This window comes from Enoplosus armatus, chromosome 9 (genome assembly GCF_043641665.1).
Source record: "Enoplosus armatus isolate fEnoArm2 chromosome 9, fEnoArm2.hap1, whole genome shotgun sequence".
In the NCBI taxonomy this organism is placed as follows: domain Eukaryota; kingdom Metazoa; phylum Chordata; class Actinopteri; order Centrarchiformes; family Enoplosidae; genus Enoplosus; species Enoplosus armatus.
In genome coordinates, this window is record NC_092188.1 from 14064322 (window position 1) to 14136410 (window position 72089).

Below are 72089 nucleotides of genomic sequence, written 5' to 3' on the forward strand. Positions count from 1 at the left end.
CAATAAAAGAAGAAAACCCTGCATAGCCTACAAACACAAGTCAACCTGCAGCCTATCACAGGAACACAAAGCTGGTGTAATCAACTATAGACATAAGCTGCAGGATGTAATTGAAACGGTGCTGACAGCAGTGCAAAAGACGAAACGCACACAATTGAAGTAGGGTGAAAATGGCAGCAGATGGTACCCTTCTTATGGTTTGTGATGCAGTGAGAAGCTTGTGTTTAGTTTTCCTGGGTCATCTGTTCTGTTGGAAATATGGTGGACACATTTCCTCTGTCATCTCCGATAACACAATAGTTAGGCTTGTGTCTTTCAGACTGCTGGCCACCTCTCTTCTCCGCTTCTATCCTTTCCTCTCCTCTCCCGGGTCTTTCCTGCACTTTGTCGTGGCAACCCTGCAGGCATGCTGTCTCTCCTCCTGAGCTCAAAGATTCCGCAGCACCTTGGATGTGCCTCTCGTGGGAAAGAAGACGAAAAGAGAGCCTAAGAGCAAGAGGGAAAAAAAGTAATGTCGGAGAGGCGAAAGATGGGATAGATGGGGGGGAAAATGAGTTGTGTTTTCATGTTCACAGCCTGTCCTTTTGATGTACACACCAAAACAACCTGAGGCCCACAGCAGCCAATCCCAGTGGCTAACATGACAGTCGGCTTGGCAGCCACTCTGCACGCTTGAGACTCCACTCCGCCTCTATTCCCGCCCTGTCCTGCCGTGCTCACTACCATCCCCTCCCTATCCTCTACCTTCATGGCGTCCCCCACTTCCCACTACCCAACCCTCCATCTCACATGCCAAAGCACATTTGGCACCCCAGGACCAAGCCTTCCATTTCTGCCAACCAGTCTCACTATGATGCCAATGGTTTTGGAAACAACTCCACACCATGAAACTGGCACACCATATGCAACAGAAAATACTGCCCACTTACACTCAACTTTCTAAATAAAAATGATAGGCAGGGAGAATCCGCTTTGTGTGAGAGATCTTCATTGGACTGATCCAAAAAATTAGAAATGACAGAAGGAGGAACAATGTAGGGTGCAGACCCACATTCAGCAGTTCTGTATAAGCACAGCCGCACACAAACACACATACGAACACGCTAAGCATTGTTCATTTTCATTACGGAATTCATAACAATGGTAAGGCCAGTGCCAAATAAAAATAATTACAACAAAGGAAAGAATACTAATTAAGATATGGATAATCATTATATGCATACATGGCCAGCAGTGTTGTGATCATCACTGTTATTGTTTTTTATTGTCTTTCATCTCTGTTAAGAGGCGATGAAAATCAATGGCAGGCTCTCCCTGCGGCTTGGCAACTGACTGCAGCGCACTGAAGAGGATGGAGATGGCTCTCTGTTACAGTTCTTTCCTTCAACACACACACACAGCCAGGCACATCCACATGTATACTCACATACTGTACACACACACACACACAAACTTCTCTCACCATTGGCTGCTGCGGAGGGAGATTGCTATCGGGGTGAGGCAGGGTTTTAATTGATCTTGGTCACAGTTTAATGTGAGGCAAGGATTAGCTGTTATCGGTGGAAGGAAAGAGGGAGAGGGAAGGGTTTGGGGAGGAGATATCATAGTCCCTGACGTTAAAACCCACCGCCCTTGATGACAGGAATTCTGTGATGTGACCCACAAAGATGTGAGAGTGCTGCTGGGAAAGTGCAAGTGGAAATCTGGGCAGTGGAGAGACGGGCGACATCAAGCTGAACTTAATCCCAATTTCCCTGTGACGTTTTGGGCCAGATCTTGGCTATTTCTAGCCCTGTGTGGAGAGAGGGATAGAGTTGGTGCCAGGGTTTGGCCTGTGCTATTTAAATCCACAACTTGTTATTAAGCTTTATTGGAGCATGCAAGACATGAAAGTGAGGCACGTTTGATTATTGGCAGGTGAATCATCAGAGGGCTAAAGGGCATAAAAGACCTGCCTGGGAAGAGGAATGGGACTCCCTTTGCGTCATACTCACGCACCACTGGCATCCAGAGTCTGAGTTTCTGCAGTCTTTGCGATTCCCTATGGTTCAATAAAACAGGAGATAAATAAGGTATAGGGCAGACAGGGTCAACATTAATCACCAAATTACACAGGTTCAAAACATAGTGGTGTGTCCTGTGGCCGCCACACATCATTGGGGATGGATATAACTTTTTTTTTTCAAGCCACGGATTTCAAAGAGTGCTTTCACTGTAGCTTAAATGCCAGGGCAACATGAAAAAAGCAGTAGAGTGCGCCAGTTGGTGAAGCTTCAAACTGAATGAGGGAGAAAAACATCACAGCTGAATAGCTTCGTTGTTTCTCTGAACACAGAGTTTTGGGGTTTTTTTTACCAGAGAACATTGTAAAATTCCCAATCAGACAAAAAGAAACAGGGAACTTGGGAACAGAGACTGTAAACAACACACAGCAGAAAAGCTACATGGCTAGTGGTAAAGCAGCTTTAACTCCCCCATCCCATGACTTTGTACATGGCGTGGAGCTATGCTCTGTTTTACTCAAGTGTATTTCATTGATAGTAGAGGCTGGCAGTTTGAGGGGGTGTAGACAAGCAAAACAAATCATCCTAGCCATGAATCTGTTGCTTCTTCTGCTTCTCTTTTCTCCTCTTGGACAGTTTTCTCATTCAGCACTCTCCACTGACAGTAGACTATAGTTCAAGAGCCTCTTAACAGTCTCCCTCACCCCACTCCACCCCCAGCCGCCTGCTTTTCTCCGAGTTCCCAAGACAACGCTTAACCCAAAGGATGGATGAGAAATCAGAGGCAGCAGAATGTTCAATTTCTCCACCGAGGATGCAGTAAATGAGACAGGATTTGATCTGAGAGTGTTGTGTTGCTTTAAATGCATTTGTAACTTTGTTGTGCAAATGGTCAACACAGTATATAGTAATAGCATCCCCTGCAAGACAGACTGAGAAACAAGATAGTATCAGCAATCAAGTCCTTTTCTTACACTGAACTCGCTAAACTATGATTGGCATGCGATTGATTTTCATATTGTATAAGCTAATTAAATTAGGATGTTTTATTACCTCCAGTATTAAGCATTATACTGTACAGTCTGCACACACGCACACACACACACACACACACACACACACACACCTTTATGAGCACGAAACATCTCTGTGCCCCAACTCATTCAGGGCCATAAAAACATATTTATGAGAGCATCAGGCCATTGAGCCACAGCAATGTTTGCCATTTTCTCTGCGCTCTATGATTCCATCCAAGCGTCAAGATTGATTCTGAGAGCTCCTACTGTGTCACCCTCCATAAGGAATATGTATAATTCAACAGCCTGTTCTTTTTTCCTTTCTTTCTTTCTTTCTTTTTTTTTTTTATAAACATACACTCATACTATTACCAGCCCTCAGCGACGAAGCCATCCAAGGAAAAAAGAGGATTGTCTGCTTGGGGGACAGAGCGTAGGGGTGGTGGGAGAGTTGCTGGTGTTGGTGGATTGGTGCAGCTTTTTATTCCCCTCAATGCCCAGAGTGCTGCGAACACAAGTCCCACGTTGTTCCTCATGCAGAGACACTAACAGACTGTCACATGGTAGGACACTGCCAGCTGAACAATCACCAACACCAATCCGGCCTGGCAATTGTCAACCTGTCATTTCTAATGGCCACGGTGGGCCAGATGCTCACAGAATAGGCAGGGCAGTCGAACACGCGCAGCAGCCCGGGCTTTGTACCTGAGCCTAGTAGGGAAGCCACTGCTGTGCCGCTGCGTCTGTGTGGCTCTGCGTGTAGGCGCTGGTGTGTACTGTACCCTTTAGGGGGAACAACTGACTGTGTACAGTGTAAGTGGTTTTTCTTTGTGCAATTGTTTGTGTGCATGCATGAATGAATGTGTACATGTACATGCATGGTGTGTGTGTGTTTGCGGGCCCAGTCAGTGTGTGTTTCTGTCAAGCGCCTTCCCGGCAACGGAGGGCTCACTGGGCTAGGCAGGACTACAGTCATTACATCCACACTTTCGCACAAGCAGATGGCAAAACAGATGATCCTCGCTCATCTCACTCATGACCATCCATATTTATTTCATGGTTGCTGGCCCACAGACTCCCCATGCCTATCACTTCTCCATGAGTGCCTTGGCAGGGAGAGGGCTGCCGACGCACACAAGTGTTTGGAAAACAAAATAGGTATGAAAAAGGAAGCAAGTGAGAAAGAAAACAAGTGAGAGCACAAAAAAAAGCTGTGAAAACCGAAAAGGAAAACAATGGTTCTTGCCGATGGTTGCCCATCAAAGCTGTTAAATAAGTTCACATTTATCAAGGACAGCAGCAAATCCATGTGTTGTTGCGAGCTACTGTTCATGACTAAGGCTCTGGTCGATGCTGGTTGACGTGATTTATACAGCTTCTTGGAGTGCCAATAAATGAAAGGTCTGATTGGCCCAGTATAGAACTGGACAGAATGGCTCTTCACTCACTGCCTTTGATCTCCTGCTACTTACTGGGGAAATTAGCAACTTAGCCTAAGACAAACTCACAGAAAGCCCCATACATTACCGTGCTATCCCCTGGAGCTAGGCCAGAGCTAAAAAGCCCAAATTGGTCCGCACCAATGCTGTTTAATGGAACTCTGTATGACAAGAAGCCACTTCTAAATCCACTTGACCAGCTCAATGCAGACTGTGCGACATCAATGCAGTATAGCTTTTGCTGAGGCAGGAAAGTTGGATCTTTTACCTGGTATCCTAATTATCTTCATCCTCACTTCTCTGTTTTATGTATAGATGGGCACATTAATGGGTGGATTTATTCTGCCACCATCATCAAATCTTACCTTGGCCTTCTGCTCACCCCTTTCCTTTTCCTCTTCTTGCTCTTTTATTGTGGATGTCTCAACACATACTTCTTGGCCTTACCAGATCTGGCAGCAGTCCTGGACGATGGATGAAATTTAGGTTAATCATAGGAAGTGACATAGAGGTGTCCCCCAGGGCCAGTGGCTGAGTGAGCAACTCAATTAAGAGCAAACAGCCTCAGACAGGGCCACCCATGCAGGCTTGAGCTTCAAGGGAGAGGGAGGGGAGATCTCAGCAAAGTCTTGCCTGCCCTCTCTTTACTCTCCCTGGGCAGGCAATGGATTCAGCACTGGCACTGCCAAGGCGGAGCCAGGGGGCAGAGTGACCGTGTGCTCCAGTTACTCTGTCGCAGATGATTCACCATAACTGAGGGGGGCTCCGAGCAGGACATGTGACACACACAGATGAGTGGACAGCAGCTTTGTTCCATTATCAGTCAGCCATGGGATTCAGGGAACGGGAGGGTGGAGAGCAGGAAAGGGCAGCAAGAGAGCGGGAATCATATACATGATCCTAACCACCATTTCCCTCCCTCCCTTTCCCCTGAGCCAGACTCAGAGAGGGGACCATGTTGGGGTTAGTGATAAGGGCAGATTGTGGCCATACTGTTAGCAGGGGTATAGAAAGAGCCAAGAGGCTCAGAACAGATAGCTAGTTCTATCAAGGATAAGAAAGGGCCCTTGAGTCTAAGTGCCATCATTTCCAATAGCAACTAGCAGATAAAAAACAGCTGGTGCCCGTGGCAGAACTCTGCTACTGATTTGTTTAACCCAAGGACAGAAGACAGGTGAAATATAAAAAAGCTGTGTTGCCAGAGTAACAGAAAAATATGGTGCTCATTTTTCATCATTGAAAACATACTTTTCTCTGTTTTATTTGAGATTGTGGTAACAGTGTAAGATCCACGGATGAGTAACTCCTGCAAATTAAGCTGTCTAAGCCTATAAAATGCAGCGTCAGTGTTAATTATATGTTAAAATCTTGTATCGTAAAAAAACAGAGAATTTGCTGCCTCGTGCATTAGCATGTCAGTGGAAGTATGAGGACCATTCAAAGAGCCATTCAAGAGCCTTGTGCTCCTGTGCTCCTGTGCAGACACAACGTGAGTAACAGGCAAAGTTGTTAACAGTCAGCTGTCAGTTTACTGAGGAGGTGGCGAACATGAGAGGAGCATTCAAGCTTGGCTGCTTCCTCATGACACACGGCATGCAAAGTTCACCTGCAGTGGAGGAGCAGGGTGATTGTGAAGGCTAGACTCAGAATGTGCTTTGGCAGGTAGATTATAAAGACCTTGCAGCCTGTCCATTACATCCTTTCTTTTCATCATCTGTATGGCCATAATATTAAGTTCTTCAGTGTGTGGGTGAGACTCTCGGGAGCATTATCAGGCCTCTCACACCCATTACAGTCATAAACATGCTCACAAAGTAGAGCTCCGTAGAGGCAAGAACCCAGAAGTAGGCTGCAGTCTGGGTCTTTTATGTGCCTCTTGTAAGTAACTCTGCTTGGGCTCTTTGGTCCATACCGAGTGCATAGGCTATCTGACTAAAAGGATAATGTAAATAGGGATCACTTTTAACACTACTTCTAGAGGTGCGTTCAGACATATCTGCACTGGCTTACCAGTTTAAGTATAAGGACCAAAGAGCTATTCTGGATTTTATTTTCGTTCACATTCATTTCACTGTCATTTTGACGTTGCAGAGGATTGGAAGTAATTAACGTATCCAGGGTAGCAAAAAATGTCTGCTGTAAACCAAACTGTATGCTCCTCTAAATAAAATGACTAAATATGGCCTGAGCCAGGCCTTTTATAAGGTGTGCCTGTGTCAGTTTGAAGCCCACCCACCCACGACTTAGGCAGATGAAAGAAGTGTATTATAGTAATTACAATTTGATTACATGTTAAAAGTAGAACATACTGTCATTTATCAATCCCAGTTTTTCCTTGTGAGCCGAAATTTCAGTGAATTAAATTTCTTACCCTTGTCCATGAAGCTGTGGGACATTGCATCAAGTCAGGGCAAAACCTTCAAGAACAACAGGACTAGTGATGCAGATGTCCCTAAACAGACTGCATTACCACCATCAATCACCCAAGTTCATAGTGACTGGCGGCTGTCGCCTCTTCTTGTCTCATCTTTCTCATCTCGTCTTGGCTCGTTGGCTGACTCGCAAATAAGATAACAGCAAAAGACCGTAATGTGCTGCCCAGCATCACCTCTGAGTTCTTGTTGCTGTGGCGATTGCAGAGGGCAGGTTGCGGTGCCCTGACCTGTAGTCTCTCCAAAAGGATAATGAGCCTCATGGCTCCCCAAATGAACGGCGTGGGCGGCCAAGGTTCAGTCTGTTTCCCCATAATGAGCTTCCGTCCTTTCAACAAAAAGCCACAAGGCTTTTTTAGCCTTTTTAATTTGTTCCCCATCCCAACTAATTCTATAAGAAATAACTATGGACAAAAAGCAGAGTTCAAATATGCAAAGAGCCTTAAGCATGATCATGCACACCAGTGTGTGGAATAGTGAGAGTAAACAATAAGAAATGCAACACCAGCTGACATTTTGAGGTCAGCATCATTCTGCTCTTCATCTCTTGCTCCTCAGCATTTTTGATTAGCTGTAGTGGCTTTGAGGGGGCACATTCTAACTGTTTGTCCATGGAGCTAATTAAGAGCGACATACAAAGCAACAAACAAAACAACATATCAGCTACATTAAATCTTTTCTGAAGGCGCTGAGCAGTACAAACATGCCACTCACTCAACCCCCCCCCCCAACCTTCAGCCTCAGGCCGTGGTGTGCCTGCTGCTGAGGAGACAGAGAAGGTAGACAGTGCAGTGATTTTGGCCATCAAACACATGTCATCTTCCCTGAGTGGGCAGGGAACAGAGGTGGCCGAGGGAGACAGTTGTTGCAGCACACTATTGTGTGATGGGTGAAGAAAAGTTGTGTGTGTGTGTGTGTGTGTGTGTGGCAGGGGCTGAGGGGAGCAGATAAGGGGTAGACAGGAGAGAAAGGACAGTCGCTCTCAGCACGGGGACTTTTCAAGTGCGAGCCTGTCAAGCATGGACTCCTGTGACAGCCACACTGAACTCCTGGTGAGCTACTATTTCCCCCACCATGGTCAAGATTACAATGATTGTCCTCACTGCACAGGCCACCCATAGAGCCGCAGACACAGATGTTTAGACAGACTGGCCGGGGTAGGGCTGAAATTCCTGTGTCTGTGGCTGTATAATGTGGACAGGAACTCTCTGAAATCAGCATGTGAAGCTGTGTGACACTTGACTCTCCTGTGGTGAATTATGCAAGCATGTATTTATGAATTAACATTTCAAGCCCTTCCAACCATGCTAAGGATTTTGGGAGCGCAAAGAGCGGTAGTTCACCTGAAATTATCCACTTCAGTATAAAAAGCAAAGTTTAGCTAACACCTTTTATGGGAAAGGTGTATTTTACTTGTCTTTTTGTGTGAGAAACCATTATGGTGTCCTGCTGAGGAGAGGAAATGTGCTAATGCCAGTTTCATTATAGAGATAAAGACACCTGTGGAGCAGTGATTTAAATAACCTCTTTGATACCATCATGTATTCAAAACGCCTCCCTTTCTCACCTTATTGTTTGCTAATTAGTGGCAGAAAGCGGTGTGAACTTGGCCCAGTTGAATGAATACGCGCTCACTGCTGCAGAGGCAGCAGTCCCCGTAGAGCGCTGTGGGATCGAGGGAGATCTGGAACCTGGCCCTGCAGACACTCAAACAGCCCTATAATGACAGCTCTCAGCAAGACTCTGATTTCATTGAGCCTTTGATGTGACCGCTAATGGCTGCTGACAGATAGGCTCACACCCCACTCATCGCACTGCTTCTTATTGTATTTCCCAGCCTCACTAGGACCAAGATCTGGCTTTACCAAGAATTGATTTAATCTGACCTTTGCCAGAGTTGTGTTAAATCCATATTAACCCGTCTAGGATTAATGAAGAGAGTAGAAAAGAACCTATTTGTTATAGTGATCCAACAAAGATGACTCAAGCTGCTGACATTAACTCTGAATGGGACGTACTATTACATTCCCCTGGTTCACTTCCTTCAGTAATCCACAGGATGTAGCTGTGTCTTGTCTCTGCTCAGATTTGCACAATGCCATGTTTGTTTAAAACGCGCAAACAGATGTTAAGGAACACTCAGCTTCTGTCATGTTGTATTATGTTTCATGCCAACCAAGGATAAATGCAGCCCATCATTTCACACATGCATCCATACGAATACAAACACACACACCCACACACACATATGCATACTCTGCCAAACACGGACATGCAGTGTCACACACACCCTGAATCCCGTAGTAGACTGTTTGTTTATACCCTCCTACCCTACTTGAGTTGTGGCCTGGCCAGCCAACCATAGTATTTGCCATGTGGCAGTCACAACAGGTTTGCCTCTTCATTCGGCCCGGTCTGTGCACATTGAGTTAACAGGTTTCAGCTGCAGTGAGGGCATGTCAACCCAAGAATGTGCTAATCAATCATATTTCACTTCAAGCACGCTCCGGCTAAACCACAACCTACCATCATCCTCCCTCCCTCCTACAGTTCCTTCTTTCTTTGCTTTCTCTGTGTCTCTTGAGCACATAGTGCGGGAAACAGTTAATGAATCAGACAAGCTGTTCTCATGGACAATAATGAGCAGGTTTTGGTTGAGGGGAACCACAATTTCTACTTTCCACTAAGGTACTTGAGCTAGTGTTACAACAATAATGAATAGTACCACAGGGATCTCTGTTAACTATACTCTTATTAAAAGGTCAGTACTGTGCCAGACCTGCACTGGGAGAAGTGTTTGGCAAATGCATTCAACATTATATGTTACTAACTTGACGTTAGTCTTAAGAACGTAAAGCTAAAACTATGTTTAGGAATTCCTCTTAGCAAACTAAATTAGGTTATACAATGTAAACAATGAAAAAGCATATCTGTAGCAATAAGCCACTTAGAAGGCTTTGATGTATTCGTGGATAAATTGCCATATCCCCCACCCCTTGCAGTGGCCCTCAGGACAACATCTTAACAGATATAAATCAGCTTTACTGCAACTGGTCAAAATTTACTTATTCACATCACAGAGCTTTCAAGTGATCATCTATCAGCAAAGCTAATCTATTTTCCTCTCAAAAGGGGCCCTTTTTCATTTCAATTCATGGGTCCACTTAATTTGAGCACAACCTGTTTTAATACAACACGTGTTATGTGGAACGGTTGTACCCTTGAGCAATGTACTTTACCTGCATTTCTCTGGTGCAAAGCTCAGCTTTGCAAATGGGTTCCAGAATTTGTGAGTCACTTGGGATGAAAGTCTGTGCCAAGCCATGAAATAATAACACTAATATTTACATAAGGTCTCAATTCCTTCTACCTCTTTCATTTTCTAGCAGGTACTGTATAATGGTTGGGAACACTGATTGACGATTCATGTAATCCATGTGTTGTTAGCTGTGCTTTTGACAGACACTGGGGCACAACCTTGGCTTACAACCTCCAGTGTAAAATATAATTAAGTCACAGAGGTAATTGGGCCGGGTCTCGATGGAGGTTGTGGGCATGTTGCTTTGGTGTGGCAAGGGCGTGATGAACTTCCACTCGGATCCTATTTTCTAAAAACAGTTCTAATCATGGCGAGGACGTGGCCTTTTACAGGAACTGCTGGGGAAAGTACACAGCACACAAAAACTGGGGGACGCAATTGAGACAGGGATGAAAAATGCAATCAGGAAATACTGAAAGGAAGGCAACTGCAGAGAGCGAGTGGCCAGCTAATAATAGAGCTGATAAGAGAGCTGTGTAACCCAAACAATACCCAGACTAACTGCTTTAAATCTGGTCTCTCAGGAAAATTAGTTCATCATTTGCACGACTCCAGCATTCCCCATGAGCTGGATGTGCAGATGCGGATGAAATATTAACAATATTATTACATTTTGTAAATATTTTCCCAAATTTGAATAGCCTACAACAAGATTAGAAGATTCACATAACAACTAATTCAGTTTTACATCATAAAAATAATCAGATACACATTAAATGCCAGTTGGGTGATTTCAGTTCTCCAAAAACATATTTGTCATTTTTGGTGGACTAAAACAAATTGGTGTTTTACAGTTTTCCTATCCTAACTAAAATCCTCCAACGCAATCTCCACTGAAAATTATAATTTGTTATCTCCTCCACTAGGCAAGGTCAGGAGACAGTAACAGGAAGCCTATGTGGGAAGTCACACCTCCTTTTTGAATCAAAACAACCTTTTCCTCATCCTCAAACACAATCTGTTAGGCTGCCCTGTCTTCCTAGATGTCCCCAGTAACAGATGCTTATCTTGAGCCTATCGAGAAGAGATGAGGGAATGAGGCAAAAGGAATCAGTTCTCCAGATGTCTAAAAACAAAACAAAGGCCATGTTTTCGATGGCGCGGATCTGGTTCTCTCCCCACCCTGTCTTTTTTTTTTTTTAGAGCTGCTGTTTCCTATTCATAAAGGAAACAACAAAATCTGAGCTGCTATTTGTTGAATAGTTGAAGTTTCGTTTGAAGTAGACATTTTCAAAGAGACGAAGCTGGAATCCAATTTTTTTTTACTTGGTGTTGTCTTTCATAACATTGATTTACCAATGCTGACCTGTCTAAGGCAGAACAGCGGGCCGTAGGCTCATTTAGTGGGATGGAAAGGATCTATTGACCCTTACGACAGCTGAGGTACACTAGCAGATCTTTAGCTCCCTTTCTTGGCCAGTCTTTAGCCCTGAACACAAGGGACCTTTGTGTCTCTCTCTCCTTTGGCTGGCAGCTGTGGGCGAAGCACTCATCCATAGATCCACACATTTGCAATTTTGAAGAGGTAGGAGCAACACCAGTCTATAATTTTTTCCGTCTCCTTCTTTCTAATCTGGGAAATCTTGGAAATGAGGCACACTAAGCACCGCCAGGGGAGGTTGATTATTCTAGCTGTGTATTTGCATGTTTTTTTCCTTCAGACATGCTGCTTTTCCTTTGCAAAGAGCACCAAAATAACAAGAAGACAAACAAAAGTCAAAGAATGATGGACAGTAACAGTCAGTCAAATAATCTACAGAAATCTAGCTAATGGATTCACTTTACATTATAGTATGTCTAAATATTCATGCTTAAGGAGAAGCACCACGAGATGATTACTGCAAATGTGAGTGGTTATGATAATCACAGGAAAAGTAAGATACATATTTATGCTTGCACTGAAAGGAATGTGGTATTGATTTAGAGCATATGGGTATTAACTTACAGGCTTTTTAGACTTAAGTAGGGGATATAAGTATGCTGTGGTATATTTTGTTTATATATTTGCTATATTCATGTTGGACCGTGAAGGTATGTTGAATAAGTCTGCCAAAGCCATTCCAGATGTTACATTTTAAATCATGTCATCTCCACTTAGTGTAACAGTCCAAGAACTCCATTTGGAGTAAATGCCCCTTAAACAAGGTAGTTTTGCAGGGCATTTGGTGGGATCAGCAGTCTTTGATCCACTCTCTCACTTCCTGCCGGTTGGCTCCCCTGACCTTTTGCAAACCCAATGTGACATCCACCTTTTGAGCTAAGACAATTTGACAAATAAGTGATGACCGTTCACATTTTTAATTTAGGAGTATGATGAAAAATTAACCGTGGCCAACTCAGGACCTTGATTTTTAAACAAGTCTCCGGCAGCCTGCTTATCCTTCCCACTCTTCTTTTCCTCTCTCTACCATCTATCTATGCTCTCTCTCAGCCCCTCCTCTGCACCCCACCTCTGCCGATCTTTTCCTCCATTCTCCCTCTCCTCCCTCTCCCCCCTCTCCCCTTCCTGCCCCATAACTAATCCTTATTATGCCTCTCACATAAACTGCGGGTCTGGCATCAGACTGCCCAGCCACACAGGCTAACAGGAGTAGGGCGAGAGAGGAGATCGGAGGAGGATTCTTAAGTTGTAATGGGCCGAGATGCACACAAGATGCTCCACAGACCCTGTTTCCTTCCCTCATTTGGGACTTCATCCATTATATTCCTCTGTCATCCCCTACTCAGCATAATAACTCCTGAAAGGTAGATAACTATTAATAGAGTTCGCACAGTACTGCAGTCATATGGATTGCCCCGCAGCGCAGTGACTAAGTAGAACTGATGTCTCCTGTGACAAGCGCTTGTGTTGCTGTCATCCAGGACGTGCAGACACTCTGCATACATTACTGACTTCTGGCTTCCCCCTCTCCATCCCCCCTTTTGGATGGCACCACAGCTGTCCCAAAGTGAATCCCAAATGAGAGTATCTGTCAGGGTTTGTTTGCTGCAGGCCTTGATTTGATGCTATTACTCTGCAGATGGAGAGACTGGCTCGGTCTGCGGCAGCCGAGCTGCTGGTGGACAACACTTGCCTCAGGCCTGGCCTGGTGGCACCGGAGCACATTTTGAACAAACAGAGAGCTGAAACCGAATAGAGGTGAAAACCATTTTTACTTTCCTTAGTGTCTCCCCCTAAAACAACATCCTCCTCTGATTCTTCAACAACCCCGTGTTTGTGCTGCAGAGGCCAAATGACTAAATCTTTCTCATATCTTTCTCTCATGTCCCCCCTTCAACCAGATGTTCCTCATTCATTTTTCTTAGACACAGCTGCATATGTAAATAATCCATGATTTCTCCTGCTGGATGGGTGGATCGAGGCATATTGTGTGTCTGTTGAAGTCAGCAGTCTCTCCTTTTGCGCCAGCGGTGAAGATCTGTTTTTTTCCAACTTTAAAGCGACGCTGTTAGTTTTTCATGGGGTCCGAGGGCGACAGCAAGTCTGTCTCAAGATGATGAGGTCAATCCCTAACCACAGCCCTGGCAGCACCTTAGCACAGGTTATCTAATGCAAGCAGATGGATGACATCTTAGCTGAAAGTGCTTGGCTACCTGTTCCAGGTCAAGTCAGATTTCCTGCTGTTGCTCTTCTACCAGAGGCTTTCTGTATCACCCATCTTGTTTCAGGCCCCTAAAGCATCTCTTTCTTCTCTGTGGCAACCATCAACTGCACTAACCCAGAGAAAGACTGACAGCCGACCCACCGAGGAGGTGTGCAAGCAAGTCGACCAGAACAATAACAAAACTGGAGTTGCAGGCAGAAAGGGGAAGAGGACAGACCCTAATAATGGCCGGGCCGTGGCTTGACATGCTATGAAAAGTGACAATGGACGAGTCATCCATTATTTATAGCAGTGCAGAGCTGGGTTATTTATTTTTTCAGCAGCATGAGCAGCAAGGGATCATGGCACAAAACAAGCAGCCAGTCGTGGCCTATTCATGTGATTGTCAGCAGACAGCAAGCCCAGTGGTGAAGGAAGCTGCGACTGTAGTTGTGGCCCAGTATGGACTGCACCCAGGACAGGATTCACCTTGACTATAGCTGACTCTGTCTCTGTCCCCCTCCTTGTGTCCCTTTCATGTCACAGACATGACGAGGTCAGTGTCAACTGTGGGTTGGTCAAAACAATGTGCCTACTTAGCTTTGACTTGCATTACTAATGGTATGATGAGGCTCTGATTGCTGCTTTAATAAAAGTGCAGTGTTGGAATATATTCATCACATTGTTATTGAGCTAACTTCATTAAAGCGTTGGCAGTTTGATATTATGGCAGCTTACTAAGTATTTTGTATACTAACACATAAGAGCATGCTACACTGTGTAAGGAGTCATAGTGGAATATTCACCAAATAATCATGAACTGTTGATAGAGCCAACAATCAACTGCCACATTCATCAGTGAGTGGCAGAACTGCTGATCTCAGTGCGAGACTGCAGTGGCTAATCTATGTGTATGGATTAGCAGAAGTGTTCAATACTTCTGTCTAGGCGACTGGATCACTATCGTTGTCTCGGATATTTATCGTAGCTGAGCGGAGCTGTGTGTGTCTGGACGTGGCTTAGTACAGCAGAGATGCCACGGACGCCATCAGGGCATTTCTGGCACACAGGAACGCACATGACATCAGGAACAGATGTTGCACATGGTGAGGCCCATCAAGGGACAACAACTCTGCATCAGTGCATGAATATTTTAGACAGCTTACTGCTGTACTTATCAGCGAAGACACGGCTAGGCTGGCCAAGGACCCAGTCAATCTGGTCTTAAATTTTGGGGATGTTGTAATCACTTTATTGAAGAAGTGGGTGTAAATGCACACCGGGTTGATGAAGTGTTGGCTTGCAAAAAGAAGGAGGGGAAGTTGCTTTTTTAACTCTGATGCATTTTTATTAGATGATGATGTAACTATATTCATCGGGGCTCAAACCCTGGCAATTGTGTCACAACTTTGGTCTTTATCCTAATACATATGGATCAGAGCTACAGAGTATGCGGCCTCACCTCCTTTTTGTCGTGATGACTTCACCATGTGAGCCTATACCTTAGAGTCACCATAGTCATGACCACTGTAATGTCAGACTGCAGATTTTTTCTATATATCTGTAGAAACATTCCTGTAATCCAACCCTTTTCTCAAGCGTAGCTTGAACCAGAAGCCTCAACCTCTCCTTGACCCCTGAGGAAAAGAATCCCTCAACCAGATCCCCAGAGAGACTTTCATTACAGACAAAAACAAAATCCATGGGTGGCCAGAGTCATATTCTGATATTAGGGCAGAGGACATGGATTTGATATGAGGCTGGAAATAGTCCTATACACTGATGATTGAGCCTTAGGTCCATGTTGAGCTTTAATGGCCCTCCTCCTGCTCGTCAATCACACATAAAGAAAATGCTTAATTGCACATTTCAAACCGGTGCAGTGGACTGACGTCATATTATTGGAATGGGAGAGAGGAGACAGGTTTTGAATGGCTCACAAGCTGGGCAGATGGATACCACTGCCTAGCAAAGGTATATGTCCTTATGAGTTATGAGCTTGTAGCGGCATTTAGAGTTATGGTTGACACAGATCAGCTCAACATTCAATATCACAATTACAGTAAAAGCTGGTGTAATGTTTCTCATATGGATAGCAGCATAAACCTTAGACCCCTAGAGGAACCCAAACACTGAAACACGGACACGCACTACAGTATATAGAGCAGGATGTTAATATCCATCAATCTCACAGGCTATATTTCAAATCCCAAGACTACGCTTATTCATTATGATACAGATTCAATTAGGGGAAAATGATTAGTGTGTGTTTTAACAATGAAATATGATTATATGATATGTTTATATAAAATGTTTAATAATGTTTGTGTAATGTGTATTTTCATTGAAAACTATGTGGAGTTTTCCCATCGCAGAGGAAGGTTGTGAAGAAAAACAAAGCTCGCATTCCTCAACTTCTCGCTCACGTTATACCGAGTTTATTTTTGAGAGAGAAACATCTTCCTTTCCTGTGGTAGATAATGAGGTTGATTTTATTCAGTTTAATATTCATTCAAACTAAACACATGGTTTGTGTTGGTAGGAATACATTTTCCTCCACTTGAACATTGGATCCGCTTCTCAGCCAGACAAAAGAGAAAGCAGGCGATTGTAATTTTAAGGCCCAGCATGCCGTTCACCACGACTGACATCTCTTTTTTAATTGACCCCAGGTCAAATAGGGACTGGGATAATATTTTGTTAAATTATTCTCATTTCCCTGTGAATCACATTTCCATATATCTCCACTTCATGCCTTATTTATTACCTTCTTACAATTACCATGCAAACGACGCCTTAACTGTCATCCCTTTCTCCCTCTGAACAGTTTAGTAAATATCAAACCATATTTATTATTAATAAACCCACAGCTGAAAACCCCCTTTTTATTTATAAATAATTCACAGACTCAAAAGCTTGGGGAACATGAGCGCCCTCCATTTGATGCCACAGAGGCCAGCATAATTAAGACTATTGGCTCAAGCCAATGCTAGTGCATGTATCATCTGTTTTGCCCTCGTCTATCTGTCCATCTGTGTGAGCCATAGGAGATCATACATTTCAATCGCAGCGTCATGCCCGGTGACAGACTTTGCACAATGGTTGTTGATTTTATTATCACAGCACAACTGGTGGAGGCACCCTGCTGTTTTACTGCTCACCCAAGCCCCCGCCTTCAGTCACTCAATGATGGTTTCACACGTGCACACCGTGGCCTACAAACACACACACACACACACACACACACACACACACACACACAGAACAGTTTCTTCTCACTACCCTCATCTTATCTCTCACATTCAGCCTAAATCGCACTCTGACATATGTAACAGAAACAAAACAAGAATCCATTCCTGCACACGAACACGCTCACACATTCAGACACGCTCATTTACCCATGTGCTCACTCACACTAACCTGGGTAGGCTTCCCAGCTGTGCAAGCTGTTTCTTCCATCAACATGTGTTTACTGGCAGGGGACCCTTATGTTTGCATTACAGGGAGGCAATAAACAGGAAGGCCAGCTCCGGGGTTTGAAAACTACTGTTGGGGGGGAACCCTCATGAGGAGTGAGCCCTAATCATTGTGGGGTTCAGCCTGTAATTAAATGCAGCGCGACATGTCAAAAAGAAAGACTCTCATTTCTGTGGATGATGTTTGCTGGGAATGCACACATGCTGAAGTCCTCAGTGTCCAAATTTATACACTTTGATGAATTTTTCACAGTCTTATGGAGTGCTAACCACCTGGTTGAGTTAACAGGGCGCATGTGTGTGTGTGTGTGTGTGTGTGTGTGTGTGTGTGTGTGTGTGTGTGTATGTGTGAAGGGAGGGGGGGGGGTGTTAACATTAAATTAAGTCGTTGCTTGGTACAATACACATACAAGTGAAAGACTGATTAACCAGATGACTGCAAGGCCTATTATTTTGGTTAATCAATAGATCCTTGAATAACTAATGAACAACATCAAAGAACAAGCCTATAAACAGCCACCGGCAATTGATAGACTGCACTGTTTTCATCTCTTTATAAAAGCCTCAGCTTTTGTTGAAATATGATAATGATTCCACTCGCTTCTGTTCATTTTAGCGCCCACTGTATGACAATGAACAATAGGCTCATTTTAGATCAAACTGCACCTGAAAAAAAGTATGTTTTGAGTCAACTTCAAAGAAAGTAATTTGCAAAAATACTCAATAAACCAATGAACACTGCATAAACTATAAGGTACTTGAGTTAATTGAAATAACAATACACAATAAGGTTAAATAACATTAGTTGTTTGGGTAAAGCTGAGTTAACAAAAGACAACAATTTCCTCAACAAATGTAGTAATGCTGAGAGTTTTACTGGTTTTATCCAGTAATTGGTAATGATGATAATGATTAATGATTTATTCTTTCAGTGTCGAGGTTTTAGAGTCAAGTGATCTTTTCACCATTTGGCAAAACATCTGCAGCTGATTCTGCTCTAATGCAACTACTTGCACATATTTCACCTTAATTAATTTCCAAATCTGTTGGGTAATGGAGGCAAGGGATTGAACTGGATACTAATTGTCAATGGTTAAATTGCCTTTTAATCAGAAATTGACCCATGATTGACAAAAGCGAAGGGTTGTTTTGTAACTTCTTTCAGAAGAAGGAAGACGTTTCTGTAAAATAATGCATCCTGGGAAGCCTGTTATTTCTTACACCTGAAGTTTTAGTGACTGATGTGTAAAACATTACTTCAACTCATATTGTTAAATCTCAATATAATACAATCACAAAGTGAAATTAAGATACATGGATTTGGGTTCAGGATTAAACTCGTGAATGGCATCACAGTACTATAATATTCCTAAAGGAGATTATAGGTGATTTGTTGTGGCATTTTAAAAATCTATATTTCCCTACAAAACGTGGACCACGATGCCTGTCCATCGTTATATTCTGTATAATTCAAGTCTCCATGAGAGCTACTCCTCCCGAAAATGTTAGGGCGGTCATTTAATTTGGAATAAGTGTTTAAATACCCTCCCCGTGACGCCCGCTCAGCCAATCGCGGGCCCCTGGGGGCGGGGGCCGCTGGCCCCCCCTGGCAAGCATCTGAGGCAGAGGGGCTCCTCCGACCGAGCTACTGCCAGATTTGGTGTACACCCCCCCCCCCCCCCCCCCCCCCCTTCTCACCAGATGACTGTCAGCGCGCATTTCCTATTGGCAAGAGGGAGTGAGAAGTAAACAGAGGAGACCGACAGGGGAAGAGTGTGTGTGAGAGAGGAGCAGTGAGTGTGTTACAGTGGGAGCACAGCGAGAGACTCCAGCGGAGGGGGCGAGAGGCAACTTCACCGGGGTTTATCACTGCGCACTGCCGAATAGGAGAGATCGCTTTCGAGCGCAGCATGCTCACGCAGGTTAAAAAAGTGGACTGTGGAAGAAGCTACTGATTGAAACTCCCGGTTCACTAATGGACTGTTAGAGAGCACCGTGAGAGGTAACCGCTGTGCCAGCGTGACAGGGAGCGGACACTGGGAAAAGAAGCTGATGCAGTGGGGAAAGTTAGCAACTATGGAGATGCATTGTTAACTGAGAGTTTACAAACTGTTCGGACCATTCAGAGCCATTTCTTTAAACTGGATGCTATTATAGGCGAATCCCAGTGCACTTGCCCGTCCGGTGATATTCCGGTGCCGCGGTGGACCATAACCAGCTCAGTCGCAGAGACGGAGCGAGTGAATCCTTCCACGCAACACAATCAGCGGCCAGAGCTACTAAAATGACGGCGTTATACCTCATCTTTTGCCTTATGGTCACAGGTAAGACGTGCTTTTGTTTCTCATCATTTAGCATGCAGGTCTTTTTCTTGATGGAGAAGATGGTCCGCGCTCCGTACTGGCGCGCTGCGTCAAGCCATCCAGTGCGCTGTTGAAGAGGGGCAACTCATGCTGCAGTGCAACAATTCACTGCTGATAATTGCCGGTAAATGTTTAATCAGCTTTTGAAAGAGTGATTACATCAGGAGCTTTCACTGTCTGCAAGCCGACCTGAAGCGCCGGTGAACAGTGGCACTGCGTAATGTGTGATCGTTTCTGTTCTGGTTCAGATCTCGGATGTGTGTGAGAGAGACGATCCCTCTGATTTAGTGGATAGGCATGAGGTTACAGATGCAGTGCGCACGAACGGAAAGTTTAACTTACAGGATCTTTTTTTGTACCCGGGATTCGGGTCGCTCCGGGCTGCAACGTGTGTGCACGCGTGTGCGCGTATACCCCCGTGCGTCCATTCACAATATCTCTGTTTTAAAATGAGGATGAAAGGCTTAAGCAGGTGAGGATAATACAACTAAAGCGCCCGAGAAATGAGACAGCGCCGCGCCGAGCTCCGCATCCCCTTTCCCCCGAAGTTGCTCAGTGGTCCCCAGATTGATTTCCGTTCAAACAAAAGACTGAAGCGAGAGGTTTAGCTCGATGAGACGATGTGGAAATGATGTGTTCTACTGGACTGTTCCGGTTGAGTCTGAAGTTGTTTTTTTTCTCTTTGAGTATTCCAACACAATCGTGGTCACTGCAAACTGTGCGTAAAACAGATAAAAGGGTGTATGATCTATCATGGGGGGGGGGGGGGGGGGGGGTGGCAGTCTTGCGGGTATATGCGTTTGTGATGGAGCAAGGCAGATAGGGTGAGTGAGAGATGGAGAGAGTGCGTAAGAAAGAGATAGAGAGAGAGTGCGTGTGAGAGAAAGCCACAGAGAGAGGGGGAGCATTTGTTTTTTCAGGAGACATACAGCACCTCTCTGCCCCCCGCCCCCCGCCCCCCCCCCGCTGCTTTTTGTTTGCAACTCAGTAGTTTGTTTAAGATCTCTATGACAAAAAATCACATGCCACGCTTATACTGAAACTACCCAGTATCCGCGTAAATAAGACTGCCAGAGTGTTTTATGGGAAAATGACACAAATTAATTGCTTTTTGAAATAAAACAATCAAGTGTTTAATTTGATGCATGTCTGGCTTATAAAGGTAGTTTTTCCAGCTTTATTCATTCTCTGTGCATCACCATGTCTATCTTGTTATTGAAGTGACACTGAAATAGAATTAGAGTGAGATATGTTTTTTCAGTATAAATATAATCATTATGAACAAGCTGGCTCTCTGGGCAGCTGGTAAAATACTCTGATAATTTAGTGCTGTTTGCTGAGCAATTAACACCGAGCAACTGTTGACTTATCAGCATTTTCCAGAGTCGTTGATAAACTAGTGCATTGTATTAACAATTTGAGTGAAAATAAGTACATTTAAATGTAAGAGAATACACAACAGCATCACACCGACACAGATCTTCTCTGGGAGGGATAATAATGAAATCAAAATCCTTTTAGGCTGTTTTTTATTCCTCTGCCTCGACCAGAGGCAGTTTTTGTGGCTTCCAGACTGAATCACATGCAGCTTCCCCAAGATCGCAAATGGCAAAGCGTTCTTAATAGCCATTTGTTGTGAGCACATCTTTACCTTCAGCCCCGGTTCCGCATGGTTTTGTCATTATTCAAAGCTCGGGGGAGGGATATGACACCAGCAGACCTCTGTTCCCTGACAGACTAGCAACAGCTGGATGAGAAGGGGCGGTAGCCAGACAGTGGCATATTTCCCCCAGTCCCAACCCCAACACACACACACACACACACACACACACACACACACACACACACACATGCACACACACACACATGCACACACAACCCCCCCTCTCTCTCACACACACACACAAATAATGAAAATGGTAACAGCTGCCCTAATTAGAACCTAAGAGACCCTAGACCTCATTTATTGTGCCAGTCTTACACAGAATAAAAATTTGGCCACAGCACATGGCTTCACTTTGAAATGTGCGTATGACATATAGCATACATTTGCATGTATGTAGTCTTGTACAACACCAATAATTTACTTTCTCAGAAAGTCCCCTCGGCTCCCAGAGGAATTGGATTCCACACTGCATCAGTATTCTGAGTAATCTTCAGTGAGCTCTTCTTTGGAACCTTTTGCTTTGGGTCGCTTGCGTCTCATCGGGCCAAGTTCAAAGGCTGTGAGCTGAGATTACAAGTTTCTCTCCTTTCCTCTTAAGTCGTGTCGCCTGTCATGTCTCACTATAGTGTAACGCTGTGGAAATTTTCCACCTTGCTTCTTCTCACAACTCTTTTGCCCGGTCGCAGAATGTGTGACTATGGGACACGAGGACATGAGAGCGTATCTGCTTAATGGGCCGGAGGCGGCTGGCAGACTCTCACCAAAGGCTGAAAGCACACGCATTCTTCATCTGAGCACACACAAACGGAGAACTGATATTTAGCCGAGGAAGTGATAAGCCCTGACCAAACCTTCTCCTCCCCGTCCCATCATCCTTCCCTTTCCCATTACCAGAGAGTTGTCTTTTCCTCATGCAGTGCAGATATGTTTATGGATGTAGGGGCAGCATGGCCCAAGAGGTTGGTTTTAGGGAACTGTGCATATTTCATAAACTGCCGTTCTGCCGCTCTTTGAATTCTTGTTGATGGAGTCCGGATGGGCAGAGGGAAAGAGTTTAAGATGAGGAGGGGGATGTAGGACGGAGGGAGGGAGGGAGGGAGGGAGGGAGGGAGGGAGGGGAGTCTTGTTGCAGGGATAAGACCCGTATGTGTCACCAGCGTCTTGATGATTAAGCTGACAAGCAGTGGGGAAACACTGAGGAAGACCGCTGAGCATCATTAACCTTTTCTCCGACTTGTTACTCTTGTCTCTCTCTCTCTCTCTCTCTCTCTCTCTGTCACACAAATACACAAACTCACACAAACATGCTCACGCTCTCTGATCTCCTTTTAGTTTTCCCATTTCTCTCCCTCTATCAATTTCATTCCTTGTGTGCCTCTGTGATACAAAGAGATTGAGGATAAAGTAGGTAAGTGGGAGAAAGTTTGGTGGCAAGAACCCCAGCCAGCCGATGAGGAGTGTAAGATACGAGGTGCACAATAGTGCAGACACAGCAGAATATGAACACAGCTGAGTGTTGAACAGAAGACTCCTGCATTATTTAGGAGACATAGTCATGGCAAAGATATAGATGAATTTTGGCCTACTTTGATTTCCTGTCTATGTGAGCTCTGTGTAATGGTTTTGTTGTTGGGTGTTATATTGAACGTTAAATCTACTTTCACTTGTGGCCACAAATCAAATGTAAAGATCTATACATTTATTGTAGATATATAGCTATATTTTAATCTATATCCAAGATATGTATTTCAGTTCTCCGAAGCATTTTAACCGAGCAACTAATAAGTTTATGTTTGAATGGTGCTGTTGAATGTTTCTTGTAGATTTTCACTTTCACAAATCACTTGATCATGCAGACACACACACACACACAATGTAATGAATGAATGATCAAGATCTGAAACAATGGCCTGCTGTTTTTTTTTCTCGTCCTGAAGACGTGTCATGCACACACGCCATTGTCTCTCTGCCCTTCTTCATAAACAGACATCCTCCCATTCCCCCTTCCCGCACACGCACTTGCTACGTGTACGGAAGGAGAAACTGGAAGGAGAAAGGAAACAATGGGGCTTCATAATGTTGCCTGTCTCTAATCAGCTTTGCCATGCGGGTAAACACAGATAAAGAACTTGGCAGTGTGTCCTGAGGCTTTATTATCAGCTGTTAGCAACTTAACTGGATGTGTACACTGGTATGGCTCAACACAGGAAGCCAAAGTGGCCAGGTAGCAAACTGTGGATGGCACTTGGCCTCTTCCAGTATTATTTTTACCCCTGTCCACCCATCCTCTTTTTGTCTTCGCTTTCTCCTTGTGTCTGTCTCTGCACATCCTCACCTTGTCTTCCTCTGGGGCAGTCGGAGGATCCGGGGAGGAAATGACAAGGAATGGGACAATGGAGGGGCCGTGTCAGCTTCCTGCCATTGCCTGAAGTGTTCTTCCCCAGTTACAGCACTTCAGGCTGTGTCATCCGCATGCAGACTGGTGGGGACAGCACAAACTTGTTTACTCTTATTACTCTTCTGTACAAACACGGTAATGGAAAGAATAGAGAGAGGGAGAAACCGTGATTCTGTGCATGTCATTAAAACAGCCCCCCAAGGGGAACAGTCACGTTTGTACAGTAGCAGCTATTTTAAGAAAGACTTGGATTGCATTTATCTCCCCCCTAAAATGCAAGTGTCACTTCCTTTTAGAGAGATGTATCACCATTTCAAAAGACCCTAAGCCCAGAAACCAACATACAACAGAAAAATCACAGACATACTAGACCACACATTCATTTTTATTTTCCAATCAATTCCCTGCCCTGCAAGACAAGAATTTCATATCTCCTGCCGAGACACAGAAACCAACAGCAAATTGAAATTTATCTTCTGCGTTGCAGCAATATCTGTTCCTGTGTTATCTTCACCAGCCGTGTTCCTTAACCTTGTATTAAAGATAGCTCTGTTGGAGAAGGATTCTGGCAGCTGAGAGGGGGCTCGCTCAGGAAAGAGAAAAGTTCAGTTAGGAATACCATCAGACAGCATTTATTTAATGCTAGATGCTGATTTATTGAACCTCTCTTTTTACTCTCCTTATATGAAATTTGATTGTCAGTGGCACTCAGAAAACAGAAGATCTGAAATATTTTTCTGGGTGTACTGGGGCTTATATGGTATGTGCACAACATCCAGAAATGACTCACAAGGAGCCCACGGAAGCAACACACTACACACACACACACACACACACACACACACACACACAGAGGTCAAGGGCACACACTGGGGCAGAGGATGATAAGCTGAGATGAGTGTTTGGCATCTTCAGGGCTGTGTGCCCTTTCTGGAGCGATTAGTCAAAGTCCAACTGTCTAATTAATGATGCTCCAGCTCTCAGGACATGTCATCTCCTTAACCAACTAGGGGTAAAAACACATTCAAGGAAACAGCCTGCCTGCTGCCCACTTTATTAGTGATGGAAACAGTGCCTACCCTTGTGGGACTAAATACTCCAACTACTCGTTCCTTGAAGTCCAGCCCCCCCACCCCACCCCCCATCTTATTCTTGTTTTCATCTCTCCTTCCTGTCAGTTCAAACTGCCTAGAACGCCAGGGCTAATATTGTGTTAGTGACTCAACTATTAACCAAAATAGTGGGTTGGCTGTGGCTCTGTCTCTTCTTCCTCCGCACAATGAAAGGCTGCTCTGTGTTGTTGTAGGAGGCCGGGTGAAGGGTTGGAGAAAGTGTAGCGATGTCTTTTTATTTCCATTTTTCCATTTCGGACAGGGCTGAGAAACTCGCCCTGGGAGGTCTGCGAGAGAAGGCAGCCAATTTGCTATCAGCTGAGGGGTGTCAGTCAAAGCATATCGATTGGGCTTTTAACTGCGGCTCCCTCAATGGCAAAACATGTTAATGTTATTGAGCTGTGTGAAGACGTGAGGAACAGTGAAGTGTGTGGGTGGTTGAGGTGGGTGGCGGTTGAACCGGTAGGAGGGTGAGGTGTGTCTCTCCCCTGCCGTCTGTTTGGCCAAAGAAAGCCGATGCAGAGACGGCAATGGGCTCAGCGTGAGAATAGGGGGAGGGAGAGAGAGAAAAGAAATAAAGAAAAGGAAGGTAGAGAGGTCAAAGGGATTTACTGCCAGGAGCCTAGCATTTCAGGTAATGGATATGCTTGTATTGGTGTAAACCAAACCTGCTGTTTTTCTTCCAGCATGGCAGAGGTGAAAAAACAACAAAGGTGTAACTGACTGCAAGTCTGAGGGGGATTAATAGAAAGTTGATGTTTCAACACCTCAGGCTAAACATTAGATCTCAGGTGTGCATTTGGACAAGCAGAAAGGGGTTGTGTGCGTGCATGCCTGTATGTGTCAATGTGTGAGTGTGGAGTTATGGAAAGGGGGTGTATGGGGGTGAGGTAAGGAAGGTGTATAGTGGGAGGCTTTTCTGCTTCTGCCACATTCCTGTGAAGCTGCGGCAAGGAGGGCAAGAACACATAGCTAAGTGCTTCCCAAGCTGGCTGAGGTGAACCTAACACCCCTCCTGGAGGAAGCAGCCCAGCCATTGTTCCAGCACATTGCACCCGTCTGACTGAGGCATCCTAGTGCTGTGCAGATCCCAGGGGGCTGGAAAGAGAATGAGGCAGCGGAGGAGAGGGACTGATTGTTCCCTACTCAGACTATCCACAGATGGGGTACAGCACAGGATGCTGGCTGTTTGCTTTAGAAAGTCCCAGGCGTTTGCTTTGCAGACGTGGTGTACAGAATGCTCAGGGGGATAGAGGAGAAGAGAGTGCCAGTGGGGACAACAGCAGGGGAAGGGAAAGAGAGAGTACAGCAGAGAGAAAGAGAAAGAAAGGGATAGAAAAAGGACCTTGCCTAATATGATGTCAGGGTGAATATAGTGTCAGTGCCAAGAAGGGAAGACAGATGATACAACCATACAATGATAGGGTAGTTGGGCGAGAGAGTGCTCAAGTCCTCCCCTGTTTCCAAACAGAGACATATAGAGCTGGAGATAATGGAGAAGGGAGGGAGACTAAAGAGAGTAAGCGAGGAAGGGGAAAAGGAAGGGATGAGATGCAGGGAACCCAGGCTGCATCCATCATGTGGTTTGGTGCAGAAGCCATTTGTACCTATTGTTCTCCATAATTTGTTTTCTCAGAGCCTGCAACGGGAGGGGTGAAGGGGAGAGACAAAGCTACGGCAGCCATTTATTTTTGCGCTAATTACATAAGTGAGACAGCATAATTAGACGTATAGCTAAACAGACAATAGGCTGAGAGAGAGATGCACAGAGGGAGATAGACAGGGAGGTGTAGATGAATTCAAATAGATGAGAGGCATGGCCCTCTCTATTCCACATTCAAGAGTGCGAGGGAACATGTTAAAAGAAGTAAAGGGGATGGAGAGGGATAAAGGGAAAGGAAAAGGGAGAGTAAAGGAGATGGGGCGATGGAAGGGATAAAAGATAAGAGGGAAAGAGAGAAAAGCCCTCTTCACAGGCTGCACTTTGAGGTGCGGCCCAATGTCACCTCATTTAATACACCTGCTCAGCGGGAGGGGGAAAGAGAGATATAAGGAGATGTCGTAAAGAAAAAGAGAAAAGGGCAAAAGAGAAGAGAGGAAAGAGGAGACAGAGCTCATCTCTGCTTCTTCAGATCAAAGGCAGAGAGTGGCAACAGGAAGCTGTTTGTTGTGGCTTGTTTGGGAGGGTCTCTTGTCTGTGTGAGGTCGTGATTTGACCCGGCCTGCTATTTTGTTCTGACGGAATTACACTTCAGCACAGCCACATGCCAAACCCTCGAAGGTATCACAGACTGCAGGGCCCTGGGACGGTTTTCTTGAGAGAACTAGCAGATGACGAGATGTATGTGGTCTAAAAAAAGAGAAGTTGAAAGTTTGTTTAGAAAAAAGAGATTTTACATCTTTTCACCTAACTGAAAGGGACCATGCTCTTAGCTGGTCGATGTTGTGTTGCTGAATGTTCTGCGTGCGCTAATGCAGTTGTGCATCTGCTCAGGTTCATGTGTAGGCGGTGCGTGGGTGTGTTGAGCGTGTCACTCGTCTTTCAGGACTGTGATACAGGGGAAGATAAATAGGCCCTTAATGAAGCCACTCAATCACAAGCCAGTTAAAACAGCTGACCAAAGATTGAGGGCAGTCAGGCCTGATTGGAGGCCTATTGAAGCCGGTCGAGGGAAGCTCTTGAGCCGTCACACTTTAGATTAACCATTCACTGCACTATAGACCTCGGCCTAGCTACCCTTCTTTCTCTAAACAGTTCTCTGACACACTATAGTAGCTCAAGTCAACTCCCTGATTGTGCTGGGGAGTTCTTTAAAAGCCAATTTAAACTCAGTCCTTTGTTTAACTCCCCAGGAACTCAAGCTGGGACATATTGTATTGGTTGTCTGTGTGTGTGTGTGTGTGTGTGTGTGTGTGTGAGCGTTCTTTTATTGGGCTAAAGTTTAAGTTTTGTGTGAGCTGTCTTTGAGCATGTGATGTTTTGTTAAAAAGAACTGGGTGTATCTCAGAACTGGCACAGACTAGTTTTTTGGGTGAAAGAGAGGGTGCAGAGAAATCAATGGCCCAATTCAACCTATTACAGCCATGACTGTTGCTGTAATTGTGTGGAAATGGACAGTGGTCATGTGGATCCCTTTTATACCTCCAGGCTTGGATCACAAGTGAAGCTCCGATTCATTTCCTCCCAGCTTTGATTAAAAAAAAAAGTACTCTGAGGATTTCAAAGGCTCTCACATGATGGTGACGAGGGAAGAGATCCTTCCGTTTTGTGAAACGGATGAGACCTCTATTCTGCCAGGTCTGCCGAAGGACAAACATAACACAGGGCTGCAATTTTCCTCGACAAATAATGACTCCTCTAGTCCTCTCTCCTTCCAGCCTTTGCCTCTTTGATCCCAGGTAATGTGTTAACAAGCAACGGGTTCATGGAATACCCATAGCATTAGTATGTGTATTCGCGCTGAGGTGTGAGAGTGTGTGTGTGTGTTTGCACATGTGTGGCTGTTTTCACACCAATTAATGAATTGCTTTATATGCCTGCTGAGGTGACGATGGCCTGCCTTTAGTAGGGCATTGGGATTTTTTTCCCCTTCTGTGTCAGCCCTAACCCATGATGGCCACTGCCCTCTCTCACACTAACACGTTAATGAGACCAGTCTAATTAGTGGTTGTGGTTCCATACAGGGGACCCCGGAAACCACTGCACCATTGTGAGTTGGCATCATCAGTGGACCACTCAAAGACAGAGGACCCACTGCACCAGTGAGAAAGTTCACACATACAGGGAGACCTTCTTGGACTCACACTCAAATTAGCGTTCCAGTTAATTGGGATTGTGGTACAAGAAAAAGGAAAGAACAGGTCGTATTTTCACATATGTGACCACTGAGATTTCAGCACTTCGCTCCTTCCCGTTTAGCTCCCTCACTCCCTCCGGTAGTGTCCCTCCCGGCGGCGATGCAGAAAAATGATTTTGCTCTCCTTCATCCCTCTCCCTCACTCCAGATAATTCAATCTCTTCAATATCAAATAATCTCTCCCAATTTTTCAGCCTATTTTAACCTTATCGCTCAAACAGCTACCTCTGGGGGATGAGCCTCGTTCCACCTTGTTAAAAAAAAAGAGGGGGAGAAAGAAAAGTAGAGGTAGCTCAGGAAAGAGGGATGGCAAATAGCTCTCAGAGGAGTGCTTTAAAAGCCTCTGCTTGCCATTCTCATGGGCCATATGTGAAACAGCGGGCAGATAGATTAAAAGAGAGAAGAATAGTGAGGATAGAGAGATACAGAGGAAGATAAAGGAAGACGGAGACAATCTACAAAAAGAGGAAGGGAGTGTAGGTGATGTGAGTTGTGGTACTTAAGGTCTGGGGCTCTAACTTGTGTCCCACAGCACTTAACATGCCCCCAGCCGTCTCTCCTGGCAGTTAATTAGAATCCAATAAGGTTGCCGCCTGTTGGTCATTGTTCCTCCAGTGTGTTTACCCTTTCCAGAGGCTCCATTCGCTGCTTAATCTGCCGAGAAGCTGAATGTCAATAGGTCAGGCCAAGACTCCAGAGCCCTGAGAGAGAGAGAGAGAGAGAGAGAGAGAGAGAGAGGGAGAGACAGAGCGAAGGGGGAAGGAGAGGGGATCAGGGGGATGAAGGAAAGGGGTCATTTCTCTCTCTCTCTCTCCTCTCAATATTTTTCTCTGCTGTTCCATTCTCGTTGTTGTCCCCCCCCCCCCCCCCCCCCCCCCCCCGCCCGTCTCCTCTCCTCTTCTTTTCTTCTCACTTCTAATCCGTCCTCTTGATTGTTCTAAGCTGCTTTCAGCCAGCCCCTGGGAGGGTGGGGGGTTTTTGGAGTCTGTTTTAATTAAGATTTAAAAGACGACTCCCTCAAGAAGGGAGATTTAAGAGCAGGATGGACTGAGCAAAGTAAATGAATGAAGGTGGGACAGATTGTAGAGAGGGCTCAACAAATATCAGAAATCGGTAAAAGGAGAAAGTTAAAAGGCTATTATTTCACACACGTAGATGCGCATGTTGCACACACCCACACAAACACAGCTAGACTCTGAGGCATTCGAGTGGCTAAGCCAAATGGGATTTTTTTTTCATTTGTAATCAAGCGGCACAATCTATATAGATCGATCTCAACTTCCTGTGATTCATACCATATCCTGCGAGGGTGATATGGGATCAGTGGTAGCCAGCAGGCAAGCTAAGGGAGTTATCTCCACACTCTGTCTAATGATCGATCATCTCACCAGATGTGCTTAAGAGCATGTAACGCTCCACTTGTTTATCAGAGCCCCAAACCTGAGGCATCTCGGTAGATGTGACCTGCAAAGAAAGTCTGGTTTTGCAGACAGACAGATTGAATGTACGAGAGAGAAAAGAGCTCAAGAGACATGTTTCAAAAGTTTTAAGTTGGCTTTTGTTGTCGTTGTAGCTGACGTAGATGGAAGCTGAACTCATTTCCCTGTGTAATGTGGTTCTATTTGGGTGGCAATGTCACCACAGTGGAGGCTCTAAACGTTCCTGTTAGACACTTAATTAACAGTCTTATCGCACCAGGACAAAAGGAGATTTCTTTGTAGAAGTCTGGCCGTGAAAGATACAGGCACTGTTCCCGTCCAGCATAGCTTTACTTTTTACCGTGTAAACAATGTGTTACAGACAACGTGTGTGTCCATCTGTGTGTGTCACTGCAGCCCGAGGAAAGGCGCGTGCTACTGTTTGGTAAAACAGTCACATAGCACACATCTGCCCCTACTGCAAGCTGTACATTCTTCATCCAGACTAAAACCCCAAAGAAAACACACCCCAAAACAGGCCGCACAATGAAGTGTTTAAGTTCATCAAGCCGCAGACTTTGCTGCAGCCGGTAAGGTGTTAAAGGCCAGGCACGGGTCAAGAGCCCAACCCACGGCATTCTTTGCCGTGATACATCCCAACACACTGCCACCATATGTCCAGGGTTTCACAGTCAATGAGCCAACCCACCCAGCATGACAAAGAGCCATTCACACCCAGTTGACTCTGAGGAAATCTGCAATGCCATGGTATGATTAGGACAGAATGCAGCACTAGTCCAGCCAGTGGCCGTTAAGAGAAGAACAAAAGACTGGAAGATACGGAGGAGTAAAAGGAGTGTTAGGGAAAAAGGGAAAGTTAGACAAAGAAGTTTACAAAGCACTTTGAGTGGATAAACGTAAGCATGATCTTGCCCTCAGCTTGCTGTAGCTCCATCGCTTGCCTCCATCAAAGCCCCTTGAGATTCTCCCGGCACACTCTGCCTCCGTCACTCACAACTCTGTTAATAAGGCCAGCAGTAAACGCCAGGAAAGATATGCAGGGATGAAAGATCCTTCTCTCATGTTCTCGCTTTGAGGTTGTGTTTCCGGGTGTTGAGAGGGAGGTGGGGAAAATGCAGCTTTATAGAGTAATGCTGCATTTTAATAGAAACAATAAACCCATCCGCTTATAAAATAATATTTTGTGTCCCATATCCTGCTATGTTGCAGCTCTGGGGACTTTTGACAGACTTGAAAAAGCCCCCACCTCCGCTAAGTTAAAGGTATAGAAGAAGCCCATGCCAAAGAATAAAGTGTGCGGGGCTCCTGGGGGAGGGATATATCACACATATATTCTTTCACTGCAGCGATTAATATCCGGGAAAAAAAGGTCAAACTTGACTTGAAACGGTCCAGTATATCACAGTTACATTCGAAGCCCGCATTTCATACATCAATCCCTGCTGTGATGTCTCATCAGCCTGGTCACACAGGAGAGACCCACACTGCACATTATCAAAGATTGATGGGGTGTCCTAGTTAAAGACAGGGGGAGGAGAGATGACTGGTTAGAGAAGGGAACTTTGTGTTACTCTCTGCCTTTTCAGAGGTGTTGATCGCGGGTCGCGTGGCCTTTCACAGCCCATGTTATGCCAGGCCTCACTAGTGCATAACCTGAAGACCTGACCTCAAGACATACGGGGGGCTGAGTCGATGCTCTCACACAAGACTCATGAAGCTCAAGACGAGGGCTGAGCCTTCCATCTCCTCCCATCCCGCCCTCTTCCTCATCCTCCCCTGTAACAGAAGACAAAACAAACTGACAGAACAAACAGGCAGATTATCCTAAATCCTTTTTTCTCTAACAAACAACCTAACAATCTCTTATATCCACTGTTCACCGTCATCCTACCCGTTTCTTGTTCAGAGTGCTTGCTTAATAATTAATTGATTAATTAGTTCGCTCATTAATCATTTATTCATTAATCATGGCCTGATTTTTCTAGAGGAAGCGGCGCAATCTGAAAAAACCCTGACTTCACATTTCACTCTAATTATGCTCCTTTACTAATCAACGCTTAAGAAATGGAGTTTCAGGAAATTAGTTTTCCCCTTCCCTTCTTTTTCTCAACACAAAGCAGGATGTATTGAGGTCGGCAGGTAACATTTCTTCCCTCCCTCTCTTGTCTTCTGGAAGCTCTTAGTCATCAGTAATTTTAAAGGAATGATTCAAGTTGCAGGCAATCTGATGAACAGAATAAAAATTTGATGTTAAATTAAAACTTGCCTTTTCTCCACCTCTCGATGAAAAGGGAAGGGCAATTCTGGTCACAGACTAACCACATACATTGATTAATAAATGGCAATTGGAAGGCCATTTGTAAGAATGGAGAGGCGGCAGCATTGTGAATCACACACTTATTGTTTTCACTAGATCCATGGCTCTCCTGGGAGAGGAGGTAATTTGTTTAATCGCCACGAGTTATGTTCTCTGGACAGAGAGATGGGAAGATAGGATAGTTCAGAAATATATTCTGTAATGTGGAGCGAGCATGAGAGGGAGAGAGAAAAGAAACATTTTTAACAGGTTTAATTAGAAGTGTTTTTGTGCCTTTGTGCTCCTGTTGGATGCAGAGTTCACAACACAGCTCAGCTGCTTTCTCTGAAGGAGCTCTTGTCAGCTGCTGACAAAAAAGAATTATGCATCAAATTAAAGAGAGCTCCAGTGAAATGGAGGCAAGTCGGGCATTAACCTCTAAGCTTTAAAAAGCACACATATTAAGCAACACTAATGAGACTCTCATTGAGCTAGCTGTGTTTTATATTCAAACACACACACAAAAGCACGGCTTTGACTTCAATGTGCCATTGCTGCTCCTGAATGAGGTTGTCTCTCTTATTCATCTCACCAGCAGCAAACACTGCAGAAGTGAACAATAGCGTAGATGGCCCTTTTACTCTAATGAGATGCATACATTTACAGCATTACCACCCTCATTAAAAAATAATAATAATAAAGGGAAAAAAAGTATTAATTATGAAACGCACTACTTCCTATCGTGAAGAGCCAAGGGGGTCTCCACTGGGCTCAATTAGGAAGAGTAGGCCGCAAATCCCTAGACTAAATTAATTGACACCCCAGGGCATTAGGCCCAGAGTCCCAGTACAGAATGTATGTAGAGAATTCCTTTGTTTTCTTTCCACCGCCTTTTAGAAAAAGCAAGAGATGGAGGCAATTTTAACATGATCTCTTCATTGTTTTATGTATTGTTTTTATCTATTACTTATTTATATATTTATTTTTTTCGTTTATTTGTCATGTCTGCGGCCGGGAATGAAGAGATTTACTTTTTTTTTTTAATTCCTGCCCCATCTTTGAGAAGCCTTTCTGTCACATGTTGCGTACCATTGCTGTTTTATCCACTATGTCAGCTGTTATGCACACACTAAACCAGGGCTTTTGCAAACAGCACAAGAAGTTAATGATTTAAAAGCACAGTAAATTATACTGAAAGCCCTTCCATCCAAATGCTGGTGAAAGAGGGGGAGGGAGCCAGTGAGGGAAATTGGGATACAGAGACGGAAAGAAAAAGCGAGAGAGAGAGAGAGAAGCAGGGGGGACAGAAAAGGGCTGGAACTGTGACACAGATCCAGCCAGCAGCTGTCTTGCAGTGAAAACACCAGGGGGTAAGCAGGAATGACATGAAATGACAAGACTAGCTCAATCAACATCTTGTCAACATTGCTGGCTGATGTGTACAGACAATTTCATACCGCCACCACTGACTCCCTCCCCTTTTCTCTCTCTTTTTATATGGCTTTTTTATTTCCTGTCCTCCTGCCAGCCAGCCAGTCACTTGCTATCTGTCTACACGGAGTCAGCTCTCAGCTCTTTGGCTCTTGGCTTCAGAGTGGGGAAGCTGTTTAAAAGCTGTGCTAGAATTATACTCAGAGAGATGCTTCTGCCCACTAGAAACCCTAAAGATACAAGACTGTGACAGTGAGTGTGCATTTATATGTGTGTGCGACAAGTGTGAGAAGACAGTATAAGAATGAGTGTATTTATGGCACATAGCACGGGCACTGCAGTACTGTGACTGCGCGAACCATTCATATACGCTCACACACTGACTATGTCACATCAGCACTCTTGGTCCCCCTCCCCTCACCCCCATCCAGCCTCCTCCTTTTTTTCCCTCCCTTCTTCCCCTCCTTGTATGCATGCCACTCTATTACTCTATCCACTGCATCTGCTGTTGCAGGTACCCAGGGAGAAACTCTGGCACTGTTCGCCCATGCGATCAGCCTCACTACTGCCCTGATGTGTGCAGTGCCCCATTCCAGCCGAGAAAAACCTCGTGGTGACAGCCTTGGAGACAGACTGATTACAACGTTCCATCAATCCCCTCTCAGGCCCGCTCCTTTGCAATTGGAAGCTGACAGGAGCCCACTTTTTCCATTTTTACCTTTCCTCAGTTTTTCCGGTTTTTCTAACATGTAGTGGCTGCTTCTTCTTTTTTTTTTCTGTTGTTCCCCTTACCCTGCTTTCTTGAGTGTTGTGTTGACAAGCTGACACAAACCCCTGTGATTTTCACACCAGGGATTCAGAGAGCGAGAGAAAGGGACAGGGGGATACAGGGTAGAGATTGGGAGAGAAAGTGCAAAGGAGAGGCTGGCAAGAGATGACAGCTGACACGGAGTCTGGAAAAGCAGAGTGATGGCAGAAAGAGCCATGGAGAAAGCAAATCAACAATTAGTAACACCTTACATAACTCTCAAAGGGGGCCTGCTGGACATTGATTTCAGGGATCATGGCTCACTGACTGTAAACGTATGAGTGATAAGCAGAGGAATGAGAGGATGGGGCTGGATTGTAAAGAGATGCAGGAATGGAAGAGAATGCCCCGGGCGGGGGTATCAGTGGGCAGCAGGGGGGGCTGGGTGGATGAGCGGGTCCACTCTCTAAAAAGGGTCTAGGTCTGAGCCAAGATTTTCACAATGGAATAAAGGCTGAAAGGGGAGGCTAGGAGGATTAAACTCCAGCAAAACAGCTCTTAAAAAGCTGTTAGACTGCAATTTGGGCACAAAAATGCAGAATGGGAGAAAAGATAGCGGGAGTGGGTGGGTGGGAGTGCAGCTGGAATGCAACGTGGGGGAGAAAGGATTGAAGAGAGGCCGGGACGCATTAAGGTGTGAGATAGGAGGCCATCTGCAGAGGCACAAGCTGAAGCTGTCTATAAGCAACGGTCCAAGTCAAAGAAAAACACAGCGCTGCTCACACATGCATGTGTTGGGTGCCACACAGCCACGAGTTGGTGGGTGGTATCTGTTGTTAGCCCCCGTCAAGCCCTCAGAAGTTCTGTAGGAGTCATGGTAATGAGCTTAGTAGCCAGATCAAACATGAGATGGGTGCAGGGTCCCCTTTGGGACATACTCATTGGTTCAGCTACCTCAGCACTACTGTCTGTTTGTATACACACACACACACACACACACACACACACACACACACACACACACATACAGGAAGGGAAAGACAAAAAGAGCCTGACTCAAAACAAAGGGATAATAATTCCATACAGAGAGAAATGGAGCTTGCATTTTCCAGCCCGATTTAGAAGCCTTATCTAGACAAGACACAATGGATGGCATTTGGGGAAAGGGGTTGTTTATTCCAAGCTTGACACTTTTTTGCCAATTGCCTTGTTTTGTGCTGCGGTTTTGTCTGTGTTTCCTCCTCATTTTCTCCTCTCTGGCTCTCATTGTGGAAAACTCACACCAGCTGGCCTCGGGATTCTACCTCCACCACTGGGGCAAAAACGCAAGTAGATATCGGGCTCTATTTTTTTAACATTTTGAATTATTACTGCACGGAGCAAATTGTCCAGTCAAGTTGAGAGCACTTATATTTATAGAGCCCACAGGACTGGATGTTGCACTTTTTGCACTGGATGGGAATGAGGACATGGAATAAAATCAAGACTAAAATAGGAACTCTGCGAACGCAGCTTGGAGCCTCTTAGAGGGAATGAACATATGCAGTTGAGTGTCATTGTAAAAACAGGGGGAATGGACAGAGTGCATCGCCTGAGCTGTTACAAACGAGAGAGCCTGATGTTACTTTATGTTTTATTTGAAGGACCTGACTTTTTGAATGCTGGGTTAAATTGATTTATGGCCTGGAATGCTTTTTTTTGTCAGATTACCAAAATGGCGAAGCAGATTATGACTGCAGTGGCTTGGCAGTAGATGCACTGTACTGTGTGTGTGTGTGTATGTGTGTGTCAGATCCACATTTTATCTAAAGGTCATCTGCGGTGCCATTATCTCTCTCAGTCTTTAGCATCATGGCCGGCACTTACACATACACATTTTCAGTACACACACACACACACACACACACACATACACACACACACACAACGACTGGTTCAATCTAATTCTATCAAGACAGATGTCCAGTGGTGGACGGATCATTGCTGACATCTGTCCATCTCTTCCTGATCCTTCCTGATGTGAATGTATCCCTATCAGTTCAGATGAAGGAGAGAGAGTGCAGGCAGTGCCAGGGTCGACGCAAAGCTCTTTAATAGGTTGTGTCCAAGTTGGGGAGGCTGTTTTTGCACTTAACTGTGACCATGTGACAGAAACAGCAAAGTCACTGTGTCAAAGTAACTGCTAAATGTGCCCTCCGGTGCCTGACAAGTTGCTTTCCCTATTAACACTGCCCCACCCTCCACACTCATTCACACATTCAGATGCACACACACACACAAACATAAACATACATGGCACATTTTTAGCCACACACACACACACACACACACACACACACACACACACACGCACACACTGAGCTCACACAGTCAGGCAGAAATGCACACACACACATAAACTTAGCCCCATGTGCATCCAGCGGCGTGAAATGATATTCCATTTTGAGAAATCCGGATTAAAATGTATCAGGCCAAATGTGTTTTGACCTTGTTACTGGGGGAAGGAAAAGCACACACGCACACACGCTCACACACACACACACACACACACACACACACACACACACACACACACACAGCAAAGGTAAGGGGGTAAATGTTGCATTTTTTTTGCAATGAGGACTTGTAAATCTAAATTTTAACTGCCTTTTAAAGTAATATTAAGCACACCACATGTGGTACAACTAATCTACACTGTCCATATTTACCTGCATAACATTCAAGGCGACATGGTAAATAAACCCACATCTACTGCAGAAATGGTGGGATTTCAAGGGGATTCAAATCTTTCTTTTTCCAACGTGATTCAATAGCAGCCAATAGACAAGCTCCTCATTTTGAGTCTGGTGAAAGCACTGAAAGCTATGGTGTTGTGTTTGTGTACATGCATGTGTGTACGTGACAGCACACCAAGAACAATCCTCCCCACACCCACAGCTCCCTGCTTCTTCTGACTGCCTCTCCTCCACCGTTTCTTTGTCTGGTTCTGTTCCTCCCTCTCTCCCCATCAGAAATGTATTCATGTAATTAAGCTGCTAATACACCGTCAAAGAATTGTCTAATTCAGCAAGGAGGAATTAAAGGAATCTGGCATGAGTCATTAGCCAGTCGAGATGTTCTGTTGAGCATTTTCAATAAGGGATCTGGAGAGCAATGAATCACTCATATGATGTGAAGACATTCGCTACAGCACATACTCCGTACTCTATATTTGTACGCCGGCATCACTATGTGTGTGGCGTTAATTGCCATATGTGAGCGTGAGAAATTGTATGTGGGTGAGGTAAAGAGAAACAATTCAATGCATGTAATCCATCTGAACAATCAACCAATGCAGTGAATTATTACCCATTGTAAACATTTAGATACTCTGGGCAAGATACTTAATTGCAATCAATGTTTGTACTGTTGCAAGTACAAAGAGGAAAATCCCTAACTCGCTCTGCAAGGGGAGGCATATGAAAACGCTCAATAGCTCATAACGGCAGAATGTTGGGGACAGGCGGGCCGACTGTAAAAACAGCATTTTTGAAGGTGTGATGGGAAAATGCCAGCCTTCGCTAAACGCCTAATAGCCTGAGCTAGAAGACGTTTCACTTTTCATTGACGCTCTCAAATTGGCCTCTTTTGATCCACGGTGCGTGACACACATACAGCCTACCTGTTTGCATCCACAGCTCGATAGGCTTTTCAAACACTGTGGTAAAATGATGTACAGGGAGACATTATTGGTGAGCTAACCTGCATTGTTTGTCTGATCTTTTTTCTCTCTTCAATTATCTATTAACATCTCTTCTGGGCCAGATGGAGAGTGAGAGAAAACGGGTGCATGTGAAATTGAGTTCTGAGGCAGTTGTTGAGACCCACAGCGATCTGAGCCATGGAGAACTCACGTTCCTGATGAACTCACTGTTTGGCGGCTTTAATTGTGCTGTTGGGTGACAGAGGCAGGAGGGTGCTAAGAGAGAGGGGAGGCAAGGGGCAGGGTTCAGTCCGTGGTGCACCCCGAGATGAAGTGGATAATTGAGTGCGGAATAAACACTGCCAACAACCTCGGAAGCCCCCCCCCCCCCCCCCCCCACTCTTTTCAAAAAGAAAGAAAAACTGGAGAGAATTGTTTGAGAGGGAGGGGGAAGAAACGGGGTGAGAAAAGGGGTGAGAGAGAGAGAGGGAGAGAAAATCCCAGCTACCCTCTGGGGGGAAAAGCTGCTATTGAAAAGCTATTAAACTTGCATTTAGCAGGATTGATTGGAAATGAAGAGGCCTATTAAAAGAGAGGGACAAGGGGACAATAGCGCGTCTCTGGCCGCCGTATGTTGCCCTCCTTTCAGAGGCTTTCTTCACTGGGAGGGGGGGGGGGGGGGGGGCAGCCCTGTCTGTTTAAGCGCTCCCACCAAGAGAAGCAGTTCAGGGGGGGCTTAGCACTGCCTGAATAGAACCCTCTTTATCTTCCTCTGTCCCCCTTCCCTTCCATTCTCCACCGAGCAACAAAGAAAGAGAGAAGGAGAATGAGGGAGGTTTTTTTTAAGTCCTCTTCCCGACTCACACAGACACCCCACTTAGATAACCAACCAACTGCCTTTCTCCCTCTCCTCCTACCTTCCCCTACGGATTAGTTACCTCTGGAGTGTTGCCATCTTCCCCTGCCAGTAGGGTTTGTAATGCACAATCTTTAGCATAGTGGCAAAAACAGTTGGAGCCGCGGATCCATATTCATGCTGTGCTTCTGTATTGCGTGTGAAGGCAGGCCAGCCAATCCGGTGAGACTGTGTGCCCATACTTAAACACAGCGGCGGAACGGCGGCAGGTGTCTCTGCTGACTTTCAGCAGGCTCAAACGGATGGGTCCCCCGGGAACTTTAATGGGGTTTTGATTGTTTAACATCCATTTTTACAAAAAAGCACACTGAAAGAGTGGCAGATTTCTCTCCCCAGAAGTGTGTTTGCTTCTTGTCAGCGAGCATATAACCATATGGTCTTGGGAAAGAGTTAAATAAGTTATGAGGCGCAGCTGACTCTTCCTCTTAGAAGCCACATTTATATGGGGAAAAAATAATATTTTCACACATATCAGCCTGGTCCATTCTCTCCGCTAGTGCCATGAAAACAAGAGAGTGAGCAGACCAGTTCATGGGAGTCTGCTCTCTTTCATGTTTACATTTTTTCACACCCCTTAAATTGCAAGTTTCACTTTTCTCATGCTACATCTCTGCTGGCACTGCAGAAAACGTACTGCCATTACATTCTCTGAAATGCCATCAGCAGTACTCTGCGTTCTTTTGTATTTTATAGCTATTTTGTGAATTTCGGTATGAATTGACCATCTACCATCATGAAAATGTGAATTCTAAGAGATGTTATATTCATATTGTGCTTTCTGTCTTTTCTCCCAGCAGCCACCCAAGCAGCCTACTTCTCCCAGCAGCCCCAGGACCAGGTGGTTGTATCTGGTCAGTCAGTGACTCTACCCTGTGTCATTGTGGGCTATCGGGGAATGGTACAATGGACCAAAGATGGCCTGGCTCTTGGTGGAGAGAGAGACCTACCAGGTATTATCACTGACCTCTTATTTCCATCCGTCTGTCTCCCTCTCTCTTTTCTCCACTGCTCCCTGTGTGCTTATTGCTCTCTCCGTCTCTGTCTGTCTTGCCGCGATCAATGCCAGGTCTCATTAGAAACCAAGTCTCTCTCTGTCAAACGTTGGAGTTTTACGCAAATTAATGTTTAGAGAACAATGTACAGCAGACAGGTCGGCTACTGCTGCACACACCGTACTTTAATTTGTTGCTTAGCATTTTAAGGGTCTTGTAGGAAGGTAGATAATCAATTGGCTTTTGTCACGCACTGACATTTAAATGTGTAGCCAACTAGAGAGAAGGTGGAGAAGCTTCCTCTTGACCTTAGCCACCCCATCTTTATTGTGTCTGTGTTTAAAGGACAGACTCCTCATGCAGCAGCAGCCTCCTCACATGTTGCATTTCCAGCCTCACGCTGCTCTGCTAACACAACGGCTCAATTCCTGGCCCAGTGAGGTGCTGCTTGCTTTCATTTGTGTCTTACAGAGCCTTGCCACGTTTCCCTCGCCTTTGTTCAAGCCACAAGTCTGTTCATTTTATAGTCCTTTCATTATGTGTTTGTTTGTCTCTGACTCTATTCTCTGTGCTGGCTTCACGCAGGCTGGACGCGCTATTCCTTAATGGGCGACCCGCTATCAGGCGAGCACAGCTTGCTGATCGATTCGGCAGAGTTGGCGGATGATTCGGTGTATGAGTGTCAGGCTACACAGGCGGCACTGCGCTCCCACCGTGCCAAGCTCACTGTACTAGGTAAGATACACAGCTCACACATGATCCTCACAGCCAGCCCTCGTGCCAAGGCCTGCACTTGGGAACAATCAGGGGAGTGTCTTCATCACATAACACACAAGCATGTAGACAACTATACAGATAACACATGTGCAATACACAAAAGATAATCACATTCAAAACCCAACTTATCATAGGCAAATAAAAACTACATCAAAACACTCTTCAAGTGATTTGCAATTCATAAAACAATCTCTTATCACCACTCAAAGATAACCCCAGTGTAAATCTAGTTTCCTGGTAAAAATCATGTCCTGGAAGTGTAGTTTAAACCAAGCAGGACTCAGCCAAGAGATTCAGCTCGAGAAAAAAAAAAAAGGAAACCCCTCTGCTCTCAGTAGCGGTAATCAAGACTGTGGACGTCTAGGATAATGTGATTGCTGCAGTCACAAATGACTTGCGTAGTCGCTTGAAAGTCAGGGTCTGCACAGTTAGCACATTTTACAGTGAGCCACAACATTTGTCAACCGCAAGGCGGTTTTTACATTAACATGATGTGAGTGATCTACTTCTTCACACAGACGTTCGAGAGGAGGGGGGGGGGGGGGGAAGGGGGGTCTTGTGGGAATTGGAATCGGCAAAGCACTGCTGGCATCTGGTGGCATGCAGAGGAATTTCACTCATTAATTAATTCTGTCAATTGTCCATATATTCACCTACAAGCAAGTATTATACAGACTAGTTTCACAGGCATGATGCTGCAGTTTATGCCACAACACAATGCAAATCAATGCAAAGCTTCCACCACAGAGCCTGCTGTCCTTGAATCTATCTGTTGCCATTAAGGTGTGAATTCTGAATTCATTGAGGCAGGGAGACGAGTGGTACAGATAGGGTTGCCATGGAAAGGCAAGCCGATCAGAGATCACAAGTGGTATGTAGGAACATTTCAACTAAATGAATAGATTCAGAGCTCCTGTGTGATCATCAGCCCACCTTTCTGTGTCTCGTGTCACTGTCAGAGCTGCACAGAGCAGCACAAAGCAGTGTGGCCATCACATGCCCACACACAGCTATGAAATTGCCCACGTGGAGGCAGCAAAGAAAGTTGATAAAACTGCCACTTCTACATGAAATGCACTCTGAAAGACCGAGGCTGGTGGTAAATGAACATTACATGCATTTCATAAACATATATATGAAATCATCACTCAGGAACCTGTGGTTTCTGTTTATGTGTGGACATAAAGAGTATTAAAGAGAGAAGGGGGCTTCTTCTGTGCATGTGTAAGTGTGTGCACACACCTGTATGTGTGTGTGTGTGTGTGTGTGTGTGTGTTTAAATCAATGTGGCCAGATGAGACCAAAGCAATCCTGCACAGTCAAAGGAGTCAACGGCGGGAGTGCAGTCAGGGGAATCGGCATGGAAATTAAAATCACCTAGCACTCGGATTCCATTAGTGTCCGTGCCGCGGCAGCGGAAGGACCTCTGACAATTCAGATACACACAGTGAAATTGGTTCGGTGGAGGGAGCGAGAAAGGCCAGCACAAACCCCATGTTTACGCCTTCTCTTATTGGTTGGGGAGATAGACGCCTTCATCAGGGGTGGCACGCTTGGCTTGCCAGTGGTGCGTGCGAAACCATGCAAATAAATGAACAAATAAGCAATTCAGTTGAAACATCACTGCAACAGTAAGAGCAAATAGAGTAATAATGCTAGTCCCAAGAAAGGAAATAAATAAGGTTGAGTTTGTTTTTTTTTTCCAAATGACAACTGTTCTTGGTCTTTTCTCCTGTCTGAAACTACACCTTGTTAAAAAGACACATGGCCATGAAAAGATATTGTTTGCCTCTTTTGCTGTTGCAAGAATTGATGCAGAGCAAAGAGCAACAGTGAGCTCAATATCAGTATGACTTCTTTGTGGCTCTGTGCTGGCCTGGAGCTGTAATGAGTTTTTTTAGTTTTGAGTGGTTTGTTTGTTCTGCTTTACAGTTCCTCCTTCAGACCCTGTGGTGGAGGGCGGCCCTGTTGTACGTCTTAAGGCCCACACACCACACAACCTCACCTGCAAAGCCTCCGGAGCCAAACCTGCTGCTGAGATCACCTGGTACAGAGATGGAGAGGTCATGGAGTCGGCAATTTATTCCAAGGTACAGTGAGAACAGATCTATGCCCAGTATTATCTTTCAATCACTAACACCCACACAATATTACAAAACGTAACAGTGGGCAGAAATAAATGCAAACCTATTCAATACAGAAATATTTTCTCTTAGGGGATAATACTCCTTCTCTTTTTCTTCCGTTTCTCTTTATTTTTCTCATCTTTCTTCCATGGTCTCAGAGTTTTTTTTTCTATCGCCACCCTTCCCTCGCATGATTTGTTCGCTCACTCTCTGCAGTCCCCCTCCCATTTTCACTCATGCCTGACCCCCCCTCCCTCCCTCCCACTCCACCTCCTCCTCCTCCTCTGCCTCCCCCCTCACTCGCTAACCCCCTCCACCCCCCTTTGCTCGCTAATGCAGCGACACTACAGCATAACTGGAGCATGCCAAAGCTCAGACAGGCATGAGTGTTTCATACAGTAGAGTTTCTGCAGAGAAGAAATCACCCACAACAATGCAGAAACACAATGGGGATGCGCCGGAGCGTAAGCCAGCCACGGCTGGGAAAGTGTCACATTTTTCATGCTCTCTGACCACGCTAAACGACGCTAAACTCCACGTTTAAGGAGGCGAGAGCCTGCAGTGAGAAGGGAGGGAAGAGGATTGGAGGGGGAAGGGGGAGAGGGGAGGATAGGAGGAATACAAGGGGGGGGGGGGGGGGGGGAATATAGAGTTATCCAGTGAGATAGCTTTGTGAAAAACAGAGAGAATTTCCAACATTAAGAAGTGAGTCTGGGGGAAGAGAAAGCTTTGTCCGAGTGAGGGGTGGCGACAGGGAGTGATGTGATTTGATCTAGCATAAAAATGCTTTTTGTGTGTCTGGCTGAGGAAGTGAAAGCCTGCTTCCATTGATTTGGCTGTCCAGGGAAAAGGCTCAGCTTGCCCTTGCTCTTTTCCAAAGATGTGTGACACTTCTTCCTCACTGTCACCACCCAAAAAACAGACACACAGGCACCTTGGCCATCAGGTTTTTTTTTCTTTGTATGTGTGTGTATGAGGAAGAGAGGAAGAAAGTGAGAGAGTAGTCAGCCATATCCTCAGAATCTACACCTTTCCTCACTTAGGCGTATTGATTTCTGAGAGCAGTAAATAGATTTAAAAGATGATGACAAACAAGGAGCGCTGACGGGGAACACTCTCAGAAATGTGGGAACAGCACAATATCCCCTGCTGCATCATAAAATATATGATTTAACTGCCATGCCAAAGAACAGGATGGCAATTTTAATGCCTCACACATGAAAAAATAAGACCTGCAGTGTCATAGAGATATTCCTAAGTGGTGCCATCACAAATGGCAAGTGACATGCTTGTGCGATCTTCAGTTCTACACGATTGTAATGGAGTCTCTCTTAAAAAGTGTATTTTATAAACTGTTGCCTGGACCTCCAGCAGCGTCTAACAGTTGCTCTGCATTGTTGTGCAACTCTACAGACACCGATGGAGGATGGGAAGAGGGAGTCAGCTATTAGTATGCTTCCAATCGTCCCTGAGGACAGCGACTCTGGACGCACCTACACCTGCAGGGTTCTTAACCAAGCTGCCCCTGCTGGACGACAGACATCGGTCACAATCAATGTCCAGCGTGAGTGTCCCGGGATCAGCTTTCCTACCAAGATATCACAACATTGTAGCAGAGTGCACACTATGTACAGTATTCTGTGAAGCACATTTAAGTCTGGTGAACTGTAAGTCCTAAGTCGTGTCAGTAACATAAAGGTTTTCCTTCTCACAGATCCTCCTTCAGTGACTCTATCAGTCCAGCCTCAGACTGTGACTGAGGGGGCCAAGGTTCTCTTCATCTGCTCTGCTTCGGCCAATCCTGAAATCACTGGATACAGGTACCCATCCTTCTTTTGAATCTCAGTGTTTCACTCTGATCCTGCCACCATGCCACACAGAGCCAGCAGTCTAAGATGATGATACAGTACAGTCATACAACCATTTCAAGACATTATGTGCCACGAACCAGAGTTGGCATGTTCAAGAATAGCAATACTAAGTGTTTAGTAGATTCAGTGGGTTGACTGGGCTGCTTGATTGGCAGTCTTTGATTGTGATTGGCACAAGCCATGAATCAGCTAATAGCCACTTTGATACGCATGGCTAAGTACCTTCCCTGAACTAATGCGACTGTATAATGTGATTATTCATCTGTCCCAGGTGGTCAAAAGGAGGCGTTCCCATCTCTGAAGCCAATGGAGACAGCCTTGAGGTGACTGTGGACTACTCTTACTTCACGGACCCTGTCTCCTGTGAGGTGTCCAACTCTGTGGGCAGCACCAATGTCAGCACCCTGGTCGATGTCCAATGTGAGTTTAACTTTAGGCAAACATTCTGTGCAGTGTGGCTAAGCTGGTGTATTTTGAGTTTTTTCTCGAGCTATGTATTTTTAACATAAAAGCTGTCTCTTATTGATTGTAACTGGCTGTCTGCTGTCTGCTCACCTCAGTTGGCCCCAAACTGCTGTCAGAGCCTAAACCAATGACGGTGGATATGGGGATGGATGCAGCATTTACTTGCGCATGGACCGGAAACCCTCCTCTGACCCTGGCCTGGACCAAGCAGGGCTCCAGCGTGGTAAGGCAACAAAACACTAGTCACCACTTTATCTTGGTGGGAAGGTGAAGCTTCAACACCACCCCTCAACACCATCCCTCCAGAGAGAGACATTCACACATGGCCTTGAGGCATGAATCCTTCACACTTTTCCCCCCACACATTCTTTTTCAGGCTGAATCTTCAACACCTCCTCTCTCCATGCTCCCTAAGGGCTAAAGCCTCTGGCAGAAAACTGTCTGTCCACTGACAGATTCATACAGCATCATCAGGGCACATGACATACTGTCATAACTCTAACTCAATCAATCAATCAATCAATCAATCAATCAGTCAACGAGTGAGCCAAGGTGTGGTTGAAACTAAGAGAATTACAACATGTGCTGCAACTTTTAGAGCAGCATGTCTGCCTCTTAGACATTAAAAATGCCAGACTGCACCTGAGTATCCATTTCCTCAAAGTCAATTTCGTAGATGGAACAAATGGGACATTTCTTTTCCTTTCCACCTTCCCTCTACATCACCCTGGTAAAAGTCTTTCAGCGCACACACCATCAGTGGGGACATCCCAACGGAGCGTCTCTCTCCTGGCAACTAATACAATTTCTGAGGCGAGGCTGGAGAAAACACCCCCAGTGAAGAATCCTGAAGGGACAGCGTAAGCGATGCTGTCATCTCAAAGAGTGAACGCTCTTGGCCCCTCTGAGGGAAACATGCAGGCATTCTTTTAATCCACCCACTGCCACTGTCCCCTCACACAGTCACGAGTAATGGATTAATTGGGTTACTCCATAAGTGTGCTGAAATAAAAAATAGGAGAGAGTGAGTGGGGGGGGGGCAGAGTAGGGGTAAATGGATTAATCACAGCTTGATGGAATGACAGGATCAATGAGCTAAGGAGTGAGTGAGTGTAGCAGCTCTAAAGGCTAGGGCCCACTCACACCATACTATGCTCTGCTCTGTCCCCACTGTTTAATTACAACAATCTCCCCAGCAGCACGGTCACTCAGCGGTGGCTGGAGTGCTTAATGCTATGATTAAAGCTCTTCACAATGAAATTAAACTCAAACCACCAGCATTTGTTACAATGGTCGGCCCACCTCTGCGCTGCCTCCACAATGAGTGGGCCACTCACGATAAAGGTCCCAGCCTCCTTTTGTCTGCCTTTTTCTCCCCACCGCCTCGCTCTCTCTCCAGCACCCTTCTCACTTGTCTCTCTGGATTTCTCACTAGGTGCTTAGTAACGGCAACACCTTGCAACTGAAGGCTGTTACCCAGGAAGATGCTGGAACATACACCTGCAAGGCCATCGTACCCCGGATTGGAGTTGCAGAACGAGATGTCACTCTAACTGTAAATGGTGAGTGGCTTCTAGTCAGAGCATCCAGGGTTGCTTGTAATGTTTGGACTGATCTGTTGAATAAGTAGCATCAAGATTGATATCTGACATTGTGGTATTGGTCAATATTTCAAAATATCCTTTATCTTTCTTTCACTTCTCTTGCTCTGCTCTCTCTGTTTTTCTTTCTTCTTCACACCAGGCCCACCTATCATCACAGCGGATGCCACGCAGCATGCTGTCAAGCACTCCAAGGGCAAGCTGGAGTGCCGGGTGGGAAGCAGCCCCCCGCCTGATAAGATTGTAAGTGAGCCTCTTATTTGTGTTGTGCATCATTCACTTATGTTTGGGAGCTTACTTACTCCCATATTCCTCCTAGCCACGCCCACATGAGAGCGATCACTCAGTGTAGCTTTACCCCTGACCTCACCTTCACACCTTTGCACCACCACATCTCCGCCTCGCACGCTAACAAATGTGCACACACACACATATTCACAACTGTAATTGCACCGACATTGACTGGAGAGATAGTCGAGTTGGGGGAGCAGTGGGAGACTGGCTTCATGCAGGTTTCAGCCAAACCGCATTCAATTAGCGGCCCGAGAGGCATCACTCGGCTGACCCTGTTGAACTGCTGAACGTACGCTGGGCTGAGAGAGGATAATTAGGGTGTGAGGAGGAGTGAGAGACAGGTGCCCTGCTGGCCCTGCGCTAGAGACGGCAGAGAGGAGCCTTATTTCATAGTGCAGCTACCTAACCCTCCTTAGGCCTCACCTGCAGGGCAGACGTGGGAGGCAGCTTAAACATGAGCCTGTGAGCTGTGTCAGCCACGGAGCACCATAGAGGTCGGCAGAGAGAAAGCAGAACGGAGAGGGAAACTGGTGTTAAGTCAGTGGCAGGCAGGGATCTAAGGATAAGCAGGCGTGCAGGCCTCTGCTTTGCTCATCGGTAAGGAATTCGTCATAGAAAAGTGACTTACTCCGTTTTGTCTGTTGTCTTGCTCCTCTCCACAGGTGTGGACCTTCGGAGATATGAGCCTGTCCTCTGGCTCCTCCGGTCGTTACTCAGTGCAGACAGTAGCCAGTGACCATGGAGTCGTGTCTTCTCTGGTGCTGTCTGAGAGTCTGGCACAGGATTTCCAGCTGCGCTACAACTGCACTGCTTGGAACCGTTTCGGCACCGACACCGCCCTGGTCACACTGAAGGAGCAAGGTACACATTGACAAGAGTAATAATCCCCATCACCCCCTTTACAGAAGTTATAGTGATACGCTCAGTCCTTGCTGTGAAGGGGGCCAGATTAGGTGAAATCAGAGCTCCTGTCTTGTGCTTATCTTAATTATACTCTTCTAATCGATATTATTTAATCAGCAGATGGTTCCTTTAATGAATATGTTTGCCCCATAACATAGATATTGATTGGGGACAAAAGTCAATTAGAGGAAGCCACATGTGTTTGCGGTTGGACTCATATTCTCTATCACTGTCTCGGAGCCAAGTTCAGCATCTCAGGCTGCAGCCCCTTTCAGTGATCTTAAAAGTAGCCAGTAGTACTACTACACTGATGCTAATGTCTGCATACGAATGCAGAATCTGTAGGCAAGGGACAAGATTTTGGTATCGGAAGTGTTTTGGTTCCCATTTGTAGTCCTAGTAGTATTGACCAATTACGTTTCAGCAGGCTTTGGTTGCATGCAGGTAAACAGTTCATGTGAAGAGCAAATGTTAAATGCAGTCTCGGCAGATGTCTGTTTATAATGATATAAAGATATAAAATTAAAATGTAAAACAAAAAATCTGTTTCTCGTGTCTCAAGTTGCTACTCAGACTGTAAACGATGACCGGCGCATCTGGTTATCCAGATATCCGCTGGCTACACCGGAAGCCCCGAAACATTGGCCATTGCCCCCAGAGGCTAAATCATCGTCAGACGATAGCCATTGTGTTCTGAGATTACACTGATGCTAAGGGGAGCCTTTGTTGCAGCAGACACCAAAAATAAGGTCCTCGCCAGCAATTTACATCAACGTAGCAGCGTGGGGTCTCCAGAGAAAAGGGCAGCGGTATCTCCTGGAATCTCTAATTAGATTACTGTCTGTTGCTTCATTGCATGTCAGGCCTTGTTACCCTTCTTTCAGAGAGATTAGAGACAATAGTCAGGCTGTGGGATGCCGGATTGCCCGTGTGAGCATACGCTAGCTGTGAGCAGGCCAGGATTTACTGCAGATGAATTTATATCGGCGCTGACGTTTCTGGGATTAGCAAGACAAATTAATGGATCTCTTTCTTTCTTTTGCTCTGATCTGCACGTTCTTTGACACTTTTGCTCTACTATCTCTCATTTCATCTCTCCCCTTCTGTTGACAACCATCTGACGCCCTTCCCCTATGCCACACTTTTCTTCTATTTCTGTTCTTGTTACAGAAGCCCTGCCTATGTTGATAATTGTTGGTGGAGCAGTAGGTGGAGGCTGTGTCCTGCTCATCTGCGTCATCACTCTGGTCTCCCTCTGCTGCAGGCACACGGGCAAAGGTGAGCTCAACGGTTAGTATGGGCAAGAGGGGCAACAGCCAATCTTTCAAATCAAGTCGTTTTCATTTGTGAGCTGAAAATTGAACAGTTTTTGTTCAATTTCTGTGCCATTTCACCCTGTGTTTAAATGGGATTTTTGATGTACAAGGTAATGTCAAGTAAAGCTTCTCTTCATTTTAATCCCCGTAGGTAAAAGGTGCACTCGTCTTTCCAAGAGTGACATCAGAGTTCAGATTGTTCACAGCGATCACAATGCCACACGTGGCAATGACGATGAGGAGGATGTCAAAGAGCCCATGGTAAATTTCTTTGTTCACTGTCTCTATATGCCAGATATCTCTATTGAGGGTTAGAGAAAATTCACTTTAACACCGTAATGTAATACTAAGGCTTTGTTTTGTTCTTATTCAAGTGAGGTCTTGTTCATCCTAGTAATTCTTCAAAAATGCTTGGTCTTCCCTCAGGCTCCAAACAGCAGTGAGTCTCCTGGGACATCGCGCACAGAACACAGCGACCTCCTGGAAGAGGAGGAGGATGAGAGATCGGACATCAAGGTAAAACTGAAAATACTTACTTGAAGAAACATTCTCAAAATAGCAAGAATTCATTATTTTCATCCATTATAATAATAATAATAATAATAATAATAATACTGAACTATGCTCAGCTCATGATTTATTTTTCTCTGTCCCTCTCATAGGACCCCACCAATGGTTACTATAATGTCCGTGGCCATGAAGACCGCCACATCCGCAGCAGTGGATTCTCTGAATATGTGCCCAACTCTCGGCCAGTCTACACTCCATCACAGCTGCCCTCCCCCAGCCCCATATATGGTCAGCAAGGCACCCAGCCTCGTATCTATGACTTCTCCCACCGATACGCAACCACCACAGCGGGCAGAACCGCATACGAACAGCAGCAAGCTGCCCAGCAGCAGCCGGCCCAGCCAGCCAGCATTTATCCCACTGATCCCGTCTACAGTGGCTCTGCTTACCTGCCTGCCACTTATGGTCGCGCCTTCACCAGCTACGTTAAGCCCGCTTCCTATGAGAAGGTGGATGCGTATGACCAATCGGATCAGGCCAGCAAGGTGTCCAGCTCGTCTCGCTTCTCTTATGCCTCCTCACAAGTGTCCTCCCAGCAGTCTGACTATGGCCGGCCCTCACAACGTATGCAGACGCACGTCTGATTGGACAAAACAATTGGAAAAACAGGAGCGTTGAGTAGATAACCATTGTCACCTCCACATACATGTGTGGCTGGACTAACATGAACAAAGACTTTCTTTACTCGGACGGTCCTACAAGGACATGTTTGGACAGCATTTGGAGGGAGTCATGTGATTTAGGTTATGGGATAACCAACCTTTATTTGTAACGGTTGGCGGGATCTACAATAATGCTAACTGTAGAGCTCCTGAGCTGGGGAATTCAGCAGATTGTGATGTTCAAGTCAAACTTATGATTACAGTGTGATACCTCACCAGGTTATCTCTACATGATGACCACCCAAACCTGTGGAGATATTCTGTCGGTGCAAGGGCCAACTAGAAAATAAATCAAATGCATCTCCTGAATTTGGGTGGCCAAAATGACTGGGGTAGCTGTTTACCTGCCTTCCAGAGTTTACTTTGTGTCAACGCTAAATGTCAAATATGACCTCTAAAATACTTTTGAAAGAAGATATGACAAGCTAAGACATATTTGAGGAAAAAAACAGATAAGAACAACCGTTTGTTGTCTGTCATTTGGTGTTTTGTTGGCATGCGAAAGGAATTCTAAGCACATTTGTGTCTATCATCAACAAAAGACTGAGCTATCCACAGAGACAGACATAAACTATTCTGCACAACAGGCTAGCTCTACTGACCAACAAGTGCTACAGGCACTGTACTGTATGAAGAGTCTAATCAGCGGTGGAATACTTCTGGCCTGAGCTGTATTCCTGTCTTCTGATAATAACCCTACCATGTTGGACTAGTGTTGCTTACCTGTGGATAAAAGAAGGAGATATGAAGAGAATGTGTATTTTAGCCTTCATTGTAATGGAGGACTATATGTTAACTGTGTGTTGTACCAAGATGGACAAGGTAAGGCCATGAAAACCCAAAGATGGTGATAATTTTATAGGGGGAAAACGGGGGCTGAGGCTGAATACTGCTGTCCTACCCCTGGTACTGTTTTCTGCTGTGTTTTCTGATTGTAAAATGAAGAGTAGGCTATTACCAGAACAATCAAAAGTGGTGGTTTGGAAAATGGTGGCAATCTTGAACTTGAAATAAACTTGAATGCAGCGTCAACGTCAGCAGGCTCAGGTGGGGGAAAGACGTTTAAGGCAGTCCTAATGTGGACCATATACTCTCAAGTTTTACAACTCAATCAAATTGTCTCAACATGTTTACAAGAAACAGTACTACCCTGAAACACTAAGTATCTGTACAAATGGCTGAGCCCATACTTTCTCTCTGTTGCATGCAAATGATGTGTCTAGTGAAAATCTTCAGCGTTTATATTCATGTCCATTTCATGTTTGAGACATTGGTTTCTACACCTGGCCCAATTGCATTCCAATTCCTGGATGTTTCAGTATGGACGCCTGTACTGCCATTTGTCTAAAAAGCTGTTATCAGGCAGCCTGATGAGAGAGCAAATGTCACTTAAAGTGAGGAGGCAAACATCATCGCTTGTCTTTATTTTTATATTTTATATAAGCCTTAATGTACAGCGTGTAAGCTGCTCTATTGTAAAGTATCTTTATATACATATGTATCTATCTTGGTTGATTTATTTGGGTCCACAGATTTTCTTGTCTAAGTTGTTCATCAATCATTGAATGCAGTTACTATGCTTTTTTGGAACACAACTAATTGCCATTTGTTTATTCATTCTTTTAATAATGTATTAAGAATTTTATTTGCTAAAAATGAGCTATCGTTGCTTGTACCTTTGTACACATATTTATATTTAAATAAAACCATTTCCGATAAAGAACCGGCTGGTGTGAATGCTGAGAGTTAATCAGCCTGGTGAGTAGCTTCATTGGGCATGGGGAACGGCGACAAACAAAGCTTCCCATGTAGCAACAATGATGAATACATAAATTAGCAGCGCTGTCTATGTTGATTTTCCTATTCCCCCAGTGGTGCGCTGCTTTTAATGAAGACAGATGAGATAGTAGAACCCCCGCTGTATGTGTATCCACCTCCTGAAGTCAACATGCCCATCTCTTAGGATAGAGCTGTGACAAAGGTAGGTATTATTTGACAACGTGAGTTCGTCTTGTCACCTCTGTTCCCCCAGGTAGGCACGCTGCTCACGGCGGGGAGGAGAGGTACATGCTCATTACAATTCTACTGTGAGAAGGGACAAGGTCTCACAAGACACACATGTATTATGCGCAACATAATACAAAACGAGGCCTTGTCAAAGACAAATGATACAGGTAATGCAATTAGGTACTGAGGAATCAGATAAAAGAGGTTTATTTTCGTGACTCATATAAAAACATATACAAACACACAAACAAAGAAAGGTTAGAAAGTATGTCCATAATCCAAATCACTGTCAGTGTACAATGCTCATCAAAAGTTGTGGCCTCTCCCTACTTTCTGAAAAATACACATTTACACTTGCATAGTTTTACTGGAAACCTCTATGAAATTTATTTAAAAAAAAAAAAAGGTCAGCTGAACAATATCCTCAACTAATTTTTCATCTTAATTTTTTCACCTTCAATAAATAATACTTATGTAAATCTTTGGTTTGTTCATCCAGGATACAATATTTCCAGGATAAGTCAGAGATGAAGGGAAAGAAAACCATTCATTCAAATTCAGATTTAAAAGTTGATTGAGTTGGTCGTGACTGAAGAGAGGAAACTCTCACAGGAGTAAGAACTCATTGCATTGCTCTGGCAACTACTGCAAACACGCATTGGTTTGCTTTGGCTCTCAGGTGTGTGACTGAAGACCTCAATCACCCTGAGTTTAACTAGAGACCTGTGCAAAAGCTGGATCTAATCCTCATCCTCCGCCCTCCCTTTTTGAATATCACATTTTGGCAAGTCATTCACAGACCAGGCAAGGCCAGTAAGCATCTGTAATGTGTATGTAATAAAAATACTGATCTAGGACCCCAGTTCAGATCAACATCAACTTATAACAACAGAAGCATCACTCCAGTCTTCCAGATCGACAGTCGTCAGGCACCATGCTGGTGTTTTTGCATGTTAGGCCACCGACTACAAATCTGGTAACATTTCTTCTGGACAAAGCAAACCATGGGGTTTTAGATTGATTACTGGATTTTCTACCTTCCAGGCAGCTTCTGGTTTTCATTCTAGTATGATATGAAAATGCTAGTGCATGGATTTGAGCAACATGTTCAGTCTTTTTTCTTTTCTTGTTCTTTTCTTGTTGTTTGTCGTCTTAACTTCTGTTATCATCACACATTATCACAATATCACATGGTAATGCAGATGTCTCTACGAGTGTGATGTTTATACTTAACTGATAAAACCTGAAACTAATGGCTGCCCTGCAGATAAAAATATTGTAAATCAATCTAAAAACCTATGCTTTGCTTTGGAAAATGGTCAGCAGTAATGTGTGATGTGTGTAGCAAATCTTCTAAAAATAGTGTTTTGGTATCTTAAGATACTTCATAAATAAAACCCCAAATTTATAGATATCTACTGCATGAGCCCACTCGCAAAAAGCAACATTCACTGCTGATATACATTACTAAGGTTTACAAACACATTACTTTTTCAGGGAGGAATATTGTATTCAGGAGCACACTTGAAAAACTGTAAAATGTTCATATTGTGCATCCATTGTAAAACAGTTACATTAGACAAATATTGGGAAAATAATTCCCAGAATATGCATATTTCATTATTTGTACTCATTCAAACATGACAATATTGAAGGGGCTAAAAGACACTGTGCTGATTTATGCCTTTAAAAACTATACAAAATATGAGCTGGTGTGGTTTGTGTGTAAGAGTGAATGTGTGTGTGTGTGTGTGTGTGTGTGTGTGTGTGTGTGTGTGTGTGTGTGTGTGTAAGAGTGAGTGTGAGTGTGAGTGTGAGTGTGTGTGTGTGTGTGTGTGTGTGTGTGTGTGTAAGAGTGAGTGTGAGTGTGTGTGCGTGTGTGTATGTGTGTGTGTGTGTGTTTGTAAGAGTGTGTGTGTGTGTGTGTGTGTGTGTGAGTGAGTGGGAGGAGGGGGAAAAAGAGGGGTGGCAACCAAATAAAGTGCTATAAGTCATTCATGTGAGTAGCTGGGTCCATGCAGCAGTATCCTCAGTCTGCTGCTAAATGAATAAATCTTGGAGAGACTTGTCCTGAATCAGACTCAAATGTTCCATCTCCATTATTTTTAGCACATTGACGCTGTTCCCCGCTCGGCATCCCTCCCTGGGCCTCACTACACCATCAAATCCCCGTCTCCTTCTTGATCCAGTCTCTCAGCTTGGTGACGCGCGAGTAGACACCGGGCTTGTTCCGACGAGCGCAGCCCTCACCCCAGCTCACGATGCCAGCCTGGAACCACTTCCCACTCTCCTCGAAACACACCAGGGGGCCTCCGGAGTCCCCCTGGTGGGGACGGTCAAGGAAGAATGGTTATTAGATTTGGTTTGGATGTGAGAGCATGATGATTATACAGGTGTGAAAACCTATCTATATCAGCCCATTGTCTTTTCTGGAAAACATGTGGCACGGTCTCACCTGGCATGCGTCAACTCCTCCAGCCAAGAATCCACTGCAGAGCATCCTGGAGGTGACTTGGCCCTCTGTGACCACATTACACACCGTGTCGTTGATGATTTTCACCGATGCCTTCTGCAGCAGCTGCGCCTTTTGACCTGCAAGAGCAGCACAATGGGGTCAGCGCTCTGCCACGTGACCTCTGTGTTCTTCACTAACATCAAAGGTGTTAATGGGCTGGATTAGTGTTAGCTAATGAAGGTTTAAGAGGCTTCCCAGGAGAGCCAATGTCTGTCTTGATATATGGATATGGAAGAAGGCTTAATGGAATAGAGCAGATTAGAAAAAGATGAGAGAAAAGGGAGGGAGGGTTGAGCGGAAGAGAAGTGTGTCATGATGGGAGAGATAAAGAAATGGGAGGGACATTAAAGGAAAGGAAGAAGACAGGATGCAAAGAGATGAAGGGAAGAAGAAGGAAGCAGGCAGGGAAAGAAGATGAAGGACGGAGATGAATAGCTAATTGTGAGAAGGATGGGGGAGGAGTGGGATGTCTTAATTTTGATGTGAGTTGGATATGCTAAAAGGAAAAAAACAATTGTAGAGTGGGTCACCCATAATTGAGGAATAACAGTATAAATATTCAACATTCGTATAATAATCAGTTACAGTGGAAAACAAGAAATGACTACAGTTCTACCCATAATCACCAATTCCTGCATAATACCTCCTTCTCGGAGCGCGCCCCAGCCTGTGACCCAGCAGGGCATGCCTGCAGGGAAGACGTGGGAGGAAGAGGGCAGGCAGATGGGTTGGACGGTGTTGGTGAACTCCAGCGGCTTGCTGAGCTCCAGCAGTGCAATGTCATAGTCAAAGGTCATCTGGTTGTAATCCGGGTGGGAGATGATCCTCTTCAGTGGCCTGAGCTGTATGCCATCCTGCTTGTACTGGTCCTGCATGCCACTGTAGGTTTGCCAGTTGGATGCAATATGGTTCCTGTGGTAGCATGTATGGCACCATGGGAGAAAGGTTATGTTTATGCACACTCGTGAACCAGGATGGGTGGGGTTACAGTTTTTGTTGAGACTGTGTCAGCCAAACAAAGTGATAAGAACAGCTTTCAACATAAAGCAATTCGATATAACACCATCACAAACTACATCCTCTCTAACAGAAAACTAAACATAATCAGCTGCAAAAGTAGTATTTGCCACAACATTATTGTATTGCATTCAATTTTCATGATATTGTCGCCACCACTGTACAAAAACATGCTCAGTGACATACTACTTATGATAATATATGACTGTAAAGAAAACTGTTGTAGTGGCTTTATAAGTGATCTGGAAAATGCTTACAAATTTAATAACAGCACTGTGTATAGCAAATATCAACAGCAACTGTTAATCTGTGAAAATGAACACATTCCCTGCTCAGTAACAATAGAGGCGGCTCAGGTTGAACAGCATGGTTAGTGCTCCACCTACAGGGCACTCTGATGAATACAGCGCCGTGCTGTCATGAATGAGATGTAAATTTAGCCTCCCCTCCCAAGGTTTTTATGAATTAACTGCATCATCAGAGGCTAATTTTCAGACTTTGCAATTTGTATTTAAATGCTCCTCTGTTGTGCACAGTTTGAGATCTAATAAAATGTTAAATAATGTGGTGAATAATAAAATATAAGGGGAACAGTTTATACACCACTATATATGAGAGGGAGTGTGTTAGATATTGTATACAGTATAATCCTGCTCTGTGCATGTGTATGAGTGCTATGGATGTTTAAGCTGTGACTCACGCTGGGTCGCTGGTGACAAAGCAGTGGGAAGCCGACAGGAGCCACCTGTCAGATATGATTGAGGCACCACAAACGTGCCCATAGGTCCGGAAGTGAAGGCTGACCTGCCAGGGCCACTCCCCCAGCTCAGCGTTCTGCCCTCCTACAATGCGGTTCAGCTTATAGGGCCTGGTGCCACAATCTGACATTTAACAGAGAATATAATGAGAGGAGGGGGCGATGGTGAGTGCAAAATACTAGTTGAGACTGGCATGAATGATCAGAGGGAAAAAAAAATATCAGGAAAATTCTTTGGAATCGTAGTAAAGCACGCTGGCATATTAGCTGATCAAAAACAAAAAAGAAAAAAAAAACACAGACACACCCTGAGGCTTAAATGAAGGGAAAAAAAACAACAACTTCAGAGATGACAAGAGCTGCTTTCAAAGAAAAAAGAAATAAATAAAGCAGTCAAAGCCTGGGGCTCTTTTCTAACAGACAGCCCAACGCGCAGCTCAACCAGCTCGTCTGTAATCTATCTGAATGACACTGAAGACATTAGATCCACTTCCAGCTGTTTTCAAATTTGGAAAAAAAAAGCTGAATTTTGTAAAGGCGTGAAAGAAAACATTCCTTACCACAGCTGGCCTCGTCTGACTTATCAGAGCAGTCATTGACACGGTCACATTCGGCATTCACCTTGTTGACACATTCTTTGTTCTTACACTTGAAGCTGAAGTCGGAGCAGATGCCCGTAGCTACAGTGGGGTGGAGACAGGTCCCAAAATCAAAACACATAGCGTATTTCAATCAAAGCGTAAGAGCATTGCTAAGTTTAACCGGTAAAATACTATGCAATCAGTGAGGCTTCAAAGTGAGGCTTGAATGCACAATGCAAAGTGATTGAGGAGCAGATTGCATTGATTGGGGTTATTGATTGGGGTTGAGGTCTAATATCCCTCTTTATTCACAGAAGTGAAAATCAAAAGGAAATGCAGGAGTGCCCTCTGTGTGTGTGTGTGTGTGTGTGTGTGTGTGTGTGTGTGTGTGTGTGTGTGTATGTGTGTGCGTTTTTGTGTGTGACCGAGTGAGTGAGTGAAAGGGAAATTGATAAAAAGTGGAGTAGAGACTAAGAATGAGAACAGTGAAATACACTTTGAATTCTTCAGTGCAGCATCTTTGTAAAAACCTGAAACTTTTATTTAGCTGTGGATGAAGGTTAATTGCTTAATGGTTTGTGTAACATGCTTATAAATCACTATGGTGGGTTTTTTTTTTTCAAAATGCGTGATGGGCTGGGAAGAGAATAAGTGCTGCCACTTACATGTTTTACAAGAGGCCTCGTCGCTTCCATCTTCACAGTCCCTCTTATTGTCACACACAACCTCCTGAGGCAGACAAAGCCCGTTACCACAGCGCCACTCATTCTCCTCACAACCTGGAGGCAATGAAACATGGTGATGAGGAAATTATCATAAAACAAAGATGAAAGCTTGAATAAGAAGAAGACAAGCCAATAAGTTTCAAAAGGACATTAGCGGTGCAGACATGGCGGACATTAGCATCTGTCTCCATTCGTCTTGCGTGTATTACACATGATTAAGCGTCTGGACGGATGCTGAGCAAATTGGGCAAGGCTTCAAACAAACTCCATTACTGATAAAATAATGACTGCACACAGAGCAGGAGTCAGTGACCACAGCATTAGCAGTGATGTTCCTTTAATGTTGGCACAATTAGCATAGAATTAGATGGGGTTTGTGTTCCCTAAAACGCGCTTTAAGAGACAGGAATACTTACTGCATCGCTCCTCATCGCTCCAGTCTCCGCAGTCGTTGACGCGATCACACACCCAGAGTTTCGGTTTGCACAAGCCATTCCCACAAGAAAACTGGTCCTTCTCACACTCTGAGGTAATAGAAATGCCATGGATTAAACAATGCAACAGAGGAAGATGTACATATGAGGGGTAATATGCCTTACAGAAACAGCTGGTTTTCGGGAAAATATGCTTATTTGCTTTCTTGCCAAGAGTTAGATGAGAAGATTGATACCACTCTAATGTTTGTAGGATAAATATGAAGCTATAGCCAGCAGCCAGTTAGCTTAGCTTAGCACAAAGACTGGAAACAGCTAGCTCTGTCTGAAGGTAACAAAATCTGTCTAAAGCTCACACGTTATATCTAGTTTACGTAATTTGTAAAAAAAAAAAAAAAAAAAAAAAGCCAAAGTGGAAAAACGCCAAGTTGTGGTTTTATGGGGGCGTTGTGTGCAAGAGTATTTTCACTTCCTGGAGTCCGGCAATCTTGAGACTGAAACTCCAGGAAATCACTGCGCCCGGCCAAGAGATAGTCTCATACAAAACCCCCCATAAAACCACAACTTGTCCTTTTTACTTGTTACCTTTGGACAGAGCCAGGCTAGCCGTTTCCCCCTGATTCCAGTCTTTATGCTAAGCTAACTGACTGCAGGCTGTAGCCTGGCAGACATGAGTAGTATCGATCTTCACATCCAGCTCTCAGCAAGAAGGCAAGTAAGTAAGAGTATATGCCATAATGTTGAGCTATTCCTTTAAGGAGCTGAGAGGAGAAAATAGGAATGAAGATGAGGAATGAGGAGGGGAGGAAAGACAGAAAAAGTGTGATTGGGTCAAGGGGGAAACTCACGGCACTTCATCTCGTCGCTCATATCACCGCAGTCGTTCCAGCCATCACACTTCAGTGCATTTGCGATGCAGATGCCAGAGTTGCAGGCGAACTGTTTGGGGCAAGCTGCTCACAAAACAAGAGAAAAGAGGGAGGGAGCAGAGAAAAAAGCAGAGAAAGACGATGATGACAAATTGAGCGAGAGGGAGTGACAGTGTATGTTTGCAACATCCATCATGTTGCCAATGCTTGTCCCTGTTGATCAGAGCAATTATAAATCCATTTTGGTCAAACTGGGAGACAACATAAAGAGCTGAGGGTATTGAAAGTGGAGTGCTCCTGACTGACAGTGGCAAATAAAATGGACCCAATAAACAAGCTCTCTAGTGATTAGTCTCGCTCTTGAGTTTCACTGCCGCAGTTTCTAAGCCTCTATCACTAAACAGCTCTGTTTGACTGTCAGTCAGCTACCGTCTCTCAGACTATACAGTTACTCCCCGTGTCTCGCTCTGTAATGGCAGGCTATAAGTGTCACTGTCACAATGAGACATTTCATCTTGCGTAAGTGTCGTGTAAATGTGGGTGCAAGACAAGACTTTTAACTCACGATTTGCGGGATCGTAGGCTCTGTATGTGGCACTGAACCCTTTGTCAGTGTGGGACTCATCGGAGTGGAATCTCACATCGAGGACGTTGGTGTCACTGGTCAGAACCAAAGATGACAGTTCTCCGCAATACCTGCAACACAAGGCCAATGTTTAAAGGAAAATTCAGGTTGATCACAAGTTGGGTTTTATTTTTTGTAATTATGATGACAATGTGCTCACTAAAGAGAAAAGGGCAACGTCACTACAAAAATGTCCAACAGGGCAAGAAACATGCAGTCAAACAAGTTGTTAAAGATTTGTATTTAAAGGCAACTACGGCAAGCGCAGTGGGTCAAAGTTGAACCAATAAGTCAGCCTGTAAACTGTGATGGATGTTTACGCCAGACGGTTTAGGGTGTCATTTAAATGAGTTAACGTCTTACTTGGTGCCCATAATCTCCACGTAGTCTTTGTGACACAGACGGGTGTCCACCCCAGGCTCTTTCATGCGGAACATGTTGAACGTCACCTGCACCTTCTTCCCAGTGGGGACCTACAGCACAGAGGAAGAGGTGATTGACTCATAACAACCTTGTTTACCATGCATGTCACTCCTCCACCTACTCACACAGACATGTATCTGTATCCCATGTAAATGTAGGCAGACAAGCTGCAACACACCCAAATGGGCTGTGGGCACACACACACACACACACACACACACACACACACACACACACACACACACACACACACACACACACACACACACACACACACACACACACACACACACACACACACACACACACAAGCAAGCAAAACCAACACACAAAACACTGCAGCTCAGCTAGGGCTGCGGCAGCAACAGCGGTCTGACAGATGAAGATAGAAGAGGTACTGAACAGCTTGGCTTCTATAGTGCCGCCTCAGCATTCCTCTCATGGCAGGCTGGATGGTGGAGGAGGGGGAGGTGGGCGTAGGGGTTTCAGGTAGAGGAGGGGGCCAGGGAGAGGAGCAGTGTTGCAAACCTTGATGGTCCACTTGCAGTCCACGGCAGGAGGATAGAAGCTGGGGTGAAGTGGGGAGTTGAAGACTCCTTTGCTTTCAGAGAGGACTCCGCCACAGGTTTTCCCTGAAAAGAACACATCATATATTCACATTTGTGCGCACATTATCATTTGATATAGACACAGTAAAGAATGCAGCTGGAAAAGTGCTGTGAATGTCTTAATTACCTTTAGAAATGGGGATGGCTTTATACTTGGCCTCGAAGCCAGGCCTCTGGACATCAGTGTCAGTAATCAAGTTAATCAGCATGATGTTGCCGGATGACACCACCTCCAGAGGGTTGGAAGGAGGCCTCTGACCACACTTCCTGTGAGAGAAGGATGGGTGGTCAACCAAGATGGTACACAAATCAGGTACGATTATAGAATCAGAAAAAAGTGCAGTAAACGCAACCATGAAGCATAAGCTGAACGACTGACGCATTTGCTGAATGGAGTTTTCTTTAGGATGTCCAACACTTCAAGCTGTAATTCTTTTTAGTCAGAAGCACTAAAACATCAATTCAGCAAACAAGTTTAAAATGCTTTAAGAAAAAAATAACAATTTGAAAAGAAATCAATAGATAAGCAGAGAGAAGTAGAGAAAGAGATAAATAAGGAGAGATGTGCCAGCACTAGATAGAAATTGCTTAGGCGGAGTTTCAAAGTCAAACATTAGGTACATTAGCAAAAAGTTTCAGCACTGCTGGCGGCAGAGCAATGGAGGTGTGAATGACGCTGCAAGAGCAGCAATAGATCTACCTCCAGTAGAATAATGTCATTATAGAGTATTATATTATGGCTCTCATAAACCTCATGTCACCTTGGATAAAGCTGATCGCTCAATAGCTTTATAAAGATTTTATGCATCGCTTGGTAACGCATATTTGTTTGGCAATGGTTTCTGAGTCTGAAATTGCCTGCAGCTACAACTGATGTTGCATTCAGGAGCCTGTAGTTTCAGAACCCTCCCCCCCTCCTTCATAGACAAAGCGCAATTACACACAGTGGTGTAGCAGGATTCAGGTTGGCACCCATCACAGATTTGAAAGGAGAGGTCTTTTTGAGCCAACTCAATCTCACTGAGGTCTCAAAAGTTAAGAATAAAATGGGACATGCAGCGCTAAAGGCTTCAGGGCCAAAAAAAAAAAAGAGAAAAAAGTTGTAATCACAAACCAGTGAAAGGAATGAAGTGGAACATGTTTTCCACCCACATCAAAACAGCTTTTACTCCTAAATCCCTCTGCAACATTTCAGTCAAATACAAAGTGATTCCTAGTGGTTGTCCTCTGGGAAACATGTAGATTAGAACTATATTTCTCCTCTCTCTGATCGTCAAGGCTAAATAAATGAGACAAATGTTGGTTGAGCCCCATCAAACAACCCTGCTACCAAGGTTTAAGGCAAAATGAGAATGTGATCTGTGTCACAAGTTGATTTACTGTGGGAGCAAAAATTTGTACATTTTTAAATAAAAATTATCTCGGGGGGGGTAAAACCTGGTAAAACCTGTACCATTCATAAGGACTTCACATTAAAAGAGCACCAGTGTGACATTGTACCATGGCCAACATGCTCCCCAAACCCTCTGGACATACACAGCCCTGTGACTTACTCCGTGATGGCCTGAGAATCATCTGGACTCAAAGAGTCATAGATGGAGACAAAGTCGTCATTGCAGTCATCCTCAATGTGGAAAAAGGGGAAACTGACAGATATGGCCTTGTCCTCTGCAGCTCGGATTTGCCACTGACACCGAGACCTGGGGGGGTAGCCTGTGGGGTACCCTGGTGACGAAAATGTCTTCGCCGTCTCTTCAGCCTCCAGGCGGTAGAAACACTCCTCTGGGAATAACAACATCAGCTATATTATGCAGTGAGCACAGACATGTGTAACTTGGCAACAGTGGTTTATAGCTCGTAAATCAAATCATCATCATGTTCTGTATCTTCTTCTGCTTACTTTAACCGCTGTGGCTGTTTTCTTAAGAATACTTTGACAATAAAGATTGTATCCTTTCTGTTTTCCCTTGGAATACATTTTTAAAACAATGACACATTTGAACACTATCTAATCACTAATTCTTCCATCCTTTACGCTATATATGCATGTAAAGACAGATTAATATAAGGACAGCACAGCTACTATGGTAATGTAATGTAGTCTAATCATCCCAGGGATATAAATCACCAGACAGTGTCAAAGAAAAGTGTCGGGCATAGTGAGTGACTCGCTCTGGCCTGATACAGGGTTCTCAATCTCTGACTAGAGTAGCATATGTACAGTACAGGCCGGGCCAGCCATTCGTTACAGACTGGCAGGAGGGTGAGCATCTAGCCAGCTGGAAAATTACAACTGCGAGTGATTGAAATGGGACATGCTGTACTCACTGGCTCTGGGGTTCCTGGCCATGCGAGGATCTGTGACTGGAGAGAGAGGGGGAGAGAGACAGGAGGCAAGGTAAGAATGGGTCACTAACGTTGGGAGGCTGATAGAATTTGATGCATGAGCCTAAAATATTTGGGTTGCACATTTTCTGTTCCATTTCCCTGCGGTTAAGGGAACTGGTGATGGTGTGTAGCTCTTTCTGCTCCATCTCACCTTGCCCTACAGCAGCAACCCATACATCTCTGTCTAACTATCTGGGACAGCAACATCAAATCATACCCACAGAAATCATTTTAAAGGGGAACCAAAAGCACTGAGTCACAGGACCAGCGCTTGGCTGGTGGCCAGATGTGGACAAATGCAATGTGAATGCTGAGAAGACAGAAGGAAGAAAAATGGCTGTCTCAAGCCAGGCCAGGGCCCAGCTAATATCATTAGAGGATCCAAACAGCATAAAATGTGCAATCTCAGATGCAGCACAAGCAGAGAGGTCTGGCTTATCTGTTATCATCTTATCAGCACAACTCAGAGCGAGCTCCTGTAATACAAATAGGGAGCATACAGAATACCAATGCTGATAGGAGATGACAATGACCTTATTCAGATCTGTATTCACAGGGCTTTATCTTTGCTGATTGTTAAAATGTCATAAGATGTAGCAAACACCATTCCCATCTTTCTGACCCCTTAGTGTGACCCCCCCCCCCCCCCCCCCCACACACACACACACACACACACACACACACACACACACACACACACACACACACACACACACACACACACACACACACACACACACACACACACACACACACACACACACACACACACACACACACCTGGCCCCGGTGGTACTTACATGAGGCAGTGATTTCACTGATCTTGATATTGTTGCGGCTTGCCACGCTGCGCTGCTCCTTAATGCCGCTCTCCAGAGTCTCCAACACCCGCTCCTCTGAGAACTCCGGCACGATCTCCAGGTCTTCCACCGGAATATCAAACTGGGACCAATAGTAGGCTATCACACCCTCACTGGTACGAGCAGAAATGAGGGAGAAATGGAGGGAAGGAAGAGCATAGAGAGACCATTCAGTAACAAGCTTCAACATTCAAGAAGAAGCAAAGAATAGTGGAACAGGTGTGATTTGGATTACCCTACTGTAACTCACAAAAGCCAAATCCACTGTAGCTCTTGCTGCATGCTCTGTCCACATCCTGTGTAGTACGGCACTACCACAGAGGCTGTGAACTGATTTACTGCTACTGTTCAACTTCACAGTCCACTACAGTACAGTGCTACATATATAACTGGGTGTGATCACAAGTCAATGGACCACATCTAACCTCAGTTTCGGTTGCTTGAAACTTTGAACCCACGGAGGTCAGTGCAACAAAACATTTCCTTCATACTAGATGTAGTATTTTACATTTTTTAGTAGATTTTTGTTTTTTTACACTTTTACAGATTTCACAATCTGTTCAGCAGAAAAACAAAACAAAAAAAATAGGGATTCAAGATCTCAACGGTACCTGAATGCAGAGACCACAGACGTAGTGTAGTATTTTGTGAGGAGCGGATCTTTCTTGTAGTTCTCCTTCAGCTGTGCAGAGAAAATGTATTTTTACTGAAAAGAACATGTACAAGATTTCTGCTTGTCTGCCTAAAGACAAAGTACAAATTAGCATGTTAACATAAAAACTGCCTTCCATGAAAAGCACATCACAACGGGATTCTCAATTAACTGTCTCGCCTTCAGCTGCAGCAAGCTGCGAACTGTATCAAACAAGGCTGCAGTCTCGCTGTGTGGTCTTAAATGCAGGCCACTAACGTATTTTATGCATGTACAGTGTTAGCTAACTTCAGAGCAAGTGCTTGTTGTGAAAAGTACCACCAAAAAAAAAGGGAAAAGAACCAGCTACAGAGGAGGAGCAGGTGTCATCTGTGTGGTTTGTGATAAAAGCAGAAAATGACATGGAGTGAGAGAAAAGGATTGTTCACAGGACAAAGTGGTCAATTATCATAAAATAAAATATCAAGAGGTTTCAAAATGGCCATTTCTAAAATATGAACCCATTTCCATTTTACTAAACCTATCCAGTAGACACAGTTGAGATAAAATACAGTTAGGTTAGATTTTCAAGGACTCCACAGACAGGTGGCGCTAGAGTGATGGAGTAAAGCTGTGGAACAACTGGTTAAACATGATGCCTCAATCTCCAAGGTGCTTCAGCCCAGCGTTGTTTACTTGAAGCCTCCACAAGTTGTACCATGTGAACAGCAACCTAGATCTGAGACTGTTCCTTAAATGCATCTTTTTTGTTGAATGCAAGTGCAAACTTTAACCTTATAAAGCCCCCAAAATCATCTAGGCATCTAATATTCCAGTCGACCACTTCCACTCTAATCCTCGCCTAACACTCTCACTTCTGTAGCTTTTCACTGAGAAAGTGTAGGCTTGATGGGCTTTTTTTTGCCATCAACATGCTTCTAAGTGGTGCTACAAACATCTCCACTGCCTCCAATAATAGGAGATGCTGTTGAGGGAATTATTAAAAGGAATGTGCAGCGTTTCATTCCACCCACGCAAATGTGCCTTCAGCAGTTGTTGGGAGGGACATTTCCACGATGCCAAAACAACATCCACAACTAATCCTCAGTGAGAGAGGGGAACTGGGTGTAATACTCTGCTCAAAATAGTTAACAATAAACAATGTAGATGATAGAGCGGGAACAAAAATAGTAGAGTCATCTTCTTTGTGTGTCAAACTCACAATTGCCTCCAGTTTGACCGCCAACTCCTCGAAATCCTTGCTCTTGGTATCCTCCAGCTTCTGGTTGTACGGTACACCAACCAGCTTCATGTGCCCGCTGAAGACCTGTGCTGATGGGCTGAGCTGCTTACTAATGGTGGCTTCTGAATCAGCATCTTTAACTTGGAGGAGAGAGACAGATGAGAGCTAAGTGTTTGATCAACAAAATGATATGAGATAGCTGCCTCTGATGAAAGAGGAGACTTGGGGTTTTAAACAGGCCTTGAAGCACTATTTTAAAAGTTGTATGGTGTGATCTCGTACAGAGAAGACAGTTTGACTCTCAGAGCAATTAAAACAGCCAGTTGAATCAAGAGGCTGTTTATCAAGACTTCAGAGGCCTTTTTAATCAGATGTGTAAATGACAAGGAAGCTGTGACATTTTTCTCCTTTGCATTATTAAAAGGAGAAAGTCGGAGCTGTCAAATAGGCTAACACTAATGGGAAATGGGAAAAGTCCAAACAAGCCACTCTTATACTCTTACATCAAAGAGCTGTGCCTTAACAGCGAGTGGAAATGATCCACTTCACAGTTTCTGATGTTAGAAATGTAAATACTCACAAATTCTCATTTAATATCAAGAATAACCTTGATTTATGTACAGAAGAGTCCAGAGTATGTTCAACATCTCATGATTTTCTTCATCTTTAATTTACCCGCACATACAAATGCATAGTGCGATACTCCAAGTCTCCACCCCGGATGACATAGTAGAGGAAAGCTGTCGACTGTACTCACAGACAAACAGCCAAATGAGGAAAGCCGCAATGGCCGCAAGGATGAGAAGCGCCACAAGAACCCCGATCAGGATGCCGGCCTTCCGCTTTGGTGACACCTTCTCTTTGCTGGTCAGGAAGTCGATCCGCTCATGATGGCCATTACGGCCCTGATGAAGAAAAAGAGCAACACGTAGTCAGCAAACATACCATTTACTTTGATTACACTGTGAACAAAGGGGAGAAGTGTAAGTGTAAGATGAACATCAATTACAGTGGCAAACACTAACCTCTGCTTTAACCCAAACAGTAAAATATGTTTTAGGATTGGGTCATTAACAACAGTTTTATTTGACTGAACAAATCACATTTTCTCCTCATTCCACACAGATAATAATAATGCAGGGTAGTAAGTTGGAAACCTCCGAAAGTTTTCTTTGGTTATATGCATCTGCACATCACACATAAAAAAAAAATGTTTTTAATGGTAGTGTGATGATGTCAGCCACATGACACTGTCGTCTATAACCACATGAAGTCCTCGCTCAGCATTCATGTAGAATTAATTATGTGGAATGGCGACATATTTGGCATTTTCTGTAACTGTAAACACATTAATCCCACAAAAAGAAAATGATAAATTCATCACTGTCCCTCATCCTGAGAATGTGATCAATGTCTAGACTAGAGCTGCAACTAATGATTATTTTCATTATCGATTAATCTGCAGATTATTGTCACGATTAATCGTTTAGTCTATAAAATGTCAAAGAAATGTGAAAAATGCTCATCACAATTTCCCAGAGCGACGCCTTCAAATTGCTTCTTTTGTCCAACCAACAGTTCAAAACCAAAAGACTCTTCATTTACTATCATAAACAAAGAAAAGCAGCAAATCGTCCCATTTAAGAAGCCTGAAACAATTTATCGATTATAAAAATAGTTGGCAACTCATTTTCTTTTGATCAATAATCAATTAATTGAGTAATTGTTGCAGCTCTAGTCTAGACTTGTTAAAACTTTAGTAGGGAAACATCTTCGACCTGTTGCCTTTAAGTAACAAAGAAATCAAATCAATCAATGGGGAAGTTAGTACTCAAGGAACAGATTATTTGCAAAACAAACAAGAACAGTTTTACTTCTCAAGTAATAAATAAACTGTTGAACTATGACACAATATCAGAAAAAAAAATGCAATGTGAAACACCTTAAACTACTTTCCAAGAGTGACATGTTCAAACAGGCAGCATGCCTACCGTATGTTTGCAAAACTGGGCAAACCTGTTCAGTAAATGCGGCAGAGCTCCCACACTCATACCTCCATGTACACATACATGCATTAGGAAACTGCATAATAACTAAGAGATGCCTTGTAGAGATTGCGGGCATGGTGCTTTAGGCGGTGTGTGTGCCTGTAGATACTGTATGCGTGTGTCTGTTGTTGAGCTCTCTCAAGTGGGCGGACTGAGAGAAGGGTTTCAGGCCGATTAGTAATCAACACACAATGAATTCAGTGCCTGTAGCCCATGAGTGAAGAAGCCCGAGTGCCATTAGGGATGGAGAATCACTTTGGTATTAAATCAATTTGTCAGATGTGCTGCCCCTTAAGATGGGGGCTCAATTACACGAGTCTAGATGATAACTCATGGCAATTAAGGCCTATTCTTACCCGGCCCGGGCTTCCACACATGCTTTCTAATTGGAATCTCTAACAGCAATCATGGGCCAGAATGAGGGAAATCATTAGAGATGGGGTCAGCAAGTGCTCCAGGGTCTCAGTCACCCTGATCACAGTCTAATAAAACCATTACATGCTCTTCATCATATCTCATTCTTCACTCCTAGAAAGAAATACTATCCCCTTTTTAACTATGTAGCATTTTTTTAAATACCAGCTCAGTGTGCTGTCATTATTAGACAGGAAGTAGTGCCGTCTGTCTCTCAACACAGAATTATGAAGAAAAGCCACAACAATGCTGACGCAAACTTTAAAAAAAAGCTGTTAATGTTTGACAAGAAAACAGTCTGGGCTGCAAAGCAGGCTTCAGGTTTGGTATAGTCAAAAGTACGATTCTGAAGTCAGTTGCTACAGAGTGTTTCTAAGTTGTCTAACCAGTTTGACAAGTGGGGAACAAGTTAACACTGCTCTGAGGTGTGGTGTAAGAAAAAAGCAGCTCCCCCCCAAGCAGTACTTTCAACACAGGTCCTTATTAACAACCATTCATTTATACTGATCCAGATCTCTTGTCAGCGTTTAAAGCAGAAATGGAAAGTATTGTTGTTGTTTTTTCTTGGTCTTGTTTTGTTGTGTGTGTATGTGCGTGTCGAATGTATTCAATGTAATGTACAATAGTTAGCTATATCTTTGAGGTATTGGCACTGAACATGATTATTTCTGTTTACTGTGTACATCTTTATTTTTACGTAATTGTATTTATTTGATGGCTGTTTTTGCTAGGTCATGCACAATATATTATAAAATACAAACAGTATAGGAGTGTTCAGCTTCTTCCTAAGGCCTATAGGGTTTTTTTTTAGCTTCAGCTTTATTTTCATGTCTCAGCCATCAGTCAGTTGGGTTCTGCCCACTTTGCAGCAACACCACAGTTGATTCTTTAACCCCTAGTCTTAACTGGGTGTGAACAGCATGTGAGCAACATGCAACCTCCTTGTCTGTTCACACAGGTGCAGCCCAATATTCTCTCTCTGATAAGTTGACTGTGCCTATTTTGTATCAGTTTAAAATAATATGGATGTATGTCATTGACACTGTGAAGTCATTAAAGGCCGAGGTACAGTAAAAACTGCAGGCCGAACATTTATAAACGTGCATTTAGCATTGCACCCCCGTAACACTGTCGAATTTAAAAAAAAAAAGAATTTAAAACCTAGAACCTACATTACCCACAATGCAACTAAATGTGGGTGTGTTAGTATAGTGTCTAACGTAATGTAGCCTTGAGTTGCTATCCTCAAGCAGGGATGAGGAGCGAGCTACAGAGGTCTGGTAATGCAGATGTTCACACGAAAATTGCAAGAAGACCAACTTCTGCTGCTGAGGTCACGTGATTTCCTGTCAAGTGCGGAGTCCATAATAAGAGACCTGACATTAACACCACATTCACTTCACTTTTGTTGCTCAGTTTCAACATGGCTGCCCTTGAAATGTGGCTTGAAATGCAGGATATAAGCAGTATGGCCTTGCCTGAAGAATTATTGACTGACTACTCCGATGAGTCACCACATAGAGAACAGACTGACTACATTAATCATGGTATTCCCATTTGATCCAGTATCTAAGACTGACCTCATTGTCTGCAAGTAATCAAATATTAACAAAGGAAGAAAAGTTAATTCACCAACAGTTTCACTCATGCTACTTGTGTAATTTAAGACAAGTATCTCCGCCAGCTTTCATAATCAAAAAGGCAGCGATGTGGCATTACAACTTGGGTACTTTAAGTTGATTTTTATTTCATCTTACTATATTTAGTTAGTGGTTCTGTTGTATTTAAATGTTAGTTTTGAGGTTTTTCAGTTTAAATTGAAAAATATTTAAAACATAATATAATAATATACCCATCCATATCCTGTAGAGTAGGTCAGGCACACAGTCTACCACAGAAAGAAATGCAAAGGCAATTAAACTTTTGTAGTATAATACATAGAAATGGAAATAGTTCAAGGAATAAACTGTGGTGATGTTGTACAGACAGAACATTTGGAAGTGACTTACTGCACTTATATTTTCTGATATATATATATATATATATATATATATATATATATATATATATATATAAAAAAGCAGCACTTGTTTTGTGAGTTTGTTTTGTTGTATTTTCACAGAAGCAGTGGGGGTCAAGCAAGAACATGCTTGGCAGTTCACTTGTGTCAAATACCTTACAGTGTGGGCATCCCCTCCTCTCTGGGCTGGGAGATGGATCTTATAGATATGGATACTCCGATAACAAGCTACCGTTTTTCCTTGTTAATGTCACACAATTTTGCTCACATTCTCAGCAGAACACATACTGCTACTCTGCGGTGTTATTTTCCCCAGGGCTTGGGACTCCTTTCATAAAGCTGTCAAATAAAGGTGGTACAGAGTTGGTGAATTTCAGCAGCACTGACCAAAGCCTTGTAACCATTAATGAGTCCCCTTGCAGAGGAAGTTCACCTTTGGCCGTCTGACACTATTTTCTGCCTACGTCCCCCACTGGTATTTCATTCGTCTCAAACAAGACTGAATTATGTAGCAACAAGGACTGTATGATGGATATTTACATAATGTATGCATGCTCCAGGAGAGTCTGACCTATAGGTGAGGCAAAATAAGCTTTTGGCAGTTTTCACATCCTATTATCACTTAAAACACAAGCCTGCTTAAATATTACACTACAAAAAGCTATGGTTTATTGTAATTTAATTCAAGAAAAGGCTATCTTGGTTGATCTAAAAATCACTGTGGCAACTTATTTATGGCCTTTATTACCTAAAAAGAATTATTTACCATTATACTCATACAATTTGTAATTCAAATCAATAATAATTAAATGTGTTTCACCAAGAAATATACCTGTAACAACTACAGCCAGAATTAAAATGCTAAAGATCTGAATGGGAGTACCTGCTGACATCTGTGCTCCTGATGCCACACCACACCTTTGTGTGGGGGCACAATGGAAACGAGGCACAAACTGATTCTTAGATGAGAGGTAAGAATCACAGCATGACTCAGCCAACTCTCAGTATGGCTCAGAAACTTCAGTCAATATTTTGGAATTTACCTAAAGTAAATGACATTCAACCAAATTTAAAAACAAATATCTTCCATACAGTCGACAAAAAACATAAACAAAACCAGTAATGTAAATACCAACGATTAATACTGACACATACTGTCTGACTAAGGTT

The 72089-nt window shown here is 44.3% G+C and overlaps 2 protein-coding genes across 2 annotated transcripts in view; one reads left to right on the top strand and one right to left on the bottom strand.

Annotated features, from left to right (window-relative positions):
• Positions 1-19576: 19576 nt before the first annotated feature.
• On the top strand, positions 19577-50676 carry kirrel3l (kirre like nephrin family adhesion molecule 3, like). The gene is made up of 15 exons (XM_070911656.1): positions 19577-19593; positions 39975-40127; positions 40755-40904; positions 42879-43036; positions 44486-44636; positions 44787-44892; positions 45215-45363; positions 45504-45631; positions 46844-46970; positions 47152-47252; positions 47966-48164; positions 49377-49484; positions 49674-49783; positions 49949-50038; positions 50185-50676. The coding sequence occupies exons 1-15, from the start codon at positions 19584-19586 to the stop codon at positions 50674-50676; spliced, it is 2232 nt and encodes a 743-aa protein (XP_070767757.1). The 5' UTR covers positions 19577-19583.
• Positions 50677-54922: 4246 nt separating this feature from the next.
• st14 (ST14 transmembrane serine protease matriptase) overlaps positions 54923-72089 on the bottom strand; it is an 18024-nt gene continuing 857 nt past the window's right edge. Inside the window, exons 2-19 of the mRNA XM_070911366.1 lie at positions 67195-67342; positions 66417-66577; positions 65175-65245; positions 64504-64676; positions 63644-63679; positions 62869-63097; positions 61443-61582; positions 61236-61339; positions 60648-60757; positions 60225-60355; positions 59639-59743; positions 58773-58880; positions 58297-58410; positions 57611-57730; positions 56994-57174; positions 55920-56188; positions 55217-55353; positions 54923-55084 (exon numbers count right to left, since the gene is read on the bottom strand). Of these exons, the coding sequence (XP_070767467.1) occupies positions 54923-55084; positions 55217-55353; positions 55920-56188; positions 56994-57174; positions 57611-57730; positions 58297-58410; positions 58773-58880; positions 59639-59743; positions 60225-60355; positions 60648-60757; positions 61236-61339; positions 61443-61582; positions 62869-63097; positions 63644-63679; positions 64504-64676; positions 65175-65245; positions 66417-66577; positions 67195-67342 (2499 nt within the window). The remainder of the gene's footprint in view (positions 55085-55216; positions 55354-55919; positions 56189-56993; positions 57175-57610; positions 57731-58296; positions 58411-58772; positions 58881-59638; positions 59744-60224; positions 60356-60647; positions 60758-61235; positions 61340-61442; positions 61583-62868; positions 63098-63643; positions 63680-64503; positions 64677-65174; positions 65246-66416; positions 66578-67194; positions 67343-72089) is intronic.

What these genes read in the sequence shown, in the direction of transcription:
- kirrel3l (XM_070911656.1), top strand. An exon ending in TGGAGAGAGAGACCTACCAG is followed by an intron (nt 40,128 to 40,754) that starts GTATTATCACTG and finishes GGCTTCACGCAG; the next exon opens with GCTGGACGCGCTATTCCTTA. An exon ending in TGCCAAGCTCACTGTACTAG is followed by an intron (nt 40,905 to 42,878) that starts GTAAGATACACA and finishes TCTGCTTTACAG; the next exon opens with TTCCTCCTTCAGACCCTGTG.